This window comes from Nicotiana tabacum, chromosome 8 (assembly GCF_000715075.1).
Source record: "Nicotiana tabacum cultivar K326 chromosome 8, ASM71507v2, whole genome shotgun sequence".
Taxonomy (NCBI): Eukaryota; Viridiplantae; Streptophyta; class Magnoliopsida; order Solanales; family Solanaceae; genus Nicotiana; species Nicotiana tabacum.
This window is the reverse complement of record NC_134087.1, coordinates 136,772,231-136,844,319: the sequence shown is the minus strand read 5'-3', so window position 1 is coordinate 136,844,319 and position 72,089 is coordinate 136,772,231. Positions and strand designations below refer to the sequence as shown.

The window sequence follows — 72,089 nt, the reverse complement described above, 5'->3', positions numbered from 1 at the left end:
ATGCATAAGCAATCACTTTCCCACGCTGCATCAATACGCACCCCAAACCTATACATGAGGCATCACAATATACCACATAACCTTCTGTTCCTTCAGGAAGAGTGAGCACTGGTGCGGATGTCAATCGATTCTTCAGCTCCTGAAAACTACGTTCACAAGTGTTAAACCACTGGAACTTGGTAGCTTTATGTATTAACTTAGTCAATGGTGATGATATAGAAGAAAATCCTTCCACAAACCGCCTATAATATCCTGCTAGCCCTAGGAAGCTGCGGACTTCTGATGGTGTTGTAGGTCTCGGCCAATTCTTTACTGCATCGATCTTCTGAGTGTCGACACTAATACCCTCGTCAGATATCACATGGCCAAGGAACGCTACTGAGTTCAGCCAAAATTCACATTTGGAGAGCTTAGCATATAACTTACGATCCTGAAGCGTCTGTAATACTATCCGCAAGTGGCCCGCATGTTCCGCCTCCGAACGAGAATATACTAGAATGTCATCAATGAATACAATCACGAACACATCAAGATAAGGCCTAAATATAGTATTCATGAGATCCATAAAAGCTGCTGGGGCATTTGTTAGCCCGAACGACATCACCAAGAACTCAAAGTGCATGTATCTTGTCCGAAAGGCCGTCTTTGGAATATCTTTCTCCTTAACCCTCACCTGATGATACCCTGAACGTAAATCAATCTTGGAGAAATACTTGGCACCCTGGAGTTGGTCAAACAGGTCATCAATTCTTGGAAGTGGATACTTGTTCTTTATAGTAGATTTATTCAACTGTCGATAGTCGATACACATCCGTAAGGACCCGTCTTTCTTCCGCACGAATAGGACTGGTGCACCCCAAGGTGAAGTGCTAGGCCTAATGAAGCCCTTATCCAGCAAGTCCTTCAACTGCACCTTCAACTCTCGCAACTCTGCCATGGCCATTCAGTATGGAGGAATAGAGATCGGTTGAGTGTCAGGCAACACATCAATGCTAAACTCAATCTCCCTTTCAGGAGGAAGGCCTGGGAGTTCATCTGGGAAAACATCTGGGAATTCGTTGACCACGGGGATTGATTGTAAAGTAGGCGGTTTCACCTCCGCTTCCCTAACGCGAACGAAATGATAAATGTAACCTTTTGAGATCATTTTCCTTGCCTTAAGATAGGAAATAAACCTACCTTTTGGTGTAGCAATATTCCCTTTCCATTCAATGATGGGTTCACCAGGAAATTGAAACCTAACCATCTTCGTACGGCAGTCAACATTTGCATAGCATGAGGCCAACCAGTCCATTCCCATTATCACATCAAAATCAACCATTTCTAACTCAAATAAATTTGCCGAGGTTTGACGACTACAAATCATCACAGTGCAACCTTTATATACCCTTCTAGCAATCACAGAATCTCCTATCGGAGTAGATACCGCAAGGGGTTTACTTATCAATTCAGGTTCAATGCCAAACTTATTAGCCACAAAGGGTGTAACATATGATAATGTAGATCCTGGATCAATCAGCGCATATACATCATAAGAAAACACAGATATAATACCTGTAACAACATCTGGAGACGACTCGAGATCCTGTCGACCTACTAGAGCATAGGTTCGATTTTGAGCACCACTCGAACTCGGCACTGCACCTCTACCCCTACCACGACCTATCAACTGCTGAAAACCCCGTGCTGGAGGTCGAACTGATAAGGAAGAACCAGACACAGATCTAGTCGGCTCAGCCATACCATCACCTCCTCTGTTAGGACAATCCTGCATCATATGGCCAGGCTGTCCGCACGAATAGCACGCATCAGAACCTCGATGGCACAGTCCAAAGTGGGCCTTGCCGCACTGATCACAATGTGGTGTTGGGGTCTCATCTGACTAGTATCCCTATGATGTTGCGAGCCAGATGCCTGCGAACTCTAACCTGGACCAGAATAGGATCGATCATATCGAGGCCTCTGAAACTGTGGAGGAGCACTAGCTACAGGTGGCGCCAAACTCCTCGAAAACTGTGGCCTGACGCTGCCTCTGAAGTCATCAGAATACCCTGCAAATCTCGCCCTCTTATGCTGGCCCCTATCCTACTCCCTAACTGCCCTCTACTGGCACTTACGATCCTCTAGTGTCTGGGCATAAGCTTGAATACGGGAAATATCCATGCCCTCCACCAAGGAGGCTGTCGTACACTCATTTATCAGATGTAGTCCCAATCCATTCACGAACATATGCACCCTATCACTCATCTCGGCCACCATATGGGGAGCATACCTTGCCAAAGAATCAAATTGCATACTGTACTCTCGCACACTCATATTACCTTGTCTAAGGTTCAAGAACTTATCAGCTCTAGCTCGTCGTATCTCAACTGGCAAGTAGTGACGAAAAAAGGCCTCAGAAAATTCCTTCCACACAGCTGGAGGAGTGTTCGGACCCCTAGATCTTTCCCAACTATCATACCAGTGAACCGCTAATTCCCATAGCTGATAATAAGCCAACTCTACTGCTTCTATATCACTAACATGCATAACCCAAAGTGTACGATGAACCTGGTCAATAAAAGACTGCGAGTCCTCCTTGGGGTCTGATCCGGTAAACACTGGAGGGTCTAAATTAACAAAATCACGAACTCTCGTACTAACTGGTTTCTCAGCAGCACCTGTATTCTGCCTTTGAGCCTGAGCAGCAACCAAGCTAGTCAATAACTGCAAAGCACTCCGCATATCCTGGTCTGGAGTGCCAGACGGAGGAACTGGAGGTGCTGGGTGCCTCCTAATATCCTCTAGAGGAGATGGGGTAGATGAGGTATGAGACGGCATCTCACTCTGAGCCTCACTTTGGCCTGCTCTGGCTTGGGGCACCTGACTATTAGAGACATCGCTTCCTAGTCGAAGGCTATTGGTACCCTCTCCCGCAGCTGTATCAAGTCGTCTACTAATTGTTTGCTTCCTAGTCGAAGGCATCGCTGAAAGAAAATAAGGTGAATATTAGAGACAAACACTTACGACTCAACTCTACGCACGATCTAGATTCAGGAAGAAGGTAACAACCCTAGATGTCATGTAGCCTCCTGATTATAAATGTGGCGCGCTACACATCCATAATCAAGACTCTACTAGACATGGCTCATGGACAATCCCTAGGACAAACTTGCTCTGATACCAAGTTTGTCACGACCCAAACTGGAGGGCCATGACTAGCACCTGACCATACTTGTCGAGCACCAACGTACATTTCATCTAACCTTCATTATTATCTTTTAGGGCTGACGAGATCAATATAAATGGTAGACCTGGATCATGGACAACCAGCAATAAAATATGACGGCATGAACATACATAGCAGGGGATGACCAGACAATCAAGAAACTACATATAAGGTATGAGCTACCACGCTACCATGAAAGACTATATAACAAAAACCAGCCGACAAGGCATACCAAACTATACATGAGTCGACACTTGTCTATGAGCCTCTAAATGAACATAAGTGCTGCAACATAGCCGGAACAGGGCCCCGACATACCCATAATGTCTATAACAAAAATGCATACCAAGACCAAGGCAAGTCCGGAGAAGGGATCTCGCCAATCACCGCTGAACTGGACAGCCTACTGTGGTGGGGGAGCTGCACCTGCCTATCTATCAGGACCTGCAGCATGACATGCAGCGTCCACAAATAAAAGGACGTCAGTACGAATAAAGTACTGAGTATGTAAGGCAGGGAACCATAAATACGATCAGTAATGTAAGCAAGGATAGAGAATATACAACCTGTAACATCTTAGTACCTCTGAGGGCTACTGACATGAAATGCATGATACATATGTATAAATACATAAACCTTTAAAACATTCGCCTCTGTGGGCATCATCATCATCATATCGTACCCGGCCATAATAGGCTCGGTAAATATCGTACCCGGCCATAATAGGCTCGGTAGAATCGTACCTGGCCACGTGGAGCTCGGTAAAACCCAACTGATCAGTGGTTGCACAATAGGTGCCGTACCCGGCCAACTATAGCGTGGCTCGGTAGAGTAAAATAGATACATATATATAATGCATGCTTGACTCATGGAATCACATTCTAAACCTTTCGGAGTGACGTAAGGTCGGTATCCTCTGTACACGTTATTAGGACTAACTCTTCACTATGAACCTTATAAGAATCAGGAAGTACCAACAACATTGATAACATAAGAATAAGAGAAGCAACATTAACATCAATCGTTCCATAAGAGGGAAAGCAATGTAAGTACTGCTAGCTTCTAAGAGTAGAGTATCTTTGGAAGCTCGTTCATTACATTATGTACAATCGGAGTTGTGTAAAAGAAGAAAAGGGATAGCCTCACATACCTTGTATATACTGCCCCAATCACAAGCTATGCAATTTTCACAACTCCTTAGTCTACAATAAGAGAAACGATATTATCGTTATCATTTAAGCGTCATAACTATTATGTATCGACCACAACCTATTTTACGTTGAAACGGACAACACCTACCCTATATATATGACTTCACACCATTCCAAAAAATCACCAAACAGCCCAAACAACATCAATAATAAACATATTGAGCCTCCCAAAATAGTCCACGCACAGCCTAATCACTCCATACATACGACGACCACTGTAGTCGTGTCAAACAATCCGGAAATGTTACGAATAACTATCATCCCACAACCCTACATATATATGGTGTTTCTCCACACCCTTACTCCTCCAAAACTCCACAAAACAGTAGTAAAATACGCAGCCCAACAGCAACGCAAAACAGTCCACAAAACAATAACATTACTACCAAGCCTTTCGATATATATTTCACAAGTTCTAGCTTCAATGGCTTAGCCGCAACTTGGATAATCTTAAATACATATAGAGTAAGAGGTTCCTTACCTTTATACAGAAATAACAACTCCAATTTGACCTTAAATTTCCATGAAATATCCCTCTAATGCTGCCACAACAACAAAAAATCGAAACTAGCGATCAATTAGTGTTTTTCGGCTCTAGAATCACTTTAGAAGGCTTGAAATCACCTAGGATTGATATTAAGAACATTAGGGAGTATGTACAGAACATAAACCCTTTAAAACAACCTCCCACACGAGATTGAACGACACAAAAATGAGCAACAACAAGAAGAACAAGAGACTTACTAGCGCCACGGAATTCCCGACACTTGATTTGTGTTGTTTGCCTTTTTTTTGGGTCTTGAATCTTGAGAGAACCTTGATAGGATGTTCCTAGGGTTCTAAGGTCTGAAAATAGTGATAGTAAATGACTTAAACCGGGTTGGAGGCATCCTATATAGGTCCAAATATCATAAACCGTCTTAGTGGGCCCCATAGAGAGGTGCTTGGCGCAGTCTCGCCAAAATACGAATATCTCTCTACTACGAGATTATATCGATGAACGATTTAATGAGTTGGAAACTAGACTCATAGATATTTAATTTGGTTGGTAGATCACCCCGTAATTCCTTGTAAATTAGGAGAAAAGATTAGAAACATTTGACCTAATGTTTAAGTAAAATTATGAACCTAAGTTGCGACAACTTTTGTCGACTTTTGTTTCATAACTCGTTTGACTTCAAGACTTATGATACGGATATTATATGATTAAAATACCTTAATACATGACCTCTTGAGTGTATTAAGCACTGCTAGATTTACCTGAAAATATGAGTTACAACATCCTTGATTCATTTAACTTCTAATACTTGTTAATCACCCTTATACACTCTTGTATCACTTAAGACCAATAGGATTGACTTCTTATCATCTCAAAGATAATTCCTTCTTGGATTTATATTAACTAATATATGGCATGAACTAACACATGTGGATATGGGTTGTAACAACGCTCCCACAACCTTCCATGACAGATAATAGGTCTGTACATCCAAACCACCGGCCGCACTAATGCTGAAAAGCGATCAAGAATCCTTGACCAGGATGCAAAGCCCCTTTTTTCCACAAAACACCGATATCAGGTGACGCTGAAAGCAATACCCACATACTTTAAACATCGAAACTCCTTTACTGCTCATCCGAGCTTGTGACATCCTTGTCAACACCAAACTGCAACCTTGATCCTCAATTCAAATTCCATACCACTCACTACACCCATCATGCCAATATACGATAGAACACGATTTTTGTCATAACTCCGGAAACACTAATAGATTAACACTCCATCATAGAAAAACCTTTCACTTAACTCACTTCAGGAGAACCATAGCAACACACAGGTGAATTCTCATAACCACAAAATTTGCAAATCTCTAAGTAGTGGTCTAAGGCACCATAGACCTTTCGGGATATGCCTACACATAACAGGCCATAACAGTAGAATACTTCTGAATAACATCAATTACGGCGGCCGACAAGCCTCACACGTACAGTCATAAATCACTTGCATAACTTGATCACGCTGAAGGAAATGATCACTACCACCAATATGCCAATTCAACTATGGCTAGCCAATCTATCTTTGTCCAATTTATCCTTGATTGCCTTAGAAATAATAATAACTCCATTCAACACATAACACACTCCATCTGCACTCATCCCGAGTGACCTTGAATCACGAGACCATGTTGTCTCCAATCCCACGAACCATTTCATACCTCCCTTGCTTGCACATTCGCATCCCCAACTGGCATGCCCATTCTAATAATCCCTCTACGAATCCGAAGTCTTTCCTCATTTTCCTCTCAAATGCTACTCTGCAAGTCAAAACATCATAGAACATTCTAGGCCTCTTCTCATAAGCTGCTACAAAAGCTTGATTCTTAACCGTACCTATAGGCTCGAAATCATTAGGCACCACAATTTAACCTTTAAATCCACTAGGACCGTTGTTGAGAGCCACCCGTTCTGACTTGGCCCTGAATATAATCAACTCCATGAATCTCCTAGCACATGAATACTCTCTTGATGAAGCACCCGGGAGAATCACTTCCCTTGAAACCCGCATCCATACAAGGCATAAACCTTGAATCCTTCACTAAGTCTGAACATGAGCCAATAAGGCCAACCATAGCACACCTTTAACAATTCCTTTGATCAAACTACTACTTATGTTCCTTTCTCGTAGCTGAAATAACCCATCAATATACTAATAACCAGAAACCTCACAAGTAGTTAACCAGGCAACCCAATCATATGCGGTGGGACTCTCCCACTCGGCTTGAAGCCACTTATTACACAACTCTAGAATTCACCAGGATTCTTTATCTCTTATTGACATAACCTTGCATAATAAACCGCCAAAATTATCGGAATCTTTCTGTAAAAATGCTTTTCTATACTCTGAATCATCAACCACATTCGCACGACCAATCTCTTTGTTGTATAACCAATAGAATTCTTCGCAGAAGCTTCGCCAACCATGCGACCACCGATCTACTCACGGGAGATAACCCACATGTGGAATTTACGTGCCGACATCTTCCAACGCTGGTGCACGGGGTACAATCACTACGACATCAATAACCCATCCTGAGTCTGAGCTCACTCTCTAGCTGCACAAGTCCATTCACCCCTCGTGGATATCAATTAAATGTGCGGCAACATCCTTTCAATTCAAAGTTAGGTTGTATCCTTCTTCATTTCAATCAGCTTCTTTTCCGTTATATCAAATCTTCTACCGCGTAATATCCCATACTTCAAATTAAATCTGCAGACCCCAATCACCAATCCGTAAAATTCCCAAATCATTCCAAACTCTCCTTAAGGCGCGTAGTCATCCTACCGCAAAGCCCATATGCAACTCCGCCACTCCCCCACTTTGGTGGAACTCACCCCTTTAATCGACTACTCGACATTTGCTTCTTATAACTGGCCTTCTAGAAATTTTAACCACCACTTGACACTCCCCACATGTCCTTTCTCATCCTTTGCTGCTCAGTTGTTGCCTTAAATAAAAATCTATATTCGTAACACTTGAACCCACAAATCGCTACTAACTTTAAACCTCTCCGAAGATCATTTTTTCTCGAGCCGTCAGCATTAGAAACACTGATTCAATCCAGAACCACCGCACCCCGCGATATCTAACAGTCTTTTCTCCAATATTATTTCACAATATCTTACCTCAAAGACGAATTGCAGAAGACCATAACACCAGCGAACTTAACACATTCAATCGCGGACGACAATACCACATCGCAGATGAAAATCCCATCATGCTTGAAATCACCAAGTCTTGTTACTCCATCGCTCCAAATCTAGACGTCCCCAGGCCAATTGCTTTTCCTCTGTCGGAAATGAAATATCAGATCTCTAAATCGTGTATTGAGTAGGCTTCCTTTCAAATCATTCACTTCCCCAACACATAGGCAAGTATCCTACTATCAAGTCATTACTATGCGATAACCAATCGTGAGCATCATAGAAACCTGTGCATAGCCTCTAAGCTCTTAGAAGCACAACTACCGAGCCGAAACGATATAAAAATCCTTCCGCAAGGAGACGACAATAGCCCAATCAACTATACCAGGAGAAACATCCCGCACCACATCCGTAGTACCATTACAATTCCTCAATTCTCGATTTATAACAAGCGATTCATGTCGTGTAAGGTTGAGTACGAAGGAAACAAGGGCATAAGCCCCAAGGAATCAAATAGCACGATGAAGAATCAAGAAGGGAAGTGCTCCTAACAACCCTGTAACCTCCCGAAGATAAGTACAGACATCTCTGTACCGATCTGTGAGACTCTACTAGATTTTCTCATGACTCATGAGACCTAAGAGATCCTATTGCTCTGATACCATGTTGTCACAACCCAAAATCCAATAAGGGTCGTGATGGTGCCGGACACCACTGTCAGGCAAGCCAACAACAATTTACTAGCAATTTCTCATTTTATTTATTTTGAAATCATTTCCTTTAAACAAATGAATAATAAATAATAAACTCCACTAAATAAATGAGGATGTCTTTACAAAATTTAACTACTGAAAAATCTCATGATCATCCCATAACCCGGTGTCACAAGTGCATGAGCATCTACCAGTGAATGAAATAAAATATAGTGACTGCCCGGAATACAAGTGACTAGAAATGAAAATATAATACAATACTCTAAAGGAGACTCTTCCGACTACGGGGCGTCTCGAAAATACAGCTCACCTAAGTCTCCGAACTAACCATGCCACTATGCCACTGAGCTACTAGCCCCACATAAACCTGTACAACAAAAATGCACAACAAGTGTAGTATGAGTACGAAAACAACGTGTACTCAGCGAGTATCCCATCTAATCTCGAAGAAGTAGAGACGAGAGGTCGAATTCGACACTTGCTAGTGGTCCAATAGTAATATTATTAATGCGATGAATCACAAATTTATTAAAAACAACAGTAAATTCAAATAAGTCACGAAACAGGTAAAAGTTCCTTTTTATTCAAAGTATCCGGATTCATAATCCATTAGTTAACAATTATCTAAAGTCGGGGAGAGCATGTGACGACCCGGACAGTCGTCTTAAGAATTAACACCCCGATCCCCTATTAACTGCTTTCCCCAAGTTTATTTTTGCTATTTCGATTTGCCAGGATGTTCGGTTTTGGGTTTCGGAGAGTTTTGGAACACTTAGTCCCTAAATAAGAGCTTAAGTATTGGAAAAGTGACCGTAGATGGAATGGTGTAGAGACGGCCTTGGAACGGAAATTCGATGGTTCCGTTATCTCCGTTGGATGATTTCGGGGTTAGGAGCGTGTTCGGATTATGTTTTTGGAGGTCCGTAGCTAATTTAGGCTTGAAATGCCGAAAGTTGAATTTTGGAAGTTTCCGGTTTGATAGTGAGATATTGATTCAAGGGCCGGAATGGAATTTTGAGAGTTGCAGTAGTTTCGTTGTGTCATTTGGGATGTGTATGCAAAATTTCAGGTCATTAGGACGTGTTTTGGTTGGGTTTTTGATCGAAAGCGGAATTCGGAAGATTTTAGAAACTTAGGCTTGAATCCAATATGTTTTGGTTGTTTTGATATTGTTTGAGGTGTTTTGAAGATTTGTACAAGTTTTAATAATGTTTTAGAATATGTTGATGCCTTTGGTTGAGGTCCCGGGGACCTCGAGATGAATTCGGATGGTTAACGGAGGAAATTTTGGAGTTGAAGTTGCTGCAACAGCTGGTCTTCTGGTATTTTTGCATCTACGATTTGGGGACCGCATATGCGGTGCTGCAGAAGCGGCTAAAGGGCCGCAGAAGTGGCTTTGTGTCAATTCCTCAGGAACCGCAGATGTGGTGCAGGGCTCGCAGAAGCGGAACCACTCATGCGGTTAGAGGTCCGCAGATGCGGAAGTTGGCATTGTAATAAAAGTCGCAGATGCAATGTTGTGTCAGCAGAAGCGGGACCGCAGATGTGGTCCCAGGGCCGCAAATGCGGAAATCGCTGGGCAGAACATAAAAATAGTTGCCTTCGCGAATTTGAGGGATTGTTTCACCATTTTCCTCCGGGTTTGAAGCTTTTGAGAGAGATTTTTGAAGAAAACAAAGGGGAATCACTTAGAGGTAACGTCCTTGACTTCATAACTCATTTTTATGTGATTAAAGACCTAATTAGTGGTGAGAAATTTGGAAAAAATGGGTAATTAGCTTGAGTTTAAGAGGCCTTTAATTGAGGATTTGAGGGGTCATTTGGACTCCGATTTCAGTGTTCTTGTTATGTATAGACTCGTGAGAGTATGAGGTTTCTGAAAATATAAATTTTACCCGATTCCGAGACATGGGCCCAAGGGGCATTTTGGTCATTTTACATAATTTCGCGTATTAGCTTAGAATTTAATTGTAGAATCAATTACTTGAAGTGTTTTTTACATTATGAAATTGAATTGAATAGATTTGGGCCATTTGGAGTAGAGTACTCATGGCAAAGACGTGGTGTTGGGTTGATTTGGAGTCAGTTCGAGGAAAGTGGCTTGTCTAACCTTGTGTGGGGGACCTTCCCCTTAGGATTGGTATATTTGGTAATTAAAATGCCTTGTACGTGAGGTGACGAGTGCGTACTTGTGATAATTGTTGGAAATCCTGTTTTCTTTAAGTACTTACTAGTATGTTTCCTTTCCTATTTCTATTACTTGCACTATTATGCCTATTGTTAGCTCAGGAAAGCATGTCTAAGTGACTTAATTTCTTCATTTAATTTAACCCGCCTTACATGAATTATGTGCATCATGCTAGGCTAGAATCACTTCTTATTGCCTTAATATGAATTTTGCTATTTCTGTTTATCTTCCTGCTGTTGTTGTCTATTTATTTTGGGACTACGGATGTGGGATTCCGGTAGCTCCCCCTTGTCTGTTTACTTTGGGACTACTGGTTAGATTCCCGATATATCCCCCTGCACATTTACTTTGGGACTACGAGTTAGATTCCCGGTAGATCCCCCTGCACATTTATATAGAACTACGAGAATGCACCCGGTAGATTCCCCCAGTACTGGGTATTTACATTTGGGACTATGGAACGGGATTCCGGTAGATCCCCGCGCACTATGAGTTGGACTACGGGACGGGATCCTAGGAGATCCTTTGGACATATATATGATGGACTACGGGACAGTATCCCAGGAGATTCACTGGATATGTAAAGATGGGACTACAGGATGGTATCCTGGGAGATCCCTGATTGTTACTATTGGTGCTGAGTTGTATTTTTTTTCCATGTTTACGATGTTCTGTATAATTGTTGTTGTTCTGTATATCTTGTGTTATTTTACTGTCGTACTTATTTTTACTGTTCTGTCCTATACTGTTCATCTTTATATTTGTTTAACCTCAGTAGGGACCTGACCTTCCTCGTCACTACCCAACCGAGGTTTTGCTTGGCACTTATTGAGTACAGTTATGGTGTACTCATGCCTCTTCTGCGCTTGTTTTTTATACGCAGACCCAGGTACTTCTACTCAGGCCTACCATCCTTGAGGGAGGTGACTACTTAGAGACTTCGAGGTACATCTGCCGCGTACGCAGACCGAGGAGTCCCTTTTTATTCATGCCTTTTAGTATTTAGCCCTTCTGTACTTTCTGTTCTTATTAGATAAATTCCGGAGTTTGATCTATGTAGTATTTCCTTTTTCTTTGCTTGTGATTTATTGGTTTTCGGGTCTTGGATTTGGATATTGGTTTTGAGATTTATAAATGGTGTATGCCGAGCGGCATATTTAAACATTGTTATTGCCTTATTTCTATTTTTAAATTATTTACTTCCGCAAGTTTTGGTTATCTTCCGCAATTTAGGCTTACCTAGTCATAGAGACTAAGTGCTATCATGATGGTTCACGGAGGACAAATCGAGGTCGTGACAAGTTGGCATCAGAGCTCTAGGTTCATAGGAGTCACGATCACAAGCCGGTTTATTAGAGTCTCACTGATAGGTACAAAGACGTCTGTACTTATCTACGAGAAGCTATGTAACTGTTAGGAAAATTTTCACTTCATTGATTTCCTTGTCGTGCAATGTTTTGGCATCACAATTCTAAATTTCTATCTTCTATTCTCTCACAAATGGTGAGGACACGTGCTACTCGAGATGATCAGGCACATGCGCCCCATACTGCAGCCGTTAGAGGCCGGGGGCGGGGTAGAGGCTAAGGACGCACACGTGGTGAAGCTAGAGCACCTGCGCGAGCTGCCGCCAAAGTACCACCAGCGGATCCAGCCGGAGTCCAGGCACCTGACACACCTACTACTACTCCAGCTCTTCAGGAGCCTCTGGCACAGTTCATGAGCATGTACACCACTCTGGCTCAGGCAGGGTTATTTCCCCTTGCTGCAGCTATATCACAGGCAGGGGGAGGAGCACAGACCCCCATTGCCCGCACTCTTGAGTAGTGAGTGCATGTTGAGTAGGTCTCTGAGATTATTCCTGTGCCGCCTGCAGTGCCAGTTCAGCCCGAGGACAGGGCAGCGGCTTCCAAGGATGAGCAGTTGAGGCTTGAGAGGTTCAAGAAGCACAACCTCCTGTATTTAGTGGTCTAGCATCGGAGGATGCTCTGGGATTTCTTGATAAGTGTTACAGCATTCTCCTTACCATGGGTATCTCCGGATTGAGCGGGGTTTCTTTCACTACCTTCCAGCTTCGAGGAGCCGCCTATGAGTGGTGGTGCACCTATGAGTTAGACAGTCAAAATGAGGCTGCTTTACTGACTTGGACTCAGTTTTTAGATTTGTTCCTAAGAGAGTATGTTCCTCAGAGCCTCAAGGACGCTTGGCGCCCAGTGTTTGAGAATTTGTGCTAGGGCGCTATGACTATCTCAGAGTATGTTGTACGTTACACCAGTTTGGCTAGGCATGCACCAGCCTTGGTTTCTACTGTCCATGAGAGGGTTTGCTAGTTTATTGAGGGCCTTATTCCTAGTATCAGATCAAGCATGGCTTGTAAGTTGGAGATGGATATTTTTTATCAGCAGGTGGTGAGCATTGCTCGGAGGATCGAGGGTATACATGCTAGGGAGATAAAGGAGAGGGAGGACAAGAAGTATCGAGAGTCGGGCCATTATTTTGGTGCCCGTAACCCAGCTGCAGGTTGTCATGGTTGGGGTTATATGAGTCACCCTGTTCATTCAGCTCTTCAAGCAACCAGTATTGCTCCAGCTCTTCCTAGACCTCAGGAGCCTTATTATGCACCACCGGTATCTATTGTGCCTCCTGCACGGGGTGCTTTCAGAGGTCAGTCTAGCAAACCTGGCCCTAGCCAGTCACAGCCACCATGTCCTCCCAGAGCTTGTTTTTAGTTTGGTGAAACACGTCATATGGTGAGGGATTGCCCCAAACTTGGGAGGGGTGCACCTCCACAGACCTCTCAGCCACAGCGTGCCCCGCAAAGTTCTCAAGCTATGGTTAAAGCTCTAGTTGCTACCCCACCTGCTCAGCCAACTAGAGGTGGAGGTCGGGGAGGTAGAGGTTGCCCTAGAGAGGGAGGTCAGGCCAGATATTTTGCCCTTCCTGCCCGTACCAAGGTTGTTGCCTCCAATTCTGTCATCATAGGTATTATATTGGTTTGCCACAGAGATGCATTGGTTCTATTAGATCCAGGCTCTTCTTACTCTTATGTGTCTTCTAGTTTTGCTCCGCATTTGGGTGTACCTTCGGATTCCTTGAGTTCCCTTGTTTATGTTTCTACTCCTATGGGAGATTCTCTTTTGTTGGACTGCATTTATCATTCGTGTTTGGTTGCTCTTAGTGGTTTTGAGGCTAGAGCCAAATTATTGTTACTCAGTATGGTTGACTTCGATATTATCTTAGGCATGTACTGGTTGTTGCCCCATTTTGCTATTCTCGATTGTCATGCCAAAACCGTGATGCTGGCTATGCTAGGTATACCACATGTTGAGTGGAGGGGTACTTTAGATCACACTTCCAGTATAGTTATTTCTTTTCTTAAGGCTCAGCGTATAGTTGAGAAGGGGTGTGATGCATATTTAGCTTATGTGAGAGATGTCAGTATAGATACCCCTTCAGTTGATTCAGTTCCAATAGCACGGGATTTTTTCGATGTGTTTCCAGCTGATCTTCCAGGCATGCCGCCTGATAGATATATTGATTTTGGCATTGATCTGTTACCGGGCACTCAGCCCATTTCTATTCCTCCGTATCGTATGGCTCATCCTGAGTTGAAAGAGTTGAAGGATTAGTTACAGGAATTGCTTGATAAGGGTTTTATTCGGCCCAGTGTATCATCTTAGGGTGCTCCTGTCTTGTTTGTGAAGAAAAATAATGGTTCTATGCATATGTGTATTGATTATCTCAAGTTGAACAAGGTTATAGTGAAGAACTGTTATCCCTTGCCTCGTATTGATGATCTGTTTGACCAGCTTCAGGGCGCACATGTGTTTTCTAAGATTGATTTGTGCTCAGGTTACCATCAGTTGAAGATTCGTGAGCCAGATATCCAGAAGACTACTTTCAGGACTCGGTATGGTCATTATAAGTTCCTAGTTAATGTCATTTGGGCTGACCAATGCCCCAGCAGCCTTTATGCATTTGATGCATAGTGTGTTCCGGTTGTATCTTGACTCGTTCGTCATTGTCTTTATTGATGATATTCTGGTGTATTCCTGGAGTTGGGAAGATCATGAGCAGCACCTGAGGACTGTGCTTCAGACTTTGAGAGAGAAGAAGCTATATGCTAAACTCTCAAAATGTATGTTTTGGTTGGATTCAGTGGCATTCTTAGGCCACGTGGTATCGAGTGAGGGTATTCTTAGATCCGAAGAAGATAGTGGCCATGCAGAGTTGGCCCAGACCATCCTCAGCTATCGAGATTCGCAGTTTCCTTGGTTTGGCGGGCTACTACCGTCGTTCTGTGGAGAGGTTTTCATCGATTGCAGCCCCTATAACTAAGTTGACCCAGAAGGGTGCACCGTTCCAGTGGATGGAGGAGTGTGACATAAGCTTTCAGAAGCTTAAGACAGCTTGACCACAACCCCAATTTTGATATTGCCTGCAGGTTCGGGGTCTTCTACGGTCTATTGTAATGCCTCGAGGGTTGGCCTCGGAGCGGTGTTGATGCAGGATGGTAGGGTGATTGCCTACGCGTCCAGACAGTTGAAGATACATAAGAAGAACTACCCTATTCACGACCTTGAGTTAGCTGCCATTGTTCACGCCTTGAAGTTTTTGGCGCCATTTTTTATACGGGGTTCCCTGTGAGATTTATACTGACCATTGGAGCTTGCAGCACTTGTTCAAGCAGAAGGATCTAAATTTGCGCTAGAGTAGGTGGTTAGAGTTGCTGAAGGACTATAACATCACTATTTTGTATTACTCGGGCAAGGCCAATATGGTGGCCGGTGTTTTGAGTCGTCAGGCAGAGAGTTTGGGGATTTTGGCTTATTTACCAGCATTGGAGAGGCTTATGGTGATGGATGTTCAGGGCTTAGCCAGCCAGTTGGTAAGATTGGATCTTTTGGAGCCTACTCGGGTTCTAGCTTGCATGGTTTCTTGGTCTTCCTTATTTGATCGTTTCAGGGAGCGGCAGTATGATGACCCTCATTTGCTTGTCCCCAAGGACAAGGTCCAGCACGGTGATGCCAGAGATGTGACTATTGGTGATGATGGGGTATTGAGGATGCAGGGTCGGATTTGTGTACCTAATGTTGAGGGGCTTCGGGAGTTGATTCTAAAGGAGGCCCATAGCTCGAGGTATTCCATTCATTCAGGTGCCATGAAGATGTATCAGGATTTTAGAGTGGAGGCAGATGAAGAAGGATATAGTTGGATTTGTAGCTCGGTGCCTCAACTGTCAGCAGGTGAAGTATGAGTACCAAAGACCGGGTGGGTTGCTCCAGCAGATAGAGATTCCGGAATGAAAGTGGGAGCGGATCACCATGAACTCTGTAGTTGGTCTCTCACGGACTTTGAGAAAGTTCGATGCTATTTGGGTGATTGCGGATCGGCTGACCAAGTCTGCTCATTTTATTCTTGTGTGCACTACTTATTCTTCGGAGCGGTTAGCAGAGATTTATATCCGGGAGATTGTTCATTTGCATGGTATTCCAGTGTCCATCATCTCAAATAGGGGTACTCAGTTTACATCACAGTTCTGGAGGGCCGTTCAGCATGAGTTGGGTACTCGGGTGGAGCTGAGTACAACATTTCACCCTCAGACGGACAGACATTCTGAGCGCGCTATTCAGATTCTTAAGGATATGCTCTGTGCATGTGTGATTTGAGTTTGGAGGGTCTTGGGATTAGTTCTTGCCATTGGCGGAGTTTGCTTATAACAACAGCTATCAATCCAGCATTCAGATGGCACCGTATGAGGCTTTATATGGGAGACGGTGTAGATCCCTATTGTGCTGGTTTGAGTTGGGTGAGGCTAGATTATTGGGCACGGACTTAGTTTAGGATGCTTTGAAGAATGTTAAGGTGATTTAGGATAGGATACGTACAGCCTAGTCCAGACAGAAGAGTTACGCAGACTGGAAGGTTCGTGATGTTTCCTATATGGTTGGAGAGCGGGTTCTGCTTCGGGTTTCGCCTATGAAGGGCATTATGAGATTTGGGAAGAAATGGAAGTTGAGTCCGAGGTTTGTTGGCCCTTTTGAGATATTGAGGCGTGTTGGGGAGGTTGCTTATGATCTTGCGTTACCTCCCAGCTTGGCCGGAGTTCATTTGGTATTCCATGTTTCGATACTCTGGAGGTATCACAGTGATCCGTCATACGTGTTGGATTTCAGTTCAGTCTAATTGGACAAGGAGCTATGCTATGTTGAGGAGCCAGTGGTGATATTGGATAGGCAGGTTAGAAAGTTAAGGTCAAAGAACATTGCATCCGTGAAGGTTCAGTTGCGGGGTCAGCCGGTCGAGGAGGTGACCTGGGAGAGCGAGCAGGATATGCGCAGTCGTTACTCTCATATTTTCACTACTTCAAGTATGTCTATATTCTCGTTCGAGGATGAACGAATGTTTAAGTGTATAAGGATGTGACGACCCGGCCTGTCGTCTTAAGAATTAACGCCCCAATCCCCTATTAACTGTTTTCCCCAAGTTTATTTCTGCTATTTTGATTTGTCGGGATGTTCGGTTTTGGGTTTCAGAGAGTTTTTGCAGGGCGTTATAACTGTATCAGAGTATGCTGTACGTTACACCAGTTTGGCTAGGCATGCGCCAGCCTTCGTTTCTACTGTCCGCGAGAGGGTTCGCCGGTTTGTTGAGGGCTTTATTCCTAGTATCAGATCTAGCATGGCTCATGAGTTGGAGATGGATATTTCTTATCAACAGGTGGTGAGCATTGCTAGGAGGATCGAGGGTATGCATGCTAAGTAGAGAGAGGAAGGGAGGCCAAGAGATCTCGAGAGTCGGGCCATTATTCTGGTGCCCGTACCCCTGCTGCAGGTCGTCATGGTAGTGCTTATATGAGTCGCCCTGTTCATTCAGCTCTTCCAGCAGCCAGTATTGCTCCAACTCTTCCTAGACCTCAAGAGCCTTATTATGCACCACCGGTATCTAGCGCGCCTCCTGCACAGGGTGCTTTCAGAGGTCAGTCCAGCAGACCTGGCCTAGCCAGTCACAGCCACCACGTCCTCCCAGAGCTTGTTTTGAGTGTGGTGACACACGTCATATGGTGAGGGATTGCCCCAGACTTGGGAGGGGTGCACCTCCACAGACTTCTCAGCCACAACATGCCCCGCAGAGTTCTCAAGCTATAGTTACATCTCCAGTTGCTACCCCACTTGCTCAGTCAGTTAGAGGTGGAGGTAGAGGTCGCCCTAGAGAGGGAGGCCATGCCAGATACTATGCCTTCCTGCCCGTACCGAGGCTATTGCCTTCGATTCTGTTATCACAGGTATTATATTAGTTTTCCACAGAGATGCATCAGTTCTATTCGATCCAGGCTCTACTTACTCTTATGTGTCTTCTAAGTTTGCTCTGCATTTGGGTGTACCTCGGGATTCCTTGAGTTCCCCTGTTTATGTTTCTACTCCTGTAGGAGATTCTCTTATTGTGGACCGCGTTTATTGGTCGTGTTTGATTTCTCTTAGTGGTTTTGAGACCAGAGCCAATTAATTGTTACTCAGTATGGTTGACTTCGATATTATCTTGGGCATGGAGTGGTTGTCGCCCCATTTTGCTATTCTCGATTGTCATGCAAAAACCGCGACGCTAGCTATGCCAGGTATACTACATGTTAAGTGGAGGGGTACTTTAGATCACACTTTCAGTAGAGTTATTTCTTTTCTTAAGGCTAAGCGTATGGTTGAGAAGGGGTGTGATGCATATTTAGCTTATGTGAGAGATGCCAGCATTGATACCTCTTCAGTTGATTCAGTTCCAGTAGTATGGGATTTTCCCGATGTGTTTCCAGCGGATCTTCCTGGCATGCCGCCTTATAGAGTGAAATTTATGAGAAATTGAGAAAAGTAGAGCAAAATAGCAGGATATAGACAATAGATAAATACTAAAAAGAAGAACCAGTTCAAGTAATTCGTAGAGCCTGAGACAAAAGAACATTATTTTTACTTTGAGAAATTCATAATTCGGTTTTCATTGGCTCCGAATGCTCTAAAATATCGGTTCTCCACTTTTAAGGAAACTAAATACTTATCAAATTGTCCTGATGAAAAAGTCAATTTCAATATAAAAAAAGAATTCAATTGGTTAATGAGATTTAAGGATTTGACAATTTTTTTATTAAATAACAATAAAGATTAAAGATTCAAAATTGAATCATCTACTTCAAATTCAAGTTAAAGCTGCAAAGAAATGCGGATAGAGAACGCCATGCATCCATGCAAATGAAAAGTTAGTTGTTAATCTGTTAGTGGGACTAAAGTGTAACTAAAGAAACTTAAGGGTGTACTAAAGTGATAACTACTTAGTATATATTAGACTAAGTCGATTATCAATGTGTATTAACAAAAACTGAGATTCGATCTTCTCCTCTCTCTTATTCTTCTTCTTCTCTTTGAGTTCAATATAAACTAGCATACGTTTATGGTGCATGTGAGAATCGTGTAGATGTATGCTTGATTAGCACAATTTGACAGCACCTATTTATTATAAAAATCGATGCTAATGCAAAAAGAATAACAAGGAAGATTAATATGTAATATTTTGTAGTCAACAGAGTAATTATTTCTACAACTATATAGGGCATCACATCAGAACAAGTCAAGTTTATAGTAAATTCGTGTCATTAAAATTCCAGTAATAACCTCAAATAACAGGAAGAATTCATTTTCACCATAATTTATTTTTGAAAAAGAAGACATTGCAATACCTATATCTATCACTATTTTTGCACTATAATCACAAAAGTATAAACGAAAATTAACAACAACAACAACAACAACAACAACAATAATAACAGCGACGACGACGACAACAACAACAACAAAAACAACAACAAATAATGACAATAGAAAAGAAAATATATAAAAGGGCAGCAAGATGAGCATAGATAATTCCTTGAGAATGGATCATTAGAAAATTTGTGTAGGCTGTCAATGATCTGGGGATTAAATAGTGGAAAGAAGGGTAGATGAAAAGATATAGTAAATCTACGGAATAAGAATGCATTTAAAGTGATACAATTTATAATAAAATAACTTAAACATTCACACAAAGAAACAATATTAGCATGCAAAGTCTGACCTCACTAAATGTTGCATTAATGAATTGAATGTGCATTAACTATTTTTAGAACTTTGCATTAAACCTGGAGAACATTAACATCAAAACTGTAGCTTATTGAATATTGCATTAAGAGCCTGCACAATTCCTTGTTAGGGTTTTGCCCTTAATTTCTAATCTATTAGGTCTTTTTTCTTGAAAGAAGGGAAAAAGAATCATAAAAGGAATAATCTCCTTCATGTTCCTTATACAACGACGACAAAGACGACGATGACGACAACAATAACAACCACAACCACAACAACAACAACGACAACAACAACAACAACAATAACCACAACAACGACAACGACAACCACAACAACGAGAACAACAACAACAACAACAACGACAACGACAACAATAACAATAACAACAACCACAACAATGACAACGACAACCACGACAACGACAACGAGAACAACAACAATAACAACAACCACAACAATGACAACGACAACCACGACAACGACAACGAGAACAAAAACAACGAGAACAACAACAACAACAATAACAACAACAACAATGACAACGACAACGACAATGACGACAACAATAATGACGACAACAACAACAACAACAACGACAATGACAACGACAACGACAACGATAATGACGACAACAATAATGACGACAACAACAACAACAACGACAATGACAACGACAACAACAATAACAAATAATTACAATAAAAATGAAAATACATAAAGGGCAGCAAGATGAGCATAGATAATTTCTTGAGAATGGATCATTAGAAAATTTGTGTAGGTTGTCAATGATCTGGAGATTAAATAGTGGAAAGAAGGGTAGATGAAAAGATAGAGTAAATCTACGGAATAAGAATGCATTTAAAGTGATACAATTTATAATAAAATAACTTATACATTCACACAAAGAAACAATATTAGCATGCAAAGTCTGACCTCACTAAATATTGCATTAATGAATTGAATGTGCATTAACTGTTTTTAGAACTTTGCACTAAACCTGGAGAACATTAACATCAAAACTGTAGCTTATTGAATATTTCATTAAGAGCCTGCACAACTCCTTGTTAGGGTTTTGCTCTTAATTTCTAATCTTTTAGGACTTTCTTTCTTGAAATAAGGGAAAAAGGATCATAAAAGAAATAAATCTCCTTCATATGCCTTATACTTTTCTTGAAGGAAAAATCCTGAACATCTATAAATTGAGGATCTATGCTTCTCATAACAATAACAACAACAACAATAACAACAACAACAACAACAACAACAACAACAACAACATCCATAATGTAGTCATTAAACAAGTCTTATCTAGGGGAAGAATTTATCTCTCGTACGTTTTTTTTTAATATTAGTAAATTGATGTAGGTCAATTGACCAAAATCATATTATAGCATATTATGCTTCTTTTAGTATAATCTCTTTGTTGTCTGATTTATCGCCGCCAGTTTGCATTGTTAGATTCAGTATGACACATTGTTATTTCGATTATATTAGAGCTGCTGGTTGAATACATTCTCAAGGCAGGTTCAGTTCTAACCACAATCAATTTGATGATAGTTAAGATTTATCAAAAAATATATTGATTTTGAGGTCACACATGGAGATGATTTACAATTACAAATATTCAAAACCCTTGTTGTTGCATCTTTATAGAAATAAAACCTCATTTTTAATTGTTTGGGCCGCTATTTTTATACCAATGTCAGTTTTAAGTCATGTATATGTGGAACCCATGGGCTCCAATGCAAGTTTTTGCCCATGTTTATTTTTAACACATGGGCTCCTTTTAACTAATATCAGTTTAACACATGTTTATTCTTAATGTGTGGTCCCTTTAACCTATTTTTGGGCTTCTTTCAATCAATGTCAAGATTTTCCAACCTATACATTTTTTTAAAACATGGCAAGCAGTAGTTGACATTGAAGATTATGTGAACAAGACAAATCAAGATTATTTTGTCTAAAAATTTAGGTAATGGGAGAATTGTTAGTATTTTGCCTTCTATTTCTTGAAGGAAGGGAAAAAGAATTCTAAAAGGAATAAATCTCCTTCATATGCCTTATCCTTTTTTTTGAAGTAAAAGTTTTGGATATCTATAAAGTGAAGATCTCTACTTCTCACAACAACAATAACAATAATATCCACAATGTAGTAATTAAAAGAGTCTTATTTAGAGGGCGAATTTATCTCTCCATAGTTTTTTTTCTTTTATATTAGTAAATTGATGTAGGTCAATCGACCAAAATGATTTAGTCTATTATGCCTCTTTTAGTATAATCTTTTTGTCGTCTGATTTATCTTCGTCAAAAGCTTGTATTGTTAGCTTCTACATAACGCCTTGTTATCTTGATTCGAACACTCTCATCAAACTTCAACTCTTATATATATATATATCAAGCATTAAATGAGCAAGCAATTAGCATGATGAATTGCAAGTACAATTAAAAAATAATTTGGACACCCTCGAAAACAGATTTATCTACATTCTAAAATGGGTTTCGAAATTGAGTCGATGCCCCAATCTTGTACCACGTATATGCCGACACCTTGAGTTTATATTATATCTAGATTATTACAATAACAACAACAAACCCACTAAATTCCCTGAAGTGGAATGTTGAGTTTATATTAAATCTAGATTATTATTTATTTTTTGATATTTTATAATACAAACCTAAACTTTTCTCCGAGGGTGATGTGCATAGATAGCCATTAATAGCACATGTCTTTATTTTTAAGCCATTATTTTAAATGTCTTTAGTCATTAGCCACTGCTTTAATTAACTTTAACCTGCCTGGACGAAAATATCCTTCTGTTATAAGCTTATAACTACGTTCCTTATTAACGATCAGCAGCAGCAGCACGCAACTACCTTCTCAAAGCAGCAGCAACAACTGTGATCGTCCAAAATTGCAGAAGCCTCTCTTTCGATTTCAAACTATAGAATTCAATTTCTCGTCCAAAAATCTACATAAAATTACAGTAAGTTATGCTTTTGTGTGTTTTTGTTGATTTTTATTTCGTTACTAGGAATTTGATGCTAGGAATTTAATTTATTTTTTTTTGCTTTTTTGGATTGATAACTCTAAGGACATCGCATCCTGTGATTATTCTATAAATATTGAAGACGTAATGTTAAGGATTTGGTGTCCTACTTTTGCAAATTATATTGAAAAAGTTAAGGACACAATGGATTTGGTGTCCTGATTTTGCAAATTGTATTGAAAAAGTTAAAGGACACAATGTCCTTAACGTTTTTGTTGTTGTTATGAATATTAAGGACATAATGTCCTGGTTTTGCAAATTGTTTTGAAAACGTTAAGGACACTTCGGTCTAAACTCACAGTTACAAAGTTCAAAAGTTAAGGACACTTGGTCCTAAAATTTGAGTTCCAAGTTCAAAAGTTACGGACACATGGTCCTGAAGTTAGATTAACAAGGTCAAAAGTTAAGGACACTTGGTCCTGAAGTTTGAGTTCCAAGTTCAAAAGTTAAGGATTCATGATCCTAAACTTCAAGTTTGAAGTTCAAGAGTTAAGGACACTTGTCCTTAACTTTGAATACCAAGTTCAAAAGTTAAGGACACTTGGTCCTTAACTTTGATTTCCAAGTTCAAAAGTTAAGGACACTTGGTCCTTAACTTGGTCCTGAACTTACAGTTCTTGTCCTTAATTTATACAAGGATTGGTCTATAAATATGTCCTGAATTTTCCATTCTCTTGACATGCATGATGGAAACAATATGTATTATAGTTGCTTTTAATGGTATATGGACTGAAGACTATAAATATCTTGACCATCAAACAAAGCTTGTTCTAGTACCTGAGCCAATTCGATTTGAGGATTTTATTAAACAGGTCTTTGAAGTTATTGAATTGGACAGAGACAAGTTTGAAGCAATAATATGGTTTGATATCAACCTGGGAACATGCAAGGGAATGATTGTATCCAAAGATTTAGATCTTCACACATGTATAGAGTTACTAAAAAGTCTTTCACTCTTCAAGGGTTGCCGTTTCATTGTTGATGTTTCGGAAAGAAATTTTGGATCTACAAGCACCTTTGAATATATCAACAGAGAAAATCAACATGACAATCAAAACAAATGGCAACAGATAATGGAAATAGATATGGTTGACGCCGAACCAATAACTGAAGAGATGCTTCAAACATTTGATTCTATTCAAGTGGAAGGACAAAGTATTATAGAGATTGACAACGAACAAGCTTTGGGTATTCAAGTCTTAGAGAGTGCACCGGTAATAGAAGAACTTGCTGAAAAAACCTCAGCTCAACTAACTAGAAGAAGCTCAAATTCAAAACAAAAAGAATCCCCAACTACGATATTAAGAGAAAATGCTTCGTTGGATGAAATAAAAGTGGGATCAATATTTGACAAAAATAAGAGTATAATTAATTGTTTTTCGAATATAGCAATTAAAGAGCATTTTGAATTCAAGGTTGTTAGATCAAGCTCAACAAGATATTCATTGAAATGCAATGATGATAGGTGTGGGTGGTGTGTGCATGCTTTCAGAGTTAAAGATTCCACACTGTTCAAGATAGTAAAGATTGAGAAAAATCATGACTGCTCAGTTAACACTATGAAAGCTAATCAAAGGCATGCAACTTCAAAATTGATTAGTGGTTACATTATTGACAATCTTCGAGACCCAAGGTTTAAAGTTACACTAGCTTTTGTCATGGCAGAAATGCAAAAATTGTATGGGCTAGACATTGGGTATCACAAGGCGTGGCATGCTATTCAACATGCTTCAGCTTTAATAAGAGGAACTCATGAAGAGAATTATGAATTATTGTATTCATACTTGTATATGATGAAAAGTAAAAACCCAGGAACATATACTAACATAAAGATAGACGACAACAACAGGTAAACAATCAAAAAAGAGATTATTAGTCTGTTTTATAAACTTTAGGACATGTTGTCCTTAACCAGTTTTTGATGTGTGTAGTCAAAAAGTTAAGGACACTTGGTCCTTAACTTTTGAACTCTAAGTTAACGACTGCTTGTCCTTAACTTTTGAGCTTGTAACTCTAAGTTAAGGACTGCATATCCTTAACTTTTAAACTTGTAACTCTAAGTTAAAGAATGCATGTCCTTAACTTTTAAACTTGTAATTCTAAGTTAAGGACCAAGTGTCCTTAACTTTTGACCTTGGAAGTCTAACTTCAGGACTACCCGTCCTAAACTTTTGGGCTTGTAACCTGAAGTTCAGGACTAACTGTCCTTAACTTTTGATCTTGTTAGTCTAAGTTAAGGACTACCTATCCTTAACTTCTGTTAACCTTCTGTTATACTGTATTTTCAGGTTTCTTTATATGTTTTATGCATATGGATCATCAATAACTGGTTGGAATCACTGTAGACCAGTGATTTCTATTGATGCAACTTTTTTGAAGTCAAAATGTTGTGGTGTTTTAATGATTTCGGTTTCAAATGATGCAAATAACCAAATTTTCCCACTAGCCTTTGGAATTACAAAATCTGAAAATAACAATTCCTATGAGTGGTACTTTAGTGAGCTTCGTAATGCAATTGGGAGCCGTGCGAATTTAATTTTTTTATCAGACAAGCATCAAGCTATTGCATATGGTATTGCAAAGGTATATCCTGAAAGCCATCATAGGATTTGTATCTATTATTTGGAGCAGAAACTAAAGCGATGGAAAGTGAAAAGTGAGGTCATAAAACTTTCCCAAACTACTGCAAGAATATACAAGAACAAAGAATTTGATCTATACATGTCATATATAGCAAAGTAGAAAAGAAGACTTATGACTACTTGATGGAAGAACCACCGGAAAGGTGGGAACGTTCTTGTAGTCCACGATGAAGATATGTCATGCTCACAACAAACATAGTCGAGTCAATGAATTTTGTTCTATTAGAAGCAAGGGAGTTGCCTATATTAAGAATGATGGATTTCATCCAAGTGAAGCTACAACGTTGGTTTTATGAAAGAAGAAATGAAGCAGACGGAACTTTTTATGACGTTTCTTGTTGGGTAGAAGAGGAATTGAAGAAAATGATAGATTTAGCATTTACTTTGAATGTAAGTATTATGTTCATAGATTTAGCATTTACTTTGAATGTAAGTATTATGTTCTATGTTTAGCTTATGATTTTAATATAATTTAACATAATGTACTAACTTATAATTTTTCAACATTGAAGGTCTTCCCTGTTGATTCATGGCATTCTAGAGTTGAGGAAGAAGGAATTACTTTCTTGGTGGACTTAAACAAAAGAATATGTGATTGTTTTCAGTTTCAATTTGATGAATTACGCATACATGCAATTGCAGCTATCGAGAAGAGAAACATCAAGAAGTCCAATATTTGCTCGCACTGGTACTTAAAGGAATATTGGCTGAATACATATGAAAGACAAATACATTTTGTAGGACATACTGATTCTTGGATTATACCAGAGAGTGTTAAGTAACAAATTATTAAACCTCCAGATTTTAAAGTGCCACCAGGTAGAAGTCAGAAGAAAAGGCATATTCCAGCTATCGAGTCATCAAAAATAATATTCAAATGTGGTCGTTGCAGAAGAATTGGTTATAATAGAACAGTTGTATATATTCTCCGGCAGTTCATCCATTTTCAAGGAAGCATAGAGAATAGTAGATAAATACACTTATATTTATCTACTCTTTTACATTTTTGCTGTAAATTGGATTCATTTAGATTGTTTTTATTTGAGCAAAATGTCCTGAATATTCAAAGTTTCTTTGCGCTTACATGCTTTTTGTTTCTTTTGAGTTCCAAGTTCAAAAGTTAAGGATAGGCAGTCCTTAACTTAGATTTCCAAGTTCAAAAGTTAAGGACATTTGGTCCTTAACTTAGAGTTCCAAGTTCAAAAGTTAAGGACACTTGGACCTGAACTTAGAGTTCCAAGTTCAAAAGTTAAGGACACTTGGTCCTTAACTTTGAATTCCAAGCTCAAAAATAAAAAGAAAATTGGTCCTGAACTTCAAGTTCCAAGTTCAAAAGTTAAGGACATTTGGTCCTGAACTTCAAGTTTCAAGTTCAAAAGTTAAGGACATCTGGTCCTAAACTTTGATTTCCAAGTTCAAAAGTTAAGGACACTTGGTCCTTAACTAATACTTTCATGCTCAATACACTTAGTTTAAGGATTGCAAATGGACAAATCAATACTTGACAGAAACAAAGAAATTAATAATATGATGCCTTCATATTACTTCTACAACTGTAATTTGGCATAGTTGAGACCAAAAATTATGCTATGCAAACAAAATAAAAGTGCCTTGTTTACAGCAATTTTATACAAAATATCAGAAACAACTAACTTTCTTTACAACTAAACTACAGCTCCTTTGGGCAGCAAGTTTCATTTTCACTATCACAGTCGTCGCCAATATTTTTTGGTGGTGTATCATAACCGAAATTTCTTTTCCACTCTCCATGTGCCCAAAGATTTGATGCAAGTTCTTTTCTAAAGTTTTTTATGTCTTCAGGTTGGAATTTCTCCACGTCCTTTCACATCATCAACAACTCTATATACTTGATTAGGATTGCACCACAATCAGTCCTAAGGAAAATGTAAGATATGGAGTCAATTAAACTATATCTTTAATAAAATAAATCTATAGTAGATATAAATTATATAGCAAATGACATCACGTACGATCCAGTTGGTATGGTAATCTTTGCCACTTAATATCAAATTTGTTGAATGTATTTCCAAAAGACTTGTGATTTTTCTCAAATTGTGAGAACTTTAGCAAGTGGGAGATCATGCGTGCATACATTTCAATGTGATTCATTCATGTCTCATATGGCTCACTATATATGGAATCGTACACATCAATCTTTTTCTCATTCAAGTCCAATACCCCCCAAAATGTGTGTCACAACATCATCATCTTCTGAAGGAAGCCGACATGGAAAAAAGATTTTGTCAACCTCAATCCAAGCAATTCCACATCTATGACTGTCACCCCACACATATGGTGTCAGAAACAATTGATTATCACCACACCAAAACTCATCTGTAGCATCTTCATTGAAATCCTTATATACAAGCACCATATAGTTATCAAAAAGTATGCATGTAGTTGTGCAACAAAAAGGATGGGCGCGAGGGTGGTAGCATTCCTTCTTTCTCAAATAATACAGGGCAATATCAATATACTTCATAAAAAGCAAAAAAAAAAAAGCAAATCCATCAGTCATAAATAAGTAAAAAATAATAAATAAAGAATAAAGAAAATAAATGCCTTGCGAATTATCAAACCTTATCATCAAGTACAAATCTACTATCTGAAAGCTCATGGAAGAACATTTTGCTACTGATTTTTTGATGGTACAATTTATATGGATTCTTTCTCACACCATTATTGTCAGCATATAGGTCAGTTTCTCCCCTGAAAATTTTGAAAATATCAAAGTTAGAAGTTAGTCCTCATTTCCTAATTAAGGACATCTAGTCGTGAACTTAGGCTAAGAAGTTCAAAAGTTAAGGACAATAGGTCCTGAACATTGAATTCCAAGTTCAAAAGTTCTGGACACTTGGTCCTTAACTTTGAGTTTCAAGTTCAAAAATTAAAAACACTTGGTCCTGAACTTACATTTACAAGTTGAAAAGTTAAGGACACTTGGTCTTGAACATACATTTACAAGTTCAAAAGTTAAAGACACTTGGTCCTGAACTTAGACTTGCAATCTCAAAAGTTAAGGACACTTAATTTAGGAATTTAAAATTACAAGTTTAGGACACGAATTTAAGCAATTAACAAATAATAAAATACATTTAAGGGCTTACGCTTTTTTGTGACCTTTCCTTTTCTCCTTGACCAACCACCCAATGAATGTCTTCAATAAGTTTGCATCATCTTTGGCATAATGAAAAATACATGTACGAGTATATTTTGATTTTATCCAGCACGTATTCTTAGGAGTATTTTCATTGTGCGCCATCGATGTTCCTGTTTTTCTTTCCTGTTCAAAAGGATATTTCAATTGCCAACTAAGCTTCTTATTCCTTTTCCCTCGACCAAGATCTTCAACATTTCCTTCAACCTCTATAGACAAACACTCATCACTGCTCATTTGTGTAGTTGGAGGAGTAAGAGTAAGAATAAAAAATGATGGACCATCAAAACCAATACTATTTCTCTTCCTTTTCCTAGTATAATGGTTAGAGGCTTCATTTTTGTTTTGCTCTGCAGACACCACTGTATACATTAGTTTTCTGCAAGTCATCAATTCTAGAATGAATTGTCAAATTAAGAGATAAAAAACTAAGGACATAATTTTTTAAATGTACTAGCAATTTCAATCATGGATATAATATTTAGGACACAATCAATACTTGTGTTGTCTACCCTGCCTTTTTATACTTCTTCAACAGACAATTGACCAGACATATTGGTTGTATTTTCTTCATCTTGCAACTGTGCATTTTCTTTATCTTGCAACTGTTCTCCATGATCTTTGATTGCAAGTTCACAAGATTCTGCAAAATATTTACAAGTTCACAATTAGTACGTGTTACTAATCTTTGATTAAAACAAACATGTATAAAATTTAAAAAAAAAACTTAATCTAACCTTTTGCAGCTGTCAAGATCATGCCAGTTAAATCATTATCTTCAGTAGCATTTTCTTGGCTTCCAATATTGTCGGTAAGAGAGCGAAGTGTAGAGAGATCATATGTTCCTTCTATACATTTGCAAATAATCTCACTTATGCTTGTTCCTTGGGTATTTTCTAAGTCTTGAGATTGTCCTCCACTTCTCTCTTGATAGTCCACTCTATCTTCTTCCCTTGCAGCTTCAAAAGATTCTGTAACATTTACAATTAATTTCCTTTACTAATAGTTTACTAAAACTAACATTCAACATATCATGAAAATTCTATCTAACCTTGATTGGCATCATTTTAATTTTCAAATTTCTCTTTAAGTGAGAGAGGTGTAGAGAGATCATATGTTCCTTCAACACATTTGCATACAATCTCACTTACACTTGTTCCTAATGGATTTTCTAAATCCTGAGATTGCACTCCACATTTACAAATTATTTCTGATACTCCTGTCTCTTTTGAATTTTCCTGGACTTGCCATGCTACTACATCTTGAACTTCCACTCCATCATTAGATTCTACATATATTTGTAATCACAAAAATGTTTATTACTTGAATATAAATTTCAATGACAACAAATTTATATGTAAGCTTTCCCAATTTCAGTGCCAATATCAGTTTCATCTTCTAGATGTGCATCTCTGTAATCGCTTTCATAATGATCTTCTGCATGCACATTGTGAGCACGTGATTTTTGCTTCGCGGAAACTACTCCAAAAGAAATCGAAAAAGTAAAACAAGTTACCTTCGGGTATAATTTTGAGAATTTGCGTGACGTTTTGATAATTATTCTGTCCGTAAATGCTCGCCTTGCTATAGTTAAAAATACAAAAATACATGTTGCATGCATTTAGGAATTAGTGGTACATTTAGGAATTAATTAACCATAATTTGGTTAAAAGAAAATCACAAAAAATATGCACGTGTATTTCTTGTCATTGTGTGATTTTATTTTTTAATATTGTGTGTTAATTATTATAGGTGTTAAATAATATGTGTGTAATTTTATTTTATTTTGATTTTTATAATTTATTTAGGATTTTTGTTTAATTTTGATAATTAAAGAAAGAAGGAAAATGGGTGAAAATAAAGGAAATCAGAATTGGGCCACCCTTGTTGGACCCAAACCCAGGCCCAACACAGCCCCCAGATCTGGTCCGATTTGGGCAAGCTTTGAGACGCCTCAGACGGTGTCGTATTGGCCCTTTTAATCAGAGTCGTTGGATTAAATCGATCCAACGGCCGGGATTTCATCCCCTTACCCGTTACCTGAACCCGACCCATTTCCCGGTTCGAACCGACCCCCCTACTTAAACCAAACGACGCCGTGTTGGTTAACTCCCCTAATCCTGGCCATCGATCTTGATTGATCCAGCGGCTAGGATTAAACCACCCACCGCATATATAAGACCCAATCCATCACCCCACGCCCTAAACCAAACCCCCTCGCCTACTGTTCATCCTCGTCCCCAGAAACCCCCCCTCACAAACCCTAGCCGCCTTAGGATTCCCCCACCGTAAACCCGGCAACCACGACTTTGATGACTACCAAAATAACACCCCTGATGCACCTAACCACCCTCGTTCCAAATCCGTTAACCATTTACCTCGAATCACCCTACAGCTTCTCGAATCTTCAATCGAAGATTCGAGCAAAAACCTAACTCACCCCAACCAAGCCCAAATTCACACCGTTCATCTTCTTGACCTTCCTCACCCCCTGAATGACCTTGGTTCCATTTGAATCAAACCAGAAAGGCTCGAACCCCTAATTCGAGCCCCAAGAACCCTAGAACTCAAATCTATAGGGGTTTGTCGAAATCAACAAAAGGATCGGGGTCTAATAGACTTTAACCTAGGTGTTCTCAGTTGAGAACACTTCGATTAAAGTCCATTCGACCCCAAAAATGGTCGAATCCGAGTTCGAGCTTGGGTCAGTTTTGATTTCGAATCCCTGAGGTAAATTTTTCCCTTTCTTTTGTTCCCCTATGAATTCTATCTATTTTTCATGTTTAGTTTAGTTTGTTTTGATTTTTCAGTCAAGTCTGTGAATCCTGAGGTAATGTTTAGTTTGTTTTGTGTGTTTTATTGATTGTTTGTTGTCTATTATAGCTTGTATAGTCGTTTAAATAAGTGTCGTCAATTAATTTGTTTGAAAATTAGAGGAAACAGGACAGTAGCTCATTAATACCCTCCATGTATGTTTTCCAGCACCACATCTGTATGCTAACTTATAATGAACCTGTTGAATATGTTCAGTTTTGTCTTTGAACTAGACTACTCATTCGTTCAGTAACCTCATGATCTTCATAGTCTGCTATGGAAGCCTGTTCATTACTGCTTTGACCTTAGCTTGTTGACTGTTGACCTGTTTGCATTCTTGTTTTGAGTTGGTCAGGATTGGCTCCCAATATGACCAACTTATACCATTTGATTGGCACCCTTGTTTGATTGAGTTTGAATCATTGGTTGAACTTAGGCTGAGAATTGGGTATAACTGTAGAAGTTTAACAGATCAACCTGAAATCAGTGTTAGGCTTAAGTTGATACAATCAGTTCAGTGATTAGCTAAATTCAGAGGGGTTTATATACTGAATGTTAAGAGTTAGGGTAATACAGTAATATGCAAGGGTTAAGGGGTAATTTTGGGAGTTTAGTAGCATGTTAACAGGCTGTAAAGATGAGGACTACCTAGGGGTCATTTGTTAAACTTAGTTTAATTGTCAGTGGGGTACATAACATAAGGGCATGGGTTTATTTGAATGCTATAACCCCTCCCATGACTCTTGATTAAAACAAATAGGACAAGCATGGGGAACAATATAGTGGGCATCAAGAAAAGACATTTAGGCATGGGGAATTAAGGGGTATGGGCAGAATAAAGGCTGAAGGTATCAAGGCAGCTCGGCTGGCCTGGGTTGGCTTATAAATAGGTTGATTTAGAGTTAGGGAGGGGCTGGACAGTTTTTAAGTTTGGATAGAGAAAAGAAAAGCAAAAACAAGGCTGGTCTTTCAACCTTTAGAGGACAGTCTGTTTTCAGAGTGATATAGAGTTAAGAGTGTGCTGGATTTTGAACATAACAATCAGAGGCTACTGCTTTTCTGCATCTGTTTCCTTCTCTGCTTTGCCTGTATTTGTTTTGGGGTGCTACTGGGCTGCAAACTGGGTTCTTTGTCTTGGTGTTAAAAAATCTGACTGCTGGGTTGTGTTGCTGCGGATTGCTGTTTTTCTTGTTGCTGCTATTGATGTGTATGCTACTGCTGCACTGATCATTCCTCTTCTTTTTTTGCTTTCCTATACCAGGTACACAACTGATACACTGGTCAATGTAGGCTGAAATTTGAAACATGAATGCAAAAAATGAAGAGCTGAAGTTTTTTTCGAATCTGTTTCAGTCTGTATATTGAACATTAAAGTTGTATGTATAATAGTTCATATCTTCTATTAGGATAATGAGGGTAGTCATCATGTATAACTAGACATCACGTATGGCAACTTAGTATCACCTTATGTATGTATGCTGGTAGATAGAAAAGAAGTGATAAGCAATATCTAGAATTTTAGTTGTGTTTGTGATTAGCATATCTTCTAACGCATGTTAAGTGTTAAACTGTCCATTGCTAGTTAATCTCGCTCCATTTAGTAGGCTGCCTCGCTATAGCTTGCAACAATACCGTTAGAATAAAATAACACCAGTTTCCATTTCAGCCTCATAAACGTTGGACCTGAGTCGAGTGAACTAACAGGCCCTTATCGGAAAAGGAATGGCCTAGGTCCAGTCCATACAGTGTGTGATGGGCCTGGGCCCGTAATATCTAAGCGACTGCCCATATACGCGTTCATGTTTCGGATTTTGCAAATCATATTCGGAACCCGACTATAACTAACTTGTAAGCATGTAAATAAAATTGGACCGTTCTTCTTCTTTCATTATTAGAGACAAACTCAATAGAAAACATAGCCACTATAGGACGACCTTTCAAATAAAAATGAGACGAGCCTCGCCAAATAAAACGCACAGATTGTGGGGCCCTAACAAAAATGTATGTGTTGATTACTTAGAACTCGGGATAGGCCGTTCAACGAACTCCACGGTTTTACCCAAAATAATAATACGCTAATCGCTTTAGGCGCGCATTTTAATAAATCTTACCTTCTTAAACTCGGGTGCACATTTATGTGACCCAAATCCAAATCTCAACAGAGTCGAAATGTGTCTCTAATCACGGGTACATTGATTGTGACGTGGTCCGAGATGCATGTCCATAACGTTGCAAATTCCTTTTAAAAAATAAGGATGAGATGAGCCTCGCCGAATAAAAATATAAAATTGCGGGGCCCTCGGTAAATATTTGCTTTGAAATTGCTTAGTCTTCGGGATGGACCGTTTAGCAAAATTTCACGGCCCTACCCAAAGTAAATGATACGCTAGTCGCGCCTTTAATAATTTAATTTTCTTAAACTCGGGTGCACATTTATGTGACCCAAATCCAAATCTCAACAGAGTTGAAATATGTCAACAACCACGGGTGCATTGATGTGACGTGGTTGGAATTTCCATGATGTTGCAACTCTTGATAAAAAAATATATATATAATAATGACAAAAGCGGTTAAAAGTTAAAACTTGCACACGAGCTCATAATTGTATAAAATCAGATAAACAAGCCAAATATGATAGTGGAGCAACTGTGCTAGAACCACAGAACTCGGGAATGTCTAATACCTTCTCCCGGGTTAATAGAATTCCTTATCCGAATTTCTGGTTCGCGGACTGTTAAACAGAGTCATTCTTTTCCTCGATTTGGGATTAAATTGGTGACTTGGGACACCCTGAATCTCCCAAGTGGCGACTCTGAAATAAACAAACAAATCCCATTTCGATTGTCCTTTAATTGGAAAAACTCCTTCACCCCTTCGGGGGCGGAAAAATGAGGTGTGACAGCTCTGGCGACTCTGCTGGGGATTCGAACCAGAACCACCGGTTCAGGGTTAGAAATTCGAGCTTAGAATAATTGTTATTTTTGGCTTTGTTTATTATCTGATATTATCATGAGATATGTGCTTCATATGCCGATGATATGTGTTAACCCTTTGATATTATTTGACTGTATATATAAACTGTGTCGAACCCTTCTCTTCTTACCTTCGGGGATGCTGCTCACTGGTTTGAGACTCCCTATTCTGTTAGTGTCATACCCAAGTAGAAAGAGGCTCGGATAAGTTACAAAGCCGGACGATCCCGCGGGTCCCCGGTACGTAGCCCCCTCCTCGACTCGAGTTGTCCGCTCGGGTAAGCCAGGTCTAGAACAAAACCCAGTTTTGAAACTTAGTAAAACATGACTTCATGCCGGATCCCTAGTAGGAAACGTTTATTTGTGTCACGTTGCATTTGACTTAGGGGGCTCAACACAGGGGTTGGGCTCGTCTAGGAAAAGCAACCTGGAACAAAAAGACCATCCTGCTGCATCTTGTTTGTTGGCGCATTTAATTTGCTTCGAACCTGCATGTTGACCGGTGGGTGAAAACGGGAATTTTGAAAATTGAGAGCTGCTCATTTAAGAAAAAACCAGTGTCCAAATAATGTGAGAACTCTCCCAAAATTTTGATTTTTGAAGAAAGAAAATTGGATTCGTGATTTAATTAATTTTTCTTACCCGAACTACGTCGGTTTGATTCTCACCGGATGTGAGATACGTAGGCAACCCTTATCGGGTCCAACTTCCTATTTTTGCAAAAAAAGAAAACGATCAGGAAAAATGACAAAATATTGCTACTTTCATAAAAGAGTCAAGTGATGCCATTTTTTGCGAAAATAGTCGAATGTTCCCAAAAGGGACGCCGGAAGGCTGTCTTTGCACAAACAGCCACCTTTGGCCATTTTTCTTACCTTTTGGCCGGTTAAATCTCCACAACCTTAAAATCTTCATCCCTGAAGAGCTGAAAGGCCGTATTTGGAAAATCAGTCTTTTTTTCTCAAAATTAAGGAAAATGGGAAAAATAGTTTTTGAGTCAAAATAAAGATTTTGCTTTTGTCTAAATCACCTTAATAAATGTGCAGAATGAGCACGAGTAAGAGTTCATCTGGGGCCATTATAAGGAGAGTCCCTTTGGGATTGCGCATGTGGTGGAACGACTTTGAAGAATCAGGGCGAGATACAGTCAAGATATACTTAGGAAACTTGGTTGGATTACTGGACATCGATCTGTGAGGGGACATTATAAGGGTTTTAATTTCATTTTGGGACCCAGCACACAATGTATTTCATTTCTCAGACTTTGAGCTCACACCGACACTAGAGGAACTGGCAGGGTACATCGGATGTCCTAAAATCCCTATGAGAGAACAGTATCTTATTGCACCAAGGACCGTGACCATACATAGGTTCTTAGACACCGTGAAGATCCGCAGAACTGTACACAACCCAGAGTTATCAGAAGGTTTTTGTAGTTTGATATTCCTGTACGCCAGGTACGGTCATCTTGGAGGGTTCAACAATCCCGAGAGTAAGATCTGCAGCGGGGAAAGCCGGCTGAAATGGGAGAGACATAGGTGTATTGCTTTTATGGTAGCCTTTCTGGGTTTTCTGGTATTCCCTAGAAAGGATGGGAAAATTAACATACAAGTCACTGGGGTCGTCAGCACTTTGCTCAAACAAGATAACATCACTCTGGCACCGATGATAATAGCAGACATCTTCTGCGCTCTCACTTTTTGCAAAATAGGAGGAGATTTCTTTGAGGGTTGCAATATGCTACTGCAAATGTGGATGATAGAACACCTATGTCATCGCCCTCAGTTTCTGAAATATGGGTCATCACAAAAGACTTGTATAGAAGATTTTTCCACAAGGGTCGACGGGTTCAGCCTGCTAGAAGGGGTCGCTGAATGGGTCACTCTGCTGCGTTCTGTCTCAGCAAACCAGATAGAATGGGCATTTGGGTGGCTACCCATAGATGAGATCATACACATGTCAGCCGCCAAATCTCATTTGTTGTTGATGGGTCTCCAAAGTATCCAGCCCTATGCGCCATACAGAGTATTGAGGCAGTTGGGGCGATGCCAAATAGTCCCAAAGGAAGAAGATCTCAGTAGCCAGGTGGTCGAAATCGGGCCTGGTGGGCAGTTCCCTGAAGCAGTTGTTCGGAGAATCTGGAATGAATGTCAAACCCTGAAAGTAGATACTTGTGTACAAGACCGGGCCAAAGGCGAAGTGTCGCCAAAATACCTCACATGGTACAGAAGAGAGCTTGAGCACCAGAGACCAGCTAAGAGAGCTCACGTCTAAGACTTTGTAGAATCATCGCAAGCACAATGGGGTTGGCTAGACAAAGAGAAAGAATATCGGGTCGAGATTGGCAAACTAAAACAGCAAATTGAGGGGCTTAAATACCAAAACAGCTTGCAAATTTATGCTGATACAGGGGAGAAAAGCAAGTTGACTCAAGAAAACAAGGCCCTGAGAGCCCGAATCCGCCAAGATAGAAAGAATGCCGGTAACCAATAGAAAAATCGGTCCAATGAGAGGTTGATAGCAGAGCTGAGGAGTCAGGTCAGCAAAAGTCGAGAGGACTTGGAGAGATATGAAGCTTGCATAGCCAGAATGCGGGTCAGATGGGCAAAAGGTACAATGGCCCGGAGGAAGCATCTGCAACAAGTCATAAGGGATTTTGAAATAAGCATCGGACTATTAAGAGAAACGAACTCCACTCTTCAGGAGTGGATCTTTAAACAAGCTCGAGATGCCCAAGCTGACAGAAGGCGTTGTTATGATGTGATGTCCAGAATGGAAAAACAAATGGAGAGATTCCAAGACCGACTCGCCGACAATGCTCAAGCACTGGGACTGAAAAAACGGCGAATAGGCAATTATTCAGGGAAAGGGACAACATCCGAGGTAGGATTGACGAGATTGGGCACTACATTTACATGAGATGCTTGGCATGTGAGCAAATGCCTCGTGATACCCTACTCACCTCTGTCATGGGCTACGTTCACCGGATCATGAATGAGTTGAAAAGCTTACAAAGGGGTCTCACACCAAAGCCCGCGGAAAGGCCGAACGATGCCTCGCGAGCACCTAAGTTGAAATCCTTAATGTATCCCTAGTTCGAGCCTTGTTTGTTGATTTTATGGGTCTGTTATCTTCCCATATGTTGTTTTTTTTCTTTTCATCGAGTCAGGTTAAGAATTTTGGAATCTGTACTATTGTTGTTCTTTGTTTAAAATAAGTAGGTTGTAATAGCAAATTTTGGTGATGAATTGAATGATTCCAAAAGAATTTTGTGTCTTTACTTTGTGGCAGAACTACGCCTGGTCTGATTCACGCGGGGACGTAATACGTAGGCAATCCACATAAGATTCGACCACCAAGAAAGAAAAAAAAGAGAAAAAAAGAGAGGAAAAGAAAGAAAAAAGAGAAAAAGAGAGGAAAAGAAAGAAGAAAAGAATACTAGAGAGAAAAGCGGGGGGTTCCCAAAACACTTTAAAGGCACAAATAAAGCAAGTCAGGATGACGCATGCGGTTGAAGCAAAAACATGTTAGAAATGGTTAACTACTTAGGAGCATTGCATCCACAACGTGCGATTACCAAATCTGTTAAACTCTAACGCTAACAAGTTTGTTGTTTTCTACATATACCAGACAGTTAGTTGTTAAAGCGTTCTGGCAACACATCCTTATCAAACCAGATCCAAGGGACATGTACCAATAATCATGACTAATTCAGAAAATAGTGCCGAGGAAGAAAGGCCAGTAAGCCAGTTGCTGAAAGAGGCAATGGAGAAGATAGAGAGGATGGGATTGGAGATGAATGTGATGCAGTTATCCTTGGCTAAAGTACAAAAGAGCCCTAAACCACTAGGGCATATGCCAGAATACCCTCACTCCGGCCCTTAAACAAGCCTCCCGAATCACCCCTATTATCAGGGGAGAAGCCCCTATGATTCCCAAGCTCCACCACCCCATCAACCTTTCCCACCACCAAATGTTCCCACGTTTATGGGACCCACACCAGCCACGCTGCAAAGATCAACTAGTGAGCCATTGTTTCAGGCTCACGATGCGCAGTACTATCCCCCTGAACCCATATTCAATGCACCAGAACCCCATACCTACAATCCACACTTGGAGGTCCCGGCGGAGATTGAAAAGCCGGTTAAGGTTCCAGAGCAGGATGAGGTAATGAGGAAGTTCAAAAGCCTGGAGCAATCCTTCAGGATCATGCATGGATTGGGCAACCAGGTCAGCGTGGCCTACAAGGATCTATGCCCTTTCCCGGACGTCCAATTCTCGCCAGGGTTCAAAATGCCCAAGTTTGACTTATACGAAGGGCACGGTGATCCTATGGCACATTTGCGGGGCTTTTGTAGCAAAATGAGAGGAGCAGGCGGCAAAGATGAGCTACTGATAGCTTATTTGGCCAAAGCTTAAGTGGATCAGCATTGGAATGGTATACCAGACAAGATCCCAGCAGATGGTACACTTGGGATGATCTAGCGCAGGCTTTCGCGGGTCACTTTCAATACAATTTCGAGATAGTCCCTGACCGTCTCACATTACTGAGGACCGGAAAGAAGCCTAGGGAAAGCTTTCGTGAGTTTGGTTTCTGCTGGAGAGAACAGGCAGCCAGGGTTGATCCTTCAATGAGAGAGGGATAAATGGTGGACTACTTCCTGCAAACGCTAGATCCAACTTACTTTGGTCACTTGGTGACGACGGTTGGAAAATCCTTCAATGAAGTAGTAAATATAGGGGTTATGATAGAGGAGGGACTGAGGTCCGATAAAATCCTGAATTACTCAGCGCTCAAGGCAACGACCCAGGCTATTCAGAGCGGCACGAGAGGTGGGCTGGGGAGGAAGAAAAAAGAAGAAGCCGCCACGGTTGAGACAGGTGGTTGGTCCAGGTACGGCAAACCATACTACAACCAACCCAGACCCCACAATCCAAATTATCCATACAGCCCGCCACAACACTACTATCCACCTCAAGAACCACACTTCTCTGTACACCTAGCCCAAACATACACTCAGCCTCCGGTTCGCCCGCAATGACGTGCGTCGGCTCCCCAAAATGCATATGCACCTCCAACGAACACATACCATCCACCCCAAAATGCCTATCCTCCACCGAGGGCCTACAAGAACCCTCCAGGGGCAGGCTTTCAAGGAAATCAAGCTTCTAGAAATGACAGGCTACAGAGACAAAGAGCCTTTACTGAGTTGGGAGAGACCTATACCGCCTTGTTCCACAAATTGAGGCAGCTAGGTTTGGTGAGTCCTGTCGAGCCTAGGGGGCCAAACCCCCACCCCAAAATATGGACCGATCGATAAGCTGTGAGTACTGCTCAGGAATGCTAGGGCATGATACCGAAAAATGTTGGAGGTTGAGGCATGAAATACAAGATCTTATTGATGCCAACAAGATCGAGGTCCAGACGTCGGAGGCACCCAACATCAACCAGAACCCATTGCCAGTGCACCACGAAGCTCACATGATCGAGCTGGTGCACAAAGGAGGGGAACCCAAGAAACCCTCACAAACAATGATGATGATCCGTGCCACTCCGAGAGAAAAGCCGAACGGTGGGGAAGCAGGGGTACAGTTGAAGGGGGAAGATGTCAATCCAGTGGTGATATTAGGGAAGAGTCCATTCACCGCAACAAGGAAACCAGAGCCAACCAAATTGGTAGTATCGGGAACGTCATCCACATCCGTAGTTGTTGTGAAAGGGGTATGCAGGGAACCGACCATCATAAAGCCGGTAGTCCAATTGCCAGTGATTGATAGCAAGGTCGTGCCTTGGAAGTATGAAAAGGCAGTGGTAATATACAAGGGAAAGCAAGTGGAGGAGGATAGTTGTGAGGCGCAGGGAATGACTCGATCGGGACGGTGTTTTGCTCAAGTGGAGTTGAGAAGGTCCAACCCAGCAGTAACAAAGAAACCCGTGTCAGAAGAAGAGGTGGAGGAATTCTTGAAAAAGATGAAAGTGCAGGATTATTCCGTTGTCGAACAATTGAAGAAAACACCGGCCCAGATCTCGTTATTATCACTACTGGTCCATTCTGATGAACATCGCCGGGCCCTGATGAAGATACTGAATGAAGCTTATGTGCCCAATGAAATTTCAGTAAACCACCTTGAAATGATTGCCAACAAAATTTTTGAGGTAAACAGGGTAACGTTCTCTAATGACGATCTACCAGTGGAAGGCACAGAACATAATAAAGCTCTTTACTTGACGGTCAAATGTGAAGATTCGGCAGTTACTCGGGCGTTGGTGGATAACGGCTCAAGTGCCAATATTTGTCCATTATCCACCCTGAACCAGTTGAAGATTGACCATGGTAGAATCCACAAGAACAGCATCTGCGTCCGAGGATTTGACGGAAGTGGAACGGACACCGTGGGGGATATTATACTTGAGTTAACCATCGGCCCGGTTAAGTTTACTATGGAGTTCCAGGAATTGGATGTCGCGGTATCTTATAACCTGTTGTTAGGACGACCGTGGATCCATGCGGCCAAAGCGGTGCCATCCGCCTTGCATCAAATGGTCAAGTTCGAATGGGACAGACAAGATGTCGTGCTGCATGGGGAAGACATTGTGTGCACCATGGGAGGCGCCATTGTGCCCTTCATAGAAACCAATGATGATAAAGGTCCCTGGGTTTACTAGATTTCGATGCAGTGTCAGCAAAAAACATTCCCGAGGGTGAAAGCATTCCACACCCCAGGGTAGCTTCCGCAACCGTCATGATGGTTTCAGAGATGCTGGGTAATGGGTTTGTGCCAGGAAAAGGCCTGGGGGCTGAGCTTCAGAGGATTGTTCAACCTGTCTCCTTGCCCAAGAATTTAGAGACCTTTGGATTGGGGTTCAAACCTACTGCGGCAGATGTAAAGCGACCGCAGAAAATGAAGAAGAGAGTTTGGGTTCATCCCAAACCAATTCTGCGTCTCTCCAGATCCTTTAATAGAGCAAGTGCCGAGGGGTCACCGGTCCCGAAAATTCTCGGACCATTGATTGGGATGGACGGGGATTTGAATCGGAGCTTCGAAAGGCTGTTCGCTGATGTCCATGTAATAGAAGTTGGAGAGGGTTCCAACAGAGCAGACATACAGTTTGTGGGGCCTGAGGCCAATACCAACAATTGGACGGTTACTCCTCTTCCTACCCGGGGAGAGTCCTGGTAGTAGGCTTTGATTTTTCTTTCTTGTTTTTTCGGATTATTCCAGGGTGTAATCCAAATCTCATTTTATTTTGTAAAGTGTGAACCCTGTTATCCCGCATTTTTAATAAAATTCTCTTTTCTTGTCTCATTTTAATTGGTTTTGTTCTTTTCTCTTTCTGAACAGTTCTCTTTTTACCGGTTCTAATGACATGGCATGCACGATGGATCTTCGACCTAGTCTAAGAAATCAATCTGACTCCGACTTAATTGTACAAGAGATCGGTTATGATGATGAGTCCGAATACGACGAGGATGAAGCCTTCGAAGAAATAAGCAGAGAATTGTGCCAGTACGAAGAGAAACCCAAGCATAATCTGAATGACACCGAAGTTGTCAATCTAGGGGATGCAGATAATGTCAGAGAAACCAAAATCAGCATCCACATTGAGCCAAACATCAGGGAGGAACTAATCAAAGCCCTCATTGAGTTCAAAGATGTTTTTGCGTGGTCATATGATGATATGCCGGGATTAAGCACCGATCTAGTGGTTCACAAATTGCCCACTGACCCGGCATACCCTCCGGTCAAGCAAAAATTGAGGAAGTTTAAGACGGATATGAGCGTGAAGATCAAAGAAGAAGTGACCAAGCAGCTGCAGGCAAAAGTTATTCGGGTCACTCGATATCCCGATTGGTGGGCCACATATGAGCGGATATGTATTGGCAAAGAAGATTCTTCGAGCAGGGTACTATTGGCTCACTATGGAGCATGATTGTATCAATTTTGTGCGGAAATGCCATCAATGTCAAATACATGGAGATCTGATTCATTCTCCGCCGACGGAATTGCATACAATGTCAGCGCCATGGCCATTTGTCGCATGGGGCATAGATGTCATTGGGCCTATTGAGCCGGTAGCGACCAACGGCCATAGGTTCATTCTGGTGACCATCGACTACTTCACCAAGTGGGTTGAAGCTAAAACTTTCAAGTCGGTAACCAAGAAGGCAATGGTGGATTTTGTTCACTCCCATATCATCTGCAGATTTGGGGTCCCAAAAGTGATCATCACAGATAATGGTGCAAATCTTAACAGCAATTAGATGAGGGAGGTATGTCAATAGTTTAAGATTGCACACCGCAATTCCACCCCATATCATCCCAAGGCGAATGGAGCGGTTGAAGCAGCCAATAAGAACATCAAGAAGATACTGAGGAAGATGGTAGAAGGATCTAGACAATGACATGAGAAATTACCCTTTGCCTTGTTGGGTTATCGCACTACAGTCCGGACTTCCGTAGCTGCAACTCCTTATTTAATGGTATACGGAACTGAAGCAGTAATACCAGCAGAGGTCGAAATTCCGTACGTCCGAATTGTAGCTGAAGCCGGGATTGACGGCGATGAATGGGTCAAAACTCGATTGGAGCAGTTGAACTTAATAGATGAAAAAAGATTGGCAGCAGTGTGTCATGGCCAGTTGTATCAGAAGAGAATGGCAAGGGCATACAATAAGAAGGTGCGCCCCAGAAAATTTGAAGTAGGGCAGCAAGTATTGAAACAGATCCTCTCACATCAGATCGAAGCAAAAGGCAAGTTCGCCCCAAATTGGCAAGGGCCTTATATTGTTACCAGAGTGTTATCCAACGGCGCTTTATGTCTAACAGATATCGAAGGAAGATGCGTCGACATGGCTATCAATTCTGATGCAGTCAAAAGATATTATGCGTAATTTCTAATTATGATAGTTATTGGTTCGTTTGTTTGTACTTGGTACTTATTGGATAATGAATGATGGAGGCAATTCTTTCTTCTATCCAAACACTTTTAACCTTTGCTTCCCCCTTTGAGCCTTATTTATTCTTTCATACCCCTCTTTTGGAGTCACTAATGGGAAAAATATATGGAAAAAGAAAAGAAAAATGAAAACAAGATAAAGGTCATAAGAAAAACAAAGGAATCATGGGAACTACGTTTGACCTGATTCCTCAAAGAAGGATACGTAGGCGCCTCACAGCTCGGTCATAGTGTAACAAAAAATAAAAATCCCCCAAGCAAGAAAATTGGGCAGAAGTTATGTTTTAAAGTTTCAAAAGAGGTTTGATTCCAAGAGTTGTAATGTTTCACCCATCAAAGTTATTTCTGAATTTTTGCTAGCCTTTTCTTTTAACCCCACAAAAAAACCTACATGTGATGTCCAAAAAAGACCTCCCGATCAGTATTCGAGAGGTGCCAAGTCAGGCAAATGAAAGCCGAGAATAATACACTGATCCCCAGCAAAGAGGAGGATCATAAACTGGAAATGAATTGATAGCCAAAAAGAATCTCCAGAAAAGAGAGTCATATCGGCAACACTCCAATCCCCCGCTGAAAAAATAAAATAAAATGAGAGAGTTTTATCGGTGAAAACCTTCACGGGCATCATAAGGCGACGAAAGATGAGAGAAATAAAACGAGAGAGTCTTATCGGTGAAAACCTTCACAGGCATCATAAGGCGACGGGAACTGAGAGAAAGGAGAGAGCCTTATTGTTGAAAACCCCTCGAAGGGCACTATGAGGCGACAAGCTGAGATCGGCGGAAAGAATCTGCATGTGGCAAAAATTGGGCGTCTGGTCATTCCCGGCAAATGAGGCCATCAGGAAGATTGATTGATACAAATAGACTGGGTCGATTAATCCGTAATGCACGACATGATCGTTGGGACCAGTCATACCGTCTAGATAAGTTCTTTCCTTTTCTTCTCCCCCAGCGTTTGTTCAGAAAGATTTTTCTCTCTTTCTATCTTTTTATTTCTTTGTCTAAAAAGATTTTTCCATAAATTTGTTTTGAGAAGGATTCTTCAGAGTTTACTACCAGTGGCCAAAATGGTACAATGCAAAATGCAAAGGGGACAGGCCAAAGTCAAGGCAATAAGACAAAAGGCGTTTGTTGCAAGACAAAATGACAAACCGGCCTAGAAAGTTAAGGAGAACATGGAGAAAAGCTGGAAAGCAACAATTGAGAAACTTATGGATCAAGTTCCAAGAGGATCCCCAGTAGAATTTCGATAGATCACTAACCAAGTTCCAGGGTGGTCAGACATCACAGAAGGGGAGAAGGAGAAAGAGAGGACTGATCCGCAGCAAGATAACCCCAACAGTCCTATCCTCAATAACGTTATCCCCAGATGATAACATTTTATGCCTTGCAGTGCTGAGAGAAAATAAACTTTTAAGGGAGTAGTTTTGGAGTTGAAGAGGACTCCCCCAGCATGTTTTGAAACAAAAGAGCAGGGAAGGGATAAATGGAAAACCATCCCCAGCAGAAATATCATCCCGAGCAGAAATATCATCCCCAGCAAGCAACTTTATCCCCAACCAATTTTGGGAGCACATGCAAGGGAAAGGGAAAGGAAAAATCACCCCCCAGCAGGAGTGACACGATCACTCACCATGTTAAAACTAACAAAATTTTCTTTGATTTCTACAGGAAAATAAAGGTGGATGATGGCAGAAAGACACACCACAAGGAAGGTCACCAAAACCGGGGCAGAAAATTTTCTGCCATTGTCAAAAAAAATTCTCAGAGGAACGAGGAAACAAATTCAAATATTTTCATGTCTTAGTTAAATAGGCGTCCACCTGTATAATGAGAAGGAATATTTTCATGTTTTTAGATAAATAGGCGCCCACCTGTATAATGAGAGGAATATTTTCATGTCTTAGTTAAATAGGCGCCCACCACATAATGAGAGGAATATTTTCATGTTTTTAGATAAATAGGAGCCCACCTGTATAATGAGAAGAATATTTTCATGTCTTAGTTAAATAGGCGCCCACCTGTATAATGAGAGGAATATTTTCATGTTTTTAGATAAATAGGCGCCCACCTGTATAATGAGAGGAATATTTTCATGTTTTTAGATAAATAGGCGCCCACCTGTATAATGAGAGGAATATTTTCATGTCTTAGTTAAATAGGCGTCCACCTGTATAATGAGAAGAATATTTTCATGTCTTAGTTAAATAGGCGCCCACCTATATAATGAGAGGAATATTTTCATGTTTTTAGATAAATAGGCGCCCACCTGTATAATGAGAGGAATATTTTCTTGTTTTTAGATAAATAGGCGCCCACCTGTATAATGAGAGGAATATTTTCATGTCTTAGTTAAATAGGCGCCCACCTGTATAACGAGAGAAATACTTTTATGCTTTAGATAGATAGGCGCCAACCTGTATAACGAGAGGAATATTTTTATGTCTTAGATAAATAGGCGCCCACCTGTATAATGAGAGGAATACTTTTATGTCTAGATAAATAGGCGCTCACCTGTATAACGAGAGGAATACTTTTATGCTTGAGATAGATAGGCGCCCACCTATATAACGAGAGGAATATTTTTATGTCTTAGATAAATAGGCGCCCACCTGTATAATGAGAGGAATATTTTCATGTCTTAGTTAAATAGGCGCCCACCTGTATAATGAGAGGAATATTTTCATGTTTTTAGATAAATAGGCGTCCACCTATATAATGAGAGGAATATTTTCATGTTTTTAGATAAATAGGAGCCCACCTGTATAATGAGAGGAATATTTTTATGTTTTTAGATAAATAGGCGCCCACCTGTATAATGAGAGAAATATTTTCATGTCTTAGTAAATAGGCGCCCACCTGTATAACGAGAGGAATACTTTTATGCTTTAGATAGATAGGCGCCCACCTGTATAACGAGAGGAATATTTTTATGTCTTAGATAAATAGGCGCCCACCTGTATAACGAGAGGAATACTTTTATGCTTTAGATAGATAGGCGTCCACCTGTATAACGAGAGGAATATTTTTATGTCTTAGATAAATAGGCGCCCACCTGTATAATGAGAGGAATACTTTTATGTCTTAGATAAATAGGCGCCCTCCTGTATAATGAGAGGAATACTTTTATGCTTAGAGTTTTAGGCGCCCACCTGTATAACAAGAGGAATATTTTTCAGTCTTTACATTTTCAGGTCTTGAAACCAGCAACTCACCAGAAAACAGAAGGTCGCAACAAGAGATCCCAGCGCAAATTCAAGCGCATGAGCCAAAAGGGAGATAAGACAAATCTCGAGAAGAGCGGCTTTTGAACATCAAATTATTCCCAGCATAGCAAAAGCTTAATGAAGGAAGCCATATCCTCAGCGGACAGAACCAGACTGTGAGAATTGGTATCCCCAAAAGGCCGGTATCATCCCCGTCAGTTCTCGGAAGAAAGAAGCACTGGAATAGACGCAAGCCGACAAGAAAGCAAGGCGTCAAGAACAAATAGAAGATAGATGGGATCTTGTAACCCGTTATCTTGCCTAGCTTCTTGATTTTTCTTTTAAGCACAGTTTAATAAGGAGATCGGTAAGCATTAGTAACGTCATGCAGCAGCAGTAACAGCAAATCGCAGTCCCATGGTAGTCCCAGCCACCAAAACTTCCCGGACTACATTAACCTGATTCCCTTTTAGCCAGGGTTATGTAGGAAACCTTTGAAGCAAAGGTTCGGTTAAATCTTTTCAAAACAAATGCTTCACACGGAGTCTTCCAACAAGCAAAGTCGCTCGTGTCTGCTCACTTTATCTTTGCACGAAAGTTCTTTGCGTTTTCGGACAAAGAGGGGCAGCTGTGAGCACGTGATTTTTGCTTCGCGGAAACTACTCCAAAAGAAATCAAAAAAGTAAAACAAGTTACCTTCGGGTACAATTTTGAGAATTTGCGTGACATTTTGATAATTATTCTGTCCGTAAACGCTCGCCTTGCTATAGTTAAAAATACAAAAATACATGTTGCATGCATTTAGGAATTAGTGGTACATTTAGGAATTAATTAACCATAATTTGGTTAAAAGAAAATCACAAAAAATATGCACGTGTATTTCTTGTCATTGTGTGATTTTATTTTTTAATATTGTGTGTTAATTATTATAGGTGTTAAATAATATGTGTGTAATTTTATTTTATTTTTATTTTTATAATTTATTTAGGATTTTTGTTTAATTTTGATAATTAAAGAAAGAAGGAAAATGGGTGAAAATAAAGGAAATCAGAATTGGGCCACCCTAGTTGGACCCAAACCCAGGCCCAAAACAGCCCCCAGATCCGGTCCGATTTGGGCAAGCTTTGAGACGCCTCAGACAGTGTCGTATTGGCCCTTTTAATCAGAGCCGTTGGATTAAATCGATCCAACGGCCGGGATTTCATCCCCTTACCCGTTACCTAAACTCGACCCGTTTCCCGGTTCGAACCGACCCCCTACTTAAACCAAACGACGCCGTGTTGGTTAACTCCTCTAATCCTAGCCATCGATCTTAATTGATCCAGCGGCCAGGATTAAACCACCCACCCCGTATATAAGACCCAATCCATCACCCCACGTCCCAAACCAACCCCCCCCTCGCCTACTGTTCATCCTCGTCCCCAGAAACCCCCCATTACAAACCCTAGCCACCTTAGGATTCCCCCACCGTAAACCCGGCAACCATGACTCCGATGACTACCAAAATAACACCCCTGATGCACCTAACCACCCTCGTTCCAAATCCGTTAACCATTTACCTCGAATCACCCTATAGCTTCTCGAATCTTCAATCGAAGATTCGAGCAAAAACCTAACTCACCCCAACCAAGCCCAAATTCACACCGTTCATCTTCCTGACCTTCCTCACCCCCTGAATGACCTTGGTTCTGTTTGAATCTAACCAGAAAGGCTCGAACCACTAATTCGAGCCCCAAGAACCCTAGAACACAAATCTATGGGGGTCTGTCTAAATCAACAAAAGGATCGGGGTCTAATATACTTTAACCTAGGTGTTCTCAGTTGAGAACACTTCGATTAAAGTCCATTCGACCCCAAAAATGGTCGAATCCGAGTTCGAGCCTGGGTCAGTTTTGATTTCGAATCCCTGAGGTAAATATTTCCCTTTCTTTTGTTCCCCTATGAATTCTATCTATTTTTCATGTTTAGTTTAGTTTGTTTTGATTTTTCAGTCAAGTCTGTGAATCCTGAGGTAATGTTTAGTTTGTTTTGTGTGTTTTATTGATTGTTTGCTGTCTATTATAGCTTGTATAGTCGTTTAAATAAGTGTCGTCAATTAATTTGTTTGAAAATTAGAGGAAACAGGACAGTAGCTCATTAATACCCTCCATGTATGTTTGTCAGCACCACATCTGTATGGTAACTTATAATGAACCTATTGAATATGTTCAGTTTTGTCTTTGAACTAGACTACTCATTCGTTTAGTAACCTCATGATCTTCATAGTCTGCTATGGAAGCCTGTTCATTACTACTTTGGCCTTAGCTTGTTGATTGTTGACCTGTTTGCATTCTGGTTTTGAGTTGGTCAGGATTGGCTCCCAATATGACAAACTCATACCATTTGATTGGCACCCTTGTTTGATTGAGTTTGAATCATTGGTTGAACTTAGGCTGAGAATTGGGTATAACTGTAGAAGTTTAACAGATCAACCTGAAATCAGTGTTAGGCTTAAGTTGATACAGTCAGTTCAGTGATTAGCTAAATTCAGAGGGGTTTATATACTGACTGTTAAGAGTTAGGGTAATACAGTAATATGCAAGGGTTAAGGGGTAATTTTGGGAGTTTAGTAGCATGTTAACAGGCTGTAAAGCTGAGGACTGCCTAAGGGTCATTTGTTAAACTTAGTTTAATTGCAGTAGGGTACATAACATAATGGCATGGGTTTATTTGAATACTATAACCCCTCCCATGACTCTTGATTAAAACAAATAGGACAAGCATGGGGAAAAATATAGTGGGCATCAAGAAACGACATTTAGGCATGGGGAATTAAGGGGTATGGGCAGAATAAAGGCTGAAGGTATCAAGGCAGCTCGGTTGGTCTGGGTTAGCTTATAAATAGGTTGATTTAGAGTTAAGAAGGGGCTAGACAGTTTTAAGTTTGGATAGAGAAAAGAAAAGTAAAAACAAGGTTGGTCTTTCAACCTTTAGAGGACAGCCTGTTTTCAGAGTGATATAGAGTTAAGAGTGTGCTGGATTTTGAACATAACAATCAGAGGCTACTGCTTTTCTGCATCTGTTTCCTTCTCTGCTTTGCCTGTATTTGTTTTGGGGTGCTGCTAGGCTGCAAACTGGGTTCTTTGTCTTGGTGTTAAAAAATCTGACTGCTGGGTTGTGTTGTTGCGGATTGCTGTTTTTCTTATTGCTGCTGTTGCTGTGTATGCTACTACTGCACTGATCATTCCTCTTCTTCTTTTGCTTTCCTATACCAGGTACACAACTGATACACTGGTCAATGTAGGTTGAAATTTGAAACATGAATGCAAAAAATGAAGAGCTGAAGTTTTTTTCGAATCTGTTTCAGTCTGTATATTGAACATTAAAGTTGTATGTATAATAGTTCATATCTTCTATTAGGATAATGAGAGTAGTCATCATGTATAACTAGACATCACATATGGCAACTTAGTATCACCTTATGTATGTATGCTGGTAGATAGAAAAGAAGTGATAGTGTAGTAAGCAATATCTGGAATTTTAGCTGTGTTTGTGATTAGCATATCTTCTAACGCATGTTAAGTGTTAAACTGTCCATTGCTAGTTAATCTCACTCCATTTAGTAGGCTGCCTCGCTATAGCTTGCAACAATACCGTTAGAATAAAATAACACTAGTTTCCATTTCAGCCTCATAAACGTTGGGCCTGAGTCGAGTGAACTAACAGGCCCTTATCGGAAAAGGAATGGCCTAGGTCCAGTCCATACAGTGTGTGCTGGGCCTGGGCCCGTACGCGTTCATGTTTCGGATTTTGCAAATCATATTCGGAACCCGACTATAACTAACTTGTAAGCATGTAAATAAAGTTGGACCATTCTTCTTCTTTCATTATTAGAGACAAACTCAATAGAAAACATAGCCACTATAGGACGACCTTTTAAATAAAAATGAGATGAGCCTCGCCAAATAAAACGCACAGATTGCGGGGCCCTCACAAAAATATATGTGCTGATTACTTAGAACTCGGGATAGGCCGTTGAGCGAACTCCACGGTTTTACCCAAAATAATAATACGCTAATCGCTTTAGGCGCGCATTTTAATAAATCTTACCTTCTTAAACTCGGGTGCACATTTATGTGACCCAAATCCAAATCTCAACGGAGTCGAAATGTGTCTCTAATCACGGGTACATTGATTGTGACGTGGTCCGAGATGCATGTCTATGACGTTGCAAATTCCTTTTAAAAAATAAGGATGAGATGAGCCTCGCCGAATAAAAATATAAAATTGCGGGGCCCTCGGTAAATATTTGCTTTGAAATTGCTTAGTCTTCGGGATGGACCGTTTAGCAAAATTTCACGGCCCTACCCAAAGTAAATGATACGCTAGTCGCGCCTTTAATAATTTAATTTTCTTAAACTCGGGTGCACATTTATGTGACCCAAATCCAAATCTCAACAGAGTTGAAATATGTCAACAACCACGGGTGCATTGATGTGACGTGGTTGGAGATGTATTTCCATGATGTTGCAATTCTTGATAATGATGTTGCAACTCTTGATAAAAAAATATATATATAATAATGACAAAAGCGGTTAAAAGTTAAAACTTGCACACGAGCTCATAATTGTATAAAATCAGATAAACAAGCCGAATATGACAGTGGAGCGACCGTGCTAGAACCACGGAACTCGGGAATGCCTAATACCTTCTCCCGGTTTAACAGAATTCCTTATCCGTATTTCTGGTTCGCGGACTGTTAAACAGAGTCATTCTTTTCCTCGATTCAGGATTAAATTGGTGACTTGGGACACCCTGAATCTCCCAAGTGGCGACTCTGAAATAAACAAACAAATCCCGTTTCGATTGTCCTTTAATTAGAAAAACTCCTTCACCCCTTCGGGGGCGGAACAATAGATTCTCTCTCTATGTTCCTTTCATCAGGTTTGACAAGAATCTTCAACAAAGTATCAATCTTTGATCCTACGTCTTTCTTTAAATCCTGTGAAAGAAATTAAATTAAAAAGTTAAGGACAAATAGTCCTAAACTTCAAGTTACAAGTTCAAAAGTTAAAGGCACTTGGTCTTAAACTTTAAGTTGCATGTTCAAAAGTTAAGGACACTTGGTCCTTAACTTTGAGTTCCAAGTTCAAAAGTTAAGGACACTTGGTCCTGAATTTCAAGTTTCAAGTTCAAAAGTTCGGGACACTTGTTCCTGAACTTCAAATTTAATGTTCAAAAGTTCAGGACACTTGGTCCTGAACTTCAAGTTTCAAGCTCAAAAGTTAAGGACATAGTGTCCTTAACTTAGAATTACAAGAACTAAAATAAATGATATTACCTTGATGTCATTTCGAATCTTTTTTCTGATACAGCTATTTTTTTATTTATTCGAGTAACTTCTGCTTGCATATCCTTTTTAAACTTCTCTGATAATCTCTGAATTAAAAGCCATAAAAACAAAAAAGTCTCTTAAGCATAAATAATCAAATAAAAAACTAATGCTATTCAAAGACAGAAAACCTACTTTAACAATTTCCTTAAGCAAGGCTTCATCACATTGTGTGGAGGAAGGCATTGAACTTTGATCTTGAGACAATGGCTCATGCACACTAATAGGCTCTGCATCTTCTTCAATAGGAATAAATGGTGTCACCTCGATCAACTTATACAACTATTATATAAGAAAAAAATGTAAGTATTCAATACTAAAACACATAAACAAAAGAAATAGCTAGTAATCATATTAACTTACATTTTCATTATGGAAGTATTTTTTATACAGAGAATCATATTGTGGAGATTTCATATCTGAATAACATAACATCCGATGATACCCACATTCTGTAAAGTTCACAAATTATTTTTCTTAAAAATTTGGGAATACTTCCATAATTCAAACACAAAAAGCGAAAGGAAAGCCAAGTATAGTATAAATGTCCTTGTCTTTAACTTTCTTTTTCTCTTTCTCATTCTCATTCTCATTGGGCTTCAAACAACTCTTCAATGATTTTACTAACGTTTCATAACAAAGAGAGCCCCAGTTGAAATAAGAGCAGAGTTTGTTGTCATCTACAATTTTCATTAGCTGCTCGAACACATTCCGATTTTTCTGCTTCCCCATCAAAACAGATTCAACAAAATAAATTATTGCCAACTTCTACCGCATCATCATTGCTACCTATAAATGATGTAGTTGTACCATATGCATGACTAGTAAGAAAATTAAACAAATCGCCTAACTCAATCTATCTTTTCCAGGGAAGTAGACTTTCGAAAGCCTATTCTCTTTTTTCACGAAAAACTATGAAGTCCACTTAAGAAGAACATTTTAAACCAGTAATTGTAACACCTTCTTTTTACACCCCGATGGTATATGGGAGTTTTTCCAATTAAAGTGACATTATTCGAAATGTGATTATTTAATTAATCAGAGTCGCCACTTGGAATAATTTAATTGGTGTCCTAAGTCACCGGTTTATTTTAAAATCCCAAATCGAGGAAATTTTCGACTTTATTTAAAAGTCTGCGAACCAGAAATTCTAGATAAGAAATTCTGTTAACCCGGGAGAAGATGTTAGGCATTCCCGGGTTCCGTGGTTCTAGCACGGTCGCTTAGCGATTTATACTTGGCTTAAATTGTCTAATTACTTATGTTAGAACCTATGTGCATTTATCTTTTTACCGCTTTTAATGCTTGATTATTCGTAATGAAAGAATTGAGTTACGCATACGTATACGCATTTCGTTTGGCGCATCAAAAATCATGTCACGCGCACGTATCCACAATTAATCACGCTTTGTTAATTATTAAGAAAGTTTTGATCGAAGTTGCGTGAACGCATACCCCGATATATTTTTGTAAACTTAAATTTGTAATTATGTTACGCGAACGTATATATAATCGCGATAATAGATTAAGTCGTGCCTAAAGCATTTTCTACGAATATTCACTTTTTAAATCGTACTCGTGTCACGTGAACGTGTACACAATTAATAACATTTTATTATTATTATTAAGAAGGTTTCGCCCAAAGTTGCGCGAACGTATACTTTGGTCATAAGTTTGGAACCCGTAATTATGTCACGTGAACTTCGAAAATCCTAAAGAGTTACCTACCCGAGTGTGGTCAGCCTAAGCATGCTCCTAGCAGGGAAATAATAAAAATAAAATTATTAGAACATTAAACCGAATTCTTTCATTTTTATACCCGTACCCCACGACCCATTTTAAGTAGTCTAAAATAAGAACAAATCAAACAAACAATATTAGACAGACTCGTAGACGAAAAATCTGAACATCCATAACAAAGATAGAAGATTACAGAAGGAAATTGGTATAAGTAGGAGTATATGGGATAACTGTGATGACTCGGTCGGTCGTCTCATGTGTTAGCGCTCCGTTTTCCCCCATTTCAGCTTCTTTATGCTTCGTTATCCATGTTTTTGTGGTATCGGATTGGTTGGATCGAGTCCGGAATGCATTGGTGAGGTTTGAGACACTTAGTCTCTTTTAAGGGAGTTTGAGTTGACTTATGTGTTAGAGGGTTCGGATGCGAGTTCCCATGGTTCGGTTAGCTTTGAGAGGTGATTTATGGCTTGGGAGCAAGATCGGAATGGGTTTTGGAGGTTCGGAGTAGAATTAGACTTGAATTGGCGAAGTTGATATTTTGGCAATTTCCGATTATTAGGCGAGATTTTGATATAGGGGTCGGAATGGAACTCCGAGGGTTGTAGTAGCTTCATGGTGTCATTTGGGATGTGTGTGTAAAATTTCAGGTCATTCAGACGTGGTTTGGTTGGGTTTTTGAACTAAAGTGCATTTCGGAAGATTTTTGAAACTTAGGCTTGAATCTGATGTGATTTGGTAGATTTGATGTTGTTTGAGGTATTTTGATAATTGGGACAAGTGAATAAGGTATTGGGTTATGTGTGTTCTTTTGGTTGAGGTCCCGGGAGGGCCTCAGGTGATTTCGGATGGTTAACGGGAAGATTTGAAACTTGGGAGATATCAGAAAATTTGTTGCTTCTGGTGTTTTCGCACCTGCGGTTTGGGGCCCGCAGGGGCAGCGCCGCAGATGCGAGGGAGAAGCCGCAGAAGCGGTTTTGGACGGAATTGTCAGGAAACCGAAAATGCGGTTGTGGGGGCCGCATCTGCGAAACCACAAATGCGGAAGAAGGATCGCAGATGCGGCAGTGGCCGGCTTTAGTAATTTTCGCAGAAGCGGTGTGTTAACCGGAAATGTGGTACTGCAGAAGCGAATTTTGGACCGCAAATGCGGGTATGCCTGGGCAGAACATATAAGTTAGACCATTTCGCGAAATTGGGTTATTTCACCATTTTTGACTTCAGCTTGAGAGCATTTGGACGATTTGGAAGAGAGATTTCAAGGGAACTTTGCTAAGGTAAGGATTTTGGACCAAAAATACATTTCTATGGTAGTATTTCATGGATTAAGACGGAAATTAAAGGAATCAAAAGGCTAAAAATGGGGGATTAGGGCTTGAGTTTAAGAGGCCTTAAATTAAGGATTTGAGGGGTCATTTGAACTCCGATTTTGGTACTCTTGATATGCATAGACTCGTGGGGAGATGAGGAATCTATTGATATGAAAATTTTTGAGTTTTGAGAAGTGGGCCCGAGGCTCAGATTTTGCAAATTTCAGGATTTTTGGTATTTTTCGATTGTTTTCGCTTGAGCTTTGTTCCCTTAGCATATTGTGACGTATTCGTTCTAATTCTGGATAGATTCAACGCTCGTGGAGGCCGATTCAAGGGGTAAAGGTGTCGCGAGCTAGAGATTTAGCCGATTCGAGGTGAGTAATGATTGTAAATGATGCTCTGAGGATTTGAAACCCCGGATTGCACATCGTAGTGCTATATTGAGGTGAGACACACGCTTGATGACGAGCATGGGGTTGTGCACTATTGGGGATTGTGACTTGGTCCATCCTGATTGATGATTTTACCGTGTATTTGACTGAAACTTATTTGCTATCATCATGATTTGGGTTGATTGCCATATTTGGGCTTTGTGCCAACTATTTGAACCCTTCAGGGATTTTTATTACCATTTCCTCACTATTTTGACTTATTTCTTGAACTCAGTCTCATTATTTTTCCACCGTTTTACTACTCAGCCATTTTTTACTCAGTTTTGAGACTTAAATGATATTTTAAATGATGTTTTGGGATGAGAGATACTATTTTACTATTGCCCGAGAGGCTTGTGATGATTTTCAGACTGAGTACGGCCGAGGGCCTAGTTGTGAGGATACACTGGTACTGATATGAGGCCGAAGTCCTAAGATACATATATATGCCACGAGCTGGCTTGATTGATATGAGGCCAAGGGCCTAGTCTTGATACCACGAGATGGCTTGATATTGCGCTTGGGTCGTAAGGGGCCCCTCTCGGAGTCTGTACACCCCCAGTGAGCGCGGGTACCTATTGTGATGTGAGATCAAGCCCTAGGGGCTGATATTGTTCTAAGATTGAGCCCGAGGGGCTGGTACAGTTCTGAGATGTTGCCCGAGGGGCGGATTTGTTGATACTGTGCCCGAGGGGCGAACTTCTATTTGTTTACTTACCTGTCAATTACTTGTTTTACTTGTGAAAAGGGATTTACTTGACTCTTCACTGTTTTACTATTTTTAAGTGATTTTTACTGCTTCAGTATAGAATGCTTTGTGTTTTACGTGTTTTATTACTTTCAGTCGTTATTTACATTTGTTACTCACTGAGTTGGAGTACTCACTTTACTCCCTGCACCCTGTGTGCAGATTCAGGCGTAGCTGGTACTGCTCCTAAGTGTTGATTCCTCTAGTTCCAGGTGGTTTTCGGAGACTACGAGGTAGTTGTTGACATCCGCAGCCCCGTGTCTCTACTTCTCTATCATTTCTATTTCCTTTCAAACACTTGTAGTAGTTTATGACTTTAGCAGACTAGTATTATGGTTTAGAAATGCTCGTGACTTGTGACACCCCGGTTAGGGCTGTGTCAGGTTGAACTTTCCGCATTATTATCGATATTTCTGCCATTCAGTATTTTTTAAATCATGTTTAGACTATTTTTATGTTGATTAACTGTTTTAAAAAGTGAATTGGGTTTAATTGGCTGGCCTTGTCTTCACGAGAGGTGCCATCACGACCGGGTTTGGGTTTAGGGTTGTGATATATTGGTATTAGAGCCTAGGTTACATAGGTCTCACGAGTCATGAGCAGGTTTAGTAGAGTCTCCCTGATCGGTACGAAGACGTCTGTATTTATCCTCGAGAGGCTGTAGAACCTTTAGGAAAAACTTCATATTCTTGAAATTCTTGTCGTGCGAACTTGTTGATCCGAGTACTAAACTTTTGTTATTCCATTCTCTCATAGATGGTGAGGACACGCGCTACCGGGGGTTGACGACCACCAGTTCCACCAGCTGAGACCACCAGAGGCTAAGGACGCGGTCGTGGTCGTGGCAGAGGCAGAGCAGCAAGGGCAGCACCTGTTGATCCACCAGCTGCCCCAGCTCAAGATCAGGCTCCAGCTATAGATGCTCCAGTAGCACCAAATCAGGCACCAGCTATGCCCATCGTGATTCCGGGTCTTCAGGAGGCCTTGGCATAGATCTTATCAGTTTACACTGGCCTGGATCAGGCGGTTTCAACCACTACAGCCACAGTTACTTCACAGGCTAGGGGAAGCAATCAAACTCCCGCCGCTCGCACACCTGAGCAGGTAGTGCAGGGACTTCAGACGTTGGGGGCGCATCCAGCCCAGCCGGTCGCAGCTGCTCAAGACTATATGATTCTAGTCATGCCGGAGGATGAGCAGCGTAGATTGGAGAGGTTTGGTAGATTATAGCCTCCGACCTTCAGTGGAACATAGGGCGAGATGCCCAGGGCTTTTTGGATAAGTGTCAGAGGATGCTTCGTACGGCCGGTATTCTGGAGATCAGCGAGGTTGCTATTACCACCTATCAGTTTTCAGGAGCTGCTTTTACTTGGTGGGAGGATTTTGAAAGGCGTAGGCCTGTTGGTGCAGCGCCCCTTACTTGTCAACAGTTAACCGTTCTCTTCCTGGAGAAGTATGTGCCGCAGTCCCGCAGAGAGGAACTGCGTAGACAGTTTGAGTGGTTGCGATAGGGGATATGACTGTGTCATAGTATGAGTTGAGGTTTTCTGAGTTGGATCGTCATGCCATCTGGATGGTTCCGATAGATCGAGAGAGGATCAGGAGATTTGTTGATGGTCTTACTTATCACCTCCATATTCTTATGACCAGGGAGAGGATGACTGGTGCTACCTTCGAGGAGGTTGTTGATATCATCCGTGAGATTGAGACAGTTCGCCGTCAAGAGAAAGAGGAGAGGGAGGCCAAGAGGCCTCGAGGATCTGGCAGCTACAGTGGTGCTCCTTCGAGGGGCTAGTTCCAGCACAGTAGAGGCCGTTCATTCAGGCCTGCTTAGTCAGCTCGCCCATGTTATCAGGGGGCATCTTCGGGTCATGGCTATCATGGATCTCAGCAGGGCCAGTCATCACTCAGCGCCCTTCCAGCTCAGAGTTCATCTCATGCCCCATCGGCTCAGGGTTCTTCTATGTCGAGTGCATCAACTAGTCACTCTGGTGTGGGGGGTTCCCTTCAGTCCCCTTCTCCAACATCTGGGAGTTGTTATGAGTGTGGCGAGATGGGCCATATGTGGAGGCAGTGTCCTCGTCGTGTTGCTAGTTCGTCCTAGCAGAGGGGTCAATCTTCGACTTCAGCGCCAATTTCTTCACCACCACCCGCTCAGCCAGCTAGGGGTGGAGGTCAGTCAGCCAGGGGTCGCCCCAGAGGGGGAGGTCGATCAAGGGGCGGTCAGGCCCATTTCTATGCACTCCCAGGAAGACCCGATGCTATTGCTTTAGATGTTTTCATTACAGGTATTGTTTCTGTTTGCCACAGAGATGCTTCTGTATTATTTGATCTCGGTTCCACATTTTCTTATGTGTCATCATACTTTGCTCGTTATTTGTGTATGCCCCGTGAGTTTCATGCTTTACCTGTTCATGTCTCTACCCCGGTGGGCGATACTGTTGTTGTAGACCGTGTGTACTGGTTGTGTGTGGTGACTATTGGGGGTCAAGAGACCTGAGTGGATCTATTGCTATTGAGCATGGTGGATTTTGATGTCATTTTGGGCATGGATTGGTTATCTCCGTGTCGTGCTATTCTGGATTGTCATGCTAAGACAGTCGCATTGGCTATGTCGGAGGTGTCACGGATCGAGCGGCGAGGTATGACTGATTATGTTCCTAGTAGAGTGATCTCTTTCTTGAAGGACTAGCGTATGGTTGGGAAGGGTTGCCTTTCATATCTAGCATTTGTGAGGGATGTCGGAGCTGAGGCTCCCAGTATTGATTTTGTTCCAGTTGTGAGGGATTTTCCCGATGTGTTTCCTACAGACCTGTCGGGCATGCCACCGGACAGGGATATTGATTTTGGTATTGACCTGGTGCTGAGCACTCAGCCCATTTCTATTCCGTCGTATCGTATGGAACTAGTGGAGTTGAAGAAATTAAAAGAATAGCTCCAGGAACTCCTCGATAAAGGGTTCATTCGGCCTAGTGTGTCACCTTGGGATATGCCGATTCTGTTTGTGAAGAAGAAGGATGGCACAATGAGAATATGCATTGATTATAGGCAATTGAACAAGGTAACAATTAAGAACAATTATCATTTGCCTCGCATTGATGATTTATTTGACCAGCTTCAGGGAGCGAGGGTGTTCTCCAAGATTGATCTCCATTCAGGTTATCACCAATTGAAGATCAGGGACTCGGATATTCTTAAAACGGCTTTCAGGACCCGATATGGTCATTATGAGTTCTCAGTTATGTTTTTTGGGCTGACCAATGCCACAACAACGTTCATGCATCTGCTGAACAACGTGTTTTGGCCTTATGTTGATTCGTTCGTGATAGTCTTCATTGATTATATTCTGGTGTATTCGCGTAGTCAGGAGGAGCACGCGGAGCATTTGAGAGTTGCGTTGCATAGATTGAGGGAGGAGAAGCTTTATGCAAAATTCTCCAAGTGTGAGTTTTGGCTCAGTTCAGTGGCTTTCTTGGGGCACGTGGTGTCCAGCAAGGGTATTCAGGTTGATCCGAAGAAGATAAAGGCGGTTTAGAGTTGGCCTTGGCCGTCCTCAGCCACAGAGATTTGCAGCTTTCTTCGTTTGGCAGGCTATTATTGCCGATTTGTTCAGGGATTCTCATCTATCGCATCACCCTTGACCAAGTTGACTCAGAAGGGTGTCTTATTTGTATGGTCGAATGAGTGTGAGGAGAGCTTTCAGAAGCTCAAGATAGCTTTGACCACAGCTCCAGTGTTGGTTTTGCCATCAGCTTAGTTTTATATACCGTGTATTGTGATGCTTTGAGAGTTGGGATTGGTTGTGTGTTGATGCAAGAGGGTAGAGTTATTGTTTATGCTTCTCGTCAGTTGAAGCCCCATGAGAAGAACTACCCCATTCATGATTTGGAGTTGACTGCCATAGTTCACGCATTGAAGATTTGGAGGCATTACTTGTATGGCATATCTTGTGAGGTGTTCACTGATCATCGCAGTCTTCAGCATTTATTCAAGCAAAAGGATCTTAATTTGAGGCAGCAGAGATGGTTGGAGTTGCTTAAGGATTATGATATCACTATATTGTACCATCCGGGAAAGGCCAATGTGGTGGCCGATGCTTTGAGCCGAAAAGCAGTGAGTATGGGGAGTTTGGCATATATTCAGTTGGGGAGAGACCTCTTGTAATTGATGTTCAGGCCTTGGCCAATCGGTTCATGAGGTTAGATATTTCGGAGCCCAGTCAGGTGTTGGCTTGTGTGGTTTCTCGGTCTTCTTTATATGATCGCATCAGAGAGCGCCAGTATGATGATCCGCATTTGCTTGTCCTTAGAGACAGAGTTCAGTTGGATGATGATTTGACCTATGATGTGGAGCCAGTAGCTATTTTGGGTCGTCAGGTTCGAAAGTTGAGGTCAAAGGATATAGCTTCAGTGAAAGTGCACTGGAGAGGTCGGCCCAGGGAGAAGGCTACCTGGGAGACCAATCGGGAGATGCGGAGCAGATATCCTCACCTGTTTGAGGCTTCAGGTATGTTTCTTGACTCATTCGAGGACGAACGTTTGTTTAAGTTGGGGAGGATGTGACAACCCGGACGGTCGTCTCATGAGTTACCGCTCTATTTTCCACATTTCAGCTTTTTTATGCTTTGATATCCGTGTTTTTGTGGTATCAGGTTGGTCGGATCGAGTCCGGAATGAGTTGGTGAGGTTTGAGTCACTTAGTCTCTTTTAAGGGAGTTTGAGTTGGAAAAGTCAATCGGAGGTTGACTTATGTGTTAGAGGGTTCGGATGTGAGTTCCGATGGTTCGGTTAGCTTCGGGAGGTGATTTATGGCTTAGGAGCGAGATCGGAATGGGTTTTGGAGGTTCGGAGTAGAATTAGAATTGAATTGGGGAAGTTGATATTTTGGCGATTTCCGGTTGTTAGGTGAGATTTTGATATAGGGGTTAGAATGGAACTCCGAGAGTTGCAGTAGCTTTGTGGTGTCATTTGGGATGTGTGTGTAAAATTTCAGGTCATTTGGACGCGGTTTGGTTTGGTTTTTGATCAAAAGTGTATTTCGGAAGATTTTTGAAATTTAGGCTTGAATCCGATGTGATTTGGTAGATTTGATGTTGTTAGAGGTGTTTTGATGATTGGGACAAGTTTGAATAAGGTATTGGGTTATGTGTGTGCTTTTGGTTGAGGTCCCGGGGGGCCTCGGGGTGATTTCGGATGGTTAACGGGAAGATTTGAAACTTGGGAGATTGCAGAAAATTTGTTGCTTCTGGTGTTTTCGCACCTGCGGTTTGGGGTCCGCGGGTGCGGTGCCGCAAATGCGAGGGAGAAGCCGCAGAAGCGGTTTTGGAGGGGATTGTCAGGAAACCGCAAATGCGGTTGTGGGGGCCGCATCTGTGGAACCGCAAATGCGGAAGAAGGATCGCAGATGCGACAGTGGCTGTCTTTAGTGATTTCCACATAAGCGGAGTGTTAACAGCAAATGCGGTACTACAGAAGCGGATTTTAGACCGCAGATGTGGGTATGCCTGGGCAGAACATATAAGTTAGACCATTTCACGAAATTGGGTTATTTCACCATTTTTGACATCGGCTTGAGAGCTTTTGGACGATTTGGAAGAGGGATTTCAAGGGAACTTCATTAAGGTAAGGATTTTGGACCAAAAACACATTTCTATGGTAGTATTTCATGTATTAAGACTGAAATTATAGGAATTAAAAGGCTAAAAATGGGGGATTAGGGCTTGAGTTTCAGAGGCCTTAAATTGAGGATTTGAGGGGTCATTTGAACTCTGATTTTGGTACTCTTGATATGCATAGACTCGTGGGGAGATGAGGAATCTATTGATGTAAAAATTTCTGAGTTTCGAGAAGTGGGCCCGGGGCTCGAGTTTGGCCAATTTTGGGATTTTTGGGATTTTCGATTGTTTTCGCTTGAGCTTTGTTCCCTTAGCATATTGTGACGTATTCGTTCTGATTCTGGATAGATTTGACGCGCGTGGAGGCCGATTCGAGGGGCAAAGGCATCGCGAGCTAGAGATTTAGCCGGTTCGAGGTGAGTAATGATTGTAAATGATGCTCTGAGGGTTTGAAACCCTGAATTGCGCATCGTAGTGCAATATTGAGGTGAGACACACGCTTGATGACGAGCGTGGGGTCGTGTACTATTGGGGATTGTGACTTGGTCCATCCCGATTGATGATTTTACCGTGTATTTGATTGAAACTTATTTTCTATCATCATGATTTGGGCTGATTGCCATATTTGGGCTTCGTGCCAACTATTTGAACCCTTCGGGGATTTTTATTACCATTTCCTTACTGTTTTAACTTATTTCTTGAACTCAGCCATTTTTTACTCAGTTTGAGACTTAAATGATATTTTAAACGATGTTTTAGGCTGAGAGATATTGTTTTACTATTGCCCGAGGGCCTTGTGATGATTTTTGGACTAAGTAATGCTGAGGGCCTAGTTGTGAGGATACACTGGTACTGATATGAGGGCGAGGTCCTGAGATACATATATACGCCACGAGGTGGCTTAATTGATATGAGGTCGAGGGCCTAGACTTGATGCCACGAGATGGCTTGATATTGCGCTTGGGCCGTAAGGGGCCCCTCCCGGAGTCTATACACCCCCAGTGAGCATGGGTACTCATTGTGATGTGAGATCGAGCCCGAGGGGCTGATATTGTTCTAAGATTGAGCCCGAGGGGCTGGTACTGTTCTGAGATGTTGCCCGAGGGCGGATTTGCTGATACTGTGCCCAATGGGCGAACTTCTATTTGTTTACTTACCTGTAAATTACTTGTTTTACTTGTGAAAAGGGATTTACTTTACTCTTCACTATTTTACTGTTTTAAGTGATTTTTACTGCTTCAACATAGAATGCCTTGTGTTTTACGTGTTTTCTTACTTTCAGTCATTATTTACATTTGTTACTGACTGAGTTGGAGTACTCACTTTACTCCCTGCACCCTGTGTGCAGATTCAGGCGTAGCTGGTACCGCTCCTGAGTGCTGATTCCTCCAGTTCCAGGCGGTTTTCAGAGACTACGAGGTAGTTGTTGATGTCTGCAGCCCTGTGTCTCTACTTCTCTATCATTTCTGTTTCCTTTCAAACACTTGTAGTAGTTTATGACTTTAGCAGACTAGTATTATGGCTTAGAGATGCTCGTGACTTGTGACACCCCGGTTAGAGCTGTGTTGGGTTGGACTTTCCACATTATTATGGATATTTCCGCTATTCAGTATTTTTTAAATCATGTTTAGACTATTTTTATGTTGATTAACTGTTTTAAAAAGTGAATTGGGTTTAATTGGCTGGTCTTGTCTTCACGAGAGGCGCCATAAGTATCTCATAACAAATTGAAAATCTAGCATAACAAAATGATATAAGTAGAATCAACCATCTACAAGGAAATTGCAGCAGTATCCTACACCCAAAACTATGAGCAACAATCTATATCTGTGTGTGTTTACAAATATTATTGTTTTCTTTTACTCTCAAGTCATTGGGACCAGTATGTTGCAGAAGAGATAAATTTCAAAGATTGGTAAGTATACACAATCTCACTTAAAACCCCAAACAACCCAGTAATTAAAGATTCATTAGAATCAGAAAGAATATTAAACTAAAAGCTAGCAATTTTGAACTAATTTGCAGAGAAGGACTATTCTTTTTTGTAGAGGTAAACTAGCAATTAAAAATTAAATAAAATCAGGAAAAAAAACTATTAATCTAAGAGCCAGTAGTTAAAGATTCCACATACCCAAAATAAATGTTCACCAATAAAAAATCCCATATTGGGACCAAACAAACTCAAGGAAACAAAGAAGTTCTGATTATCAAAGAAAAATAGAACAAAAATTTCGATACTTGCCGAAGGGACTGCAAGCGACTGGAACCAAAGAGAATCGCTAACCGGTGTCTGACCAGTGACCTCGCCTTGGACCTCGACGATCCCGACTCAAACTGGAACTCTTTGAATCGATGGTTTCGACTGATTTTCGCGAGTTTGATGGGATTTTAGAGTAACTAGCGACTGTTTCGGAGAATCGTTGCTGGATTTCCGGCGAGCTTGGTGATGCGATAGCTTTGTGTGCATGAAGAGGGATTTTGCTGATTTTCTATTGAAGAAGACGTCCAGGGGAGGGTCTATTCTTTTGGGTGTTCTGTTGGTTGAGGAAGATGAACGGGGTCCTCCATTTTTGGCTTTTGCGGTTGTTTCCTTAAGGTCTTCGGTGAAGAAGACCATGTTTGGGGGGGGGGGTCATTTTTGGTGTACTCGAAAAATGAAGAAGAAGGAGAAAGGTCTGATGGGTCTCTCCAATTCTCCAAAACGGCGGATCTCTAGAGTGTAGTTTGTAGGTCTTTAGACTAAGGTCCTTTTTATATATCTAGGTTTTTTTTAATTAAAGGATAGTGGGTTTGGGGCTGATGGGTTCAAGTGTATTTGGGCTTGGATCTGGATTAACTTTGGGAAAGAATTGGGTCAATTTGGTACAAAGAATTAACCCAAATTCATATTTAAACCCTTTTATTCAATTACCTCTTTTATTCCTTTTTCTTTTTTTCTTTTTCTTTAATTAAAATTCTAAATTATCTAATTTATAAAATCAAACTAATTATCTAATTACAAAATATAAAAATTACTTAATCCTACATAAAAAGAGAAAGATCACTAATCTAAAAATTAAAAGGTAAAAATGGGCCATTTTTGTAATTTTTTTTAATAAAACAAATAATTAACCAATTAATTCTAAAAAGGTAAAAACAAAACCTAAATGCAATGCATGGTATTTTTTGACATTTTTGTGATTTTTAATTAAAATTAAACGTGCACAAAAATGCAAACAATTAATAAAATCCCACAAAAATCCTATAAAATGGCAAATAATTGAAAACATCCATTTTTCTTGGATTTTATAGGAGTAATTCATATATGGCAAAAATGTAACGATCCGGCAGGTCGTTTTGAATATTACAGTCCATTTTCCCCTATTTACTGCTAAATTCATGTTTTACAGCTGTTGGGGTAATTGGTTCGGGTCCATTGAGATTTTGAAATGAATTGAGACACTTAGTCTTCAAGAAGAAAGCTTAAGTTGAATAAATTGACCGAAAAGTGAAATGTGTGTAAATGACCCCAGAATGGATTTTTGATGATTCCAATAGCTCTGTATGGTAATTTCGGGCTTAGGAGTGCGTCCGAATATTTATTACGAGGTCCGTAGCTAAAATAGGCTTGAAATGGCGAAAATAAGAAAATTAAGTTTGGAAGTTTGACCAGGGGGTTGACTTTTTGATATCGGGGTCGGAATCCACTCCTAAAAATTTTAATAGCTTTGTTATGTAATTTATGACTTGTGTGCTAAATTTGAAGTCAGTCGGACTTGATTTGATAGGTTTTGCATCAAATATAGAAGTTGGACGTTCTTAGTGTCATTAGGCTTGAATTGGAGTGTGATTCACAGTTTTAGCATTATTTGATGTGATTTGAGGTTTCAACTAAGTTTGTATCATGTTTTAGGACTGGTTGATGCATTTTGTTGAAGTCCCGAGGGCCTCGGGTGGATTTCGGAAGGTTGACGGATATAAAAAGGCTGCTGAATTTTCTCTTTGGACAGCTGCTGATTTTTTTACAGCATGTGAATAGTACCCATAAATAGTAACTGTGAACAGTACCCGTGAACAATACCTGAAATTTTCCCAGACAGATTTAATTCTAGAAGTCTCATTTTTTTGACTTCAAAGCTCGGATTTTGGCAATTTTGAGCGACAAATTACGGGAATTCTTGAGGTAAATCCCTTGTGATCATTGTTACTCAATATTATTGAATATCCCGGCTAGATTACGTGTTTTTGAGGTGTAAATCGGGAATTTGGGCCTAGGGATTTGAAAATGAGATTTAACGATTTGGAGGCCGAATTGTTATTGGATTTTGGTAAATTTGTATGGTTGGAATCGTGGTTGGATGGAGGTTCATATTCCATGGTTTTTGTCGGGTTCCGAGACGTGGGGCCAAGGGCGAATTTTTAGTGCAATTTCGGATTTTTAATGAAAAATGTAGAATTCCATGTGGAATTAATTCCTATATTTTTTATTGACTAAATCAAATTATTGTGGCTAGATTAAAGGCATTTGGAGATCGAATTGAGAGGCAAAGGCATTTCAGAGTAGGATTTTGCTTGGATTGAGGTAAGTAACGGTTATAAATCTGGTCCTGAGGGTATTAAACCTCAGACATTTTGTCGTATGACTATTTTTGAGGTGACGCACATGCTAGGTGATGGGCGTGTGGGCATGCACCGTAAGGATTGTAACTTGGTCCGTCCCGTGAGACTGTGGAATCAATTGGCCTATTGTTTAATACATGTTCCCTCTATTTTCATGGAAATGGACTATACTTCACGTTAGAAACCATGTTTAGGACTTATGTGATCACTGTTGAGACCTGCGAGGCCGTGTACTTGCTGAATTAGCTGCTAATTGTTGTTTTGTACTCAGTCATAGCTTTTCTTGCTTATTATGCCGCAGTCTCTTGTTGTTCATTGTTGATACATGACATTACTTCTATTTCGGCTGTTTATATGATTTTTGAGAGCCCGAGTAACTAGAGAGGTTTATGACTGAGTGAGGCCGAGGGCCTGCTTTTGTGATGATATTTATGGGATCGGGCTGCACGCCGCAGCATGTTGTTACTGATTCATGATTGTTATGAGGCCGAAGGCCTGATTTATTTATGTCACGAGGTGGCTTGTTATAGCGCTTGGGCTGTAGGAGCCCCTCCGGAGTCTGTACACCCCTAGTGAGCGCAGGTACCTACTGAGTGCGAGTGCCGAGTGCCGAGCGATTGGGAGGAATGAGTGATTGTGAGGTTGGAGTGAATGGAAGGACAAAGTGATTGTTATTCTGAGAAAAAGCATTGGCTACATTATTGTTGCATCATAGCTGTCATATATCACTGTTTTGAAAATTATTGAAGGATATTATTTACTACACAGTCAAATTTGATATGAAATTACTGTTTGGGCCTAAATTACTGCAATTGAAAGTATGCCTAATCCTATTTGAAAGTTATTGTGATAACTCTATTGTATAGCCCGTCACTACTTCTCAGTTCCTTATTTATTTCTTTTACTTACTGAGTTGGTGTAATCACGTTACCCCCTGTACCTCGTGTACAGATCCAAGCACTTCTGGTCACGGTGGTTGTTGATTGAGGAGTCAGACTCAGGAGACTATTAAGGTAGCTGCACGGCATTCGTTGACCTTGACTCTCCTTTCCTTTCATGTTGTACTGTTCTATATTTCAGACAGTGTGTTATCAGTCGGGTGTTGTTATCATTTAGATGCTCATGCACTCAGTGACGCCCGGGTTTTGGGGATGGATTGTTTAGTACTTTTGGAATTATATTCTGTTCTAAAAGGTTTTATTTAATATTAACTGCTTCCGTCTTTATTTAAAATTTCTACTGGGTTGAGATATTGATTTGAGGCTTGCCTAGTACCACAATAGGCGCCATCACGACAGGTGAAATTTTGAGTCTGACAAAAAATCACATGCTCACAGCTGTCCCTCTTTGCTCAGAAACATGAAGAGTTTTCGGGCAAAGATAAAATGAGCAATTACGAGCAATTTTTGCCCGTTTGAAACTCCATTTGGAAGCATTTTTAAAAAGTTTGACTGAACCTTGCTTCAGAGGTTGCCTACATATCCTTGGCTATAAAGGAATCAGGTCGGTGTAGTTCTGGAAGGATGATGGAGTGATGAGTTCGAGAGTCAAGTGAGGTTCCGTCGAGGCTCCAGTCCGCAGTCCTGTTATTACATAAAAATCAAAAATGAAAAAGACTAACTAAACCTATTAGCTACGAGTTACAAGATTCCTATTTATAAATCTTCTGGAGCTTGATCTTGAGTCTTGGCTGGTTCTTCCTACAGACTCTGATCTGAATCGTGATGCTCGTTAGTTGCGAACGTTGGTTCGTTTTTCTTCAGCTCTTCGGATCAAGGTGAGACATGCAAAGCTTGTGACTTCAATCATATCTTGAGCAGTCTGCATCTTTTCTCCGCTTCTACACTTAGAGTTCACTTCTTTTCTTGTTTTCCTTTTCTTTTATTTGGGTTGAGACTTCTTCTTTTGGTTGTCTCAAACCTTGTGCCTCACGGTGTAAACCTGTTCAGGCACCAAAGCAAACAAACAAACGAAATTTTCTACCCCAGTTTTCACTAATAAAAAATTGCGAGTTATTGTAACAATAATCTAAACTATTTCTTTATTGAAATCAATTAAAATCGGGATTGTGTATCCCTAAAAAAGAGATTAGAGAGTGCAGACCCTATATCTAAAATGCAATCAAATGGGGATCGGAGGCCCCAAGTTGGGAAGATTACAAGGTTATGCTGGAAAAATGACCGGGTTATGCCGGAAAGGTCCTCAGGTTATGCCGGAAAAGTCATCGAGTTATGCCGGAAAAGAAAAAAGGTCCTCGAGTTATGCCGGAAAAGAAAAAAGGTCCTCGGGTTATGCCGAAAAAGAAAAAGGTCCTCGGGTTATGCCAGGGAGGTCCACGGTTTATGTCAAAAAAGTCATCGGGTTATGCAGAAAAACAAAAGGGTCCTCGGGTTATGTCGGGGAGGTCCACGGGTTATGCCAGGAAAGTCATCGGGTTATGCCGGAAAAGAAAAAGGTCCTCGAGTTATGCCGGGGAGGTCCACGGGTTATGCCGGGAAAGTCATCGGGTTATGCCGGAAAAGAAAAAGGTCCTCGAATTATGTCGGAGAGGTCCACGGGTTATGACGGAAAAGTTATTAGGTTATGCCGGAAAAGAAAAAGGTCATCGGGTTATGCCGGGGAGGTCCACGGGTTATGCCGGGAAAGTCATCGGGTTATGCCGGAAAAGAGAAAAGGTCATCGAGTTATGCCGGGGAGGTCCACGGGTTATGCTGGGAAAAGTCATCGGGTTATGCCGGAAAAAGGAAAAGGTTCTCGGGTTATGCCGGGAGGTCCATGGGTTATGCCGAGAAAGGTCATCGGGTTATGCCGGAAAAGAGAAAAGGTCCTCGGGTTATGCTTGGGAGGTCCGCGGATTATGTCGGAAAAGTCATCGGGTTATGCCGGAAAAGAAAAATGTCATCGGGTTATGCTGGGGAGAATCATCGGGTTATGCCGGAAAAGGTCCTCGAGTTATGCTGGGGAGAATCATCGGGTTATGCCGGAAAAGGTCCTAGGGTTATGCCGGGAAGGTCCACGGGTTATGCCGGGGATCAACTAGTGAGTGGAATCTTATAATGAAAAAGACTACCAGGTTATGCTGGAAGTGACTAGGGAATAAGACCCTATGTTGGAAGAAAGTAGCTAAAGATTGGGGACCCTAGGCTACCATGATTTTGAAATTTTTCATCTTCTTGTTTTCATTTCATTTTTTTTTCTTTTACTTCACTTTCATTTTATTTAGTAGAATGAATGAAGAGTTTAAAAGGACTTCCCTTTTCGGGTCAACTTTTTTGCTGCAGAACCGTTTTGGTTTCTGCGTGCCTTGCTTTTATTGCACCTGCTTCTTGCAGGGTTGTTTTGGACTGAACCTGTTTTTCTGTTTTCAAATCAAAGAACAATTTATCAGTTTGAAACGGTGGTTGGTGTTGTGGCCTTGATTGTTTCAATCACTTAATCTCGGCTCAGCTTCTTTGATGAAGATCACAACTGCAACTGTTTGTTCCTTGAGGACCAATTTTATTTCTGGCCCTAAAGAACCTCTAGCTTTTCCAGACTTTGCCATGGCGGCTGGTCACGTGGGACTTCAGCTTTCAACTTTATTTCGCCTTTGTGGGCCTTTCCCTTCTGACTTGTTGCCGTTTCTTTTTTTTTTTCCTTTTTCCTTTTTTAACTTCGTAGCATTGGGGACCTCAAATTTTGTCGCAACAGCTAGTCGCGTGGGACTTAACCTTTTCCAACTTTATTTCGCCTTCATAGGCCTTTCATTTCTGGCTTCTTTCTTCCAACTTTAATTTCAAATCATTTGGGTACCTTGGCTTTTCAAACTTTTGCCGAGATGGTTGGCCACATGGGACTCAACCTTTTTAACTTCATTTGCCTTTATAGGCACTTCAATTTGATTTTCTCCTTCCAAGAGTTTTGATTTTGAAGCATCGGCTGCCATGGCCAGTCGAGGCCGACTTATTCCCCTGATGAGGCTGGGTGCCTTTTTGCATATTAGCTTGTATCAAATGAGAACCTTGTAAATCAGTCTTACCATCCTTTCTTTGTCTTAGTTTCAGAACAAAGTTAGACCGAAAGGGATTCAAAGAAAACAAACAATGGAATAGAGAATGAGTTTATAACAAGAAGTGTCCCTTTTGGGGAAAGGAAAGAAGGACTTATCTGGAGTACATGCTGACTTTAATGAACATGACATGCCTTTTGGACTGGACGCCTGATTTGTGTAAACCGTCCGACTCTCAGAAATTCATCACAACCTTTGCCTTAAAATCGAGAAACCTAGCCAGGACTCTATTGATGCCGATGGTTGTGAGAATCCTCTTTTCGATCAGGGGCGCCCTTTGCGGGTTTTCACGAGCTGACCTCTCTCATTTCTCTTCTTACCATCGCCTTATAGTGCTCTTTGTGAGTTTTCACTAACAAGACTCTCTCATTTTGATTTCTTTGCTTACTGTCGCCTCACGGTGCCCGTGTGGGTTTTCACCAATAAGACTCTCTCATTTTGACTGTATCGGATCCAAGCAACTGTATTCTTCGGTACTTGAACATTCTCACCGATTGATCGGAAGGACTTGAACATAGTTTGGGTAAAAAAGGATTTGGATTGAGTTACAACTTTGGAACCTTTTGGGCGGGATCATAGCCGAACCATTATAACATCTGCCCCAGTTTCACTTTTTGGGGGACTTTGGATTTTTATTTCGGTATGACTGAACCCCAGAGAGGCTGCCTACGTATCCTTTCGGAATCAAGTCGAACGTAGTTTACGAAACTTTTTTTTGCTTTTTTTAATTTTGTTTTCTTTTGCTTTTTCTTTTGTTTTGTTTTCTCTTTCTTTTTCCTTTTCTTTTTTCTCTCTTTTTCATTTTTTTCATTTCATTTTTTTTGTCTTTTCTTCCTTTTTTTCTTGTATTTTTTTTGTATCTTTCTTTTTCTTTCTCCTTTTCATTTTTTCCATTTCATTTTTTCAACTTTAACTTCCAGGTTCCAAAGAGGGTAATCAAAGAAAAGTAGCCGACTCGAATGGTTTACAAAAGGGTTAATGGTATTTGGGTAGCGAGAATGAAAGCCTTCTTCATCCCAATCGGAGAATATTAATACCATATGGAGGATCAAACATAGTACCTTTTTGGATGCATTTGCATTGACAGTTGTTAAAGGGACATTTCCTTCGATGTTTCCCAGTAACAACGCTTTCTTTGGCAGTACTCTTGTTATCGTGTACGAATCTTTCCAATCTGGAGCCAATTTTCCTTTAACCGTTTCAACTCTTTGTTTATTTCCTTAAACTTATCATCATTGCAATCTAATTCTTGATTCATTATTTCGAGATCTGACAACGTTTCAGG

At 40.7% G+C, this 72,089-nt stretch overlaps 3 protein-coding genes across 4 annotated transcripts; 2 read left to right on the top strand and 1 right to left on the bottom strand.

Annotated features, from left to right (window-relative positions):
* Positions 1-23,856: 23,856 nt before the first annotated feature.
* LOC107789195 (protein FAR1-RELATED SEQUENCE 4-like) lies at positions 23,857-25,912 on the top strand. The gene is made up of 3 exons (XM_075220609.1): positions 23,857-24,384; positions 24,586-25,019; positions 25,459-25,912. Exons 1-3 carry the CDS (start codon positions 23,857-23,859, stop codon positions 25,910-25,912), a joined length of 1,416 nt encoding a protein of 471 aa, XP_075076710.1.
* A 107-nt stretch (positions 25,913-26,019) lies between these two features.
* LOC142163335 (uncharacterized) lies at positions 26,020-27,688 on the top strand. The gene is made up of 3 exons (XM_075220608.1): positions 26,020-26,202; positions 26,325-26,500; positions 27,634-27,688. Exons 1-3 carry the CDS (start codon positions 26,020-26,022, stop codon positions 27,686-27,688), a joined length of 414 nt encoding a protein of 137 aa, XP_075076709.1.
* Positions 27,689-28,948: 1,260 nt separating this feature from the next.
* LOC107805596 (uncharacterized) lies at positions 28,949-59,842 on the bottom strand. 2 transcript variants are annotated; one of them, XR_012694233.1, is made up of 5 exons: positions 52,678-59,842; positions 52,450-52,596; positions 52,264-52,361; positions 29,728-29,961; positions 28,949-29,633 (listed from the first exon to the last, which is right to left on the bottom strand). XR_012694233.1 is itself a non-coding variant. In XM_016629662.2 (4 exons), the coding sequence occupies exons 1-4, from the start codon at positions 52,747-52,749 to the stop codon at positions 51,918-51,920; spliced, it is 324 nt and encodes a 107-aa protein (XP_016485148.1). In that variant the 5' UTR covers positions 52,750-59,837; the 3' UTR covers positions 51,520-51,917. The 2 variants fall into 2 exon arrangements, 1 of the variants encoding a protein (XP_016485148.1); XM_016629662.2 differs by lacking the exons at positions 28,949-29,633; positions 29,728-29,961 and adding an exon at positions 51,520-51,924 and having other exon boundaries at positions 52,678-59,837.
* Between the last annotated feature and the right edge of the window lie 12,247 nt (positions 59,843-72,089).

Coding starts and splice junctions, on each gene's coding strand:
- LOC107789195 (XM_075220609.1), top strand. CDS start 23,857: ATGGAAACAATATGTATTATAGTTGCTTTTAATGGTATATGGACTGAA. Junction 24,385..24,585: donor AAGTCTTAGAGAGTGCACCG/GTAATAGAAGAA, acceptor TTTGAATTCAAG/GTTGTTAGATCAAGCTCAAC. Junction 25,020..25,458: donor AAGATAGACGACAACAACAG/GTAAACAATCAA, acceptor CTGTATTTTCAG/GTTTCTTTATATGTTTTATG.
- LOC142163335 (XM_075220608.1), top strand. CDS start 26,020: ATGAATTTTGTTCTATTAGAAGCAAGGGAGTTGCCTATATTAAGAATG. Junction 26,203..26,324: donor ATTTAGCATTTACTTTGAAT/GTAAGTATTATG, acceptor TCAACATTGAAG/GTCTTCCCTGTTGATTCATG. Junction 26,501..27,633: donor TCCAATATTTGCTCGCACTG/GTACTTAAAGGA, acceptor TTATGTCTTCAG/GTTGGAATTTCTCCACGTCC.
- LOC107805596 (XM_016629662.2), bottom strand. CDS start 52,749: ATGTTATGTTATTCAGATATGAAATCTCCACAATATGATTCTCTGTAT. Junction 52,597..52,677: donor AATACTTCCATAATGAAAAT/GTAAGTTAATAT, acceptor CTTATATAATAG/TTGTATAAGTTGATCGAGGT. Junction 52,362..52,449: donor TGCTTAAGGAAATTGTTAAA/GTAGGTTTTCTG, acceptor CTTTTAATTCAG/AGATTATCAGAGAAGTTTAA.